Consider the following 72,089-nt stretch of genomic DNA (forward strand, 5'->3'; position numbering starts at 1 on the left):
TGAGAGGTTTTATCAAGTTACTGAAGATTAACTTAAATTTTCTCAAGTATATTGCTGCATTACATCAAGTTAAGAAGAAAAGTGTAAATAGTTATTTGCATATTGATGCAGTGTATCAACTTACCAAACAAAAAATGCATAAGTTTAGAGGACATTTGATACTATATAACATAAATGTGATAGAGGCAAGGTTTTTAAAATTAGAATTGATATTCTAAAGCTTAAATATGTAAAAGATACATGGAATCTTAATGTGTTACATTAAGCTTGTTGTAAAATTGTATAAAATCTTCTAAAACTTTTGGGAATCTACAATAATCTAGGCTTTTCAAGAAAGGGATCAAAGAACTAAACCATATAAATCTACCCAAATTATATGAGTGTATAGAAAAAAAACATATATTTGGAGAAAAACATATCCCGCTGCATTTCTAATACAGAATAACAACAATGCTATGAAAGCTACATAGAGCATGATGCACATCTTGAGCATTTCAAGCTTTGTAATTTATGTATTAGTTTAGTTAGATTCCAAGCCAATAGGAGTTGATATCCTAATAAATTACCAATCAAGTTATGGTCCCTAAGTTTGTGTAAGGAGATAATGGTATACATCCCCAGCAAGATATTGAAAGAGTGGCATTAGAGGAAAAAACAAGTCACTTTGACAACTTATGAAAATTGTGTGATCATTGGATCCCAACAACAAAAGAAAAGAAAGATATTGAAAAGTAACAAAAATAGATGACAAAAAAGCTACTAGTAGCATGGATGGAGAAGAAAAATTCTAAGTCACCATTGCCAAAGAGATAATAGAGAATGCTATACTACTTATATTGCCTTGGTAATGGTAGGAAAGGCATTTATGCTTTATTACAAGCCATCTTGGCCTAAAAGAGCTTTGTCCTCAAAGCTTGAGTTGGGACAATTGATGAAGAAAGATTACAAGGATAGCCTTTAAGTGATGAATCCATGTTGTAATTATACTCCAAGCTGAAGAAGATCTCATATATCAATGAAGTATAGGTATGAAATTTGAATACACTACTGAAAACTATCCAAAACAGGCTACTACACAAGAATGGCCATGACTTGAAGAAGAAATGTCCAATCATCATGTATGAGCTATAGAAATGTAGAGGAAAATCCCTAGTATCCAACCATGCCATAAAAATCCAATTTTGATGACCATAGAGCAATTATTTTTATGACAGAAATTTAATACAACAAGCTATCTTGTTCAGATATTACTCTACTTCCTACAAAAGTCAAAAGAATCAAGGTATGATGATGGTTTCCAAGTAGGCTCCTCCATGGGCAAGCCTCACCATTTAATAAGGTACTCTAGCAATGAATGGTTCCTTAAAACCTTTTCTCTTTTGCCGATAACATTTTCAGGCTCATAAATGATAATAATATCTTTATCCATGGAAGGTAACTCTTCTAAAACCTTTATGGCTGGACCCACATATTTCTTAAGTTGGGAAACATGGAAGGTAGAATGAATCCTTGTTGAAGAAGGCAAATCAAGCTTGTATGCAAGCTCACCAATTCGTTTGAGGATTTCATAAGGCCCATAGTAATAATGAGCCAACTTCTTATGACTACCTTTGAGGCATATCTAGATTTAGGCACTTTGAGGGAATATCTAATCTCCTTCAAACTCCAAAGGTCTCCTCTTTTCATCAGCATAAGCCTTCATAACATCTTGTGCCTTCCTAATGTCTTCCTTGCATGGATGCAAAAGAGCTTCCATTTTCTCAACTTCAGCCCTGGCTTGTGGATTCACGTCTTTCATTGTATAGATTAAATCAAGTTCCTGTAGCACCCTCAATTCCTCAAAATGAAAATCCTCATGAGGCCCAAAATCTAACATCATTCATTGCACCTATGTATGCAAGTCTAGTGGAGGAAGTGCAACATATTGGCTTCTATGTTTCTCAAATACCACTCGATTTGCAACATATGGTAGAAGTACTTATATGAATTGTTTGTTAGAAATAACCGTGATAGTAGGGAGTATAAGAAACAAATATGTGCCTACAATGCTACCCTTGCTTTTGTATCATTGGGTGATGAGATAGATAAGTCACTGAAGGTATTTGCACTTTGTATCCATAAAGCGCTTAAAATGGTGACATGCCAATGCTCATATGATAAGTGTTATTATAACAAAATTCAGCAAGATGTAACTAATGATCCCACAAAGCTTTAGTGTCATGGCAAAAATGATGAAGATAGACTTCCAACTATTTAATGGCACGCTCCATTTGGCCATCGGTTTGGGGATGATATGCTATGCTAGGAGTCAAAAATTTTCCCATAGAAGTGAATAAAATCCTCCAAAAACTTCCCATGAACTTAGTATCATGATCGGATACTATTTTCAATGGCATACCATGAAGCTTAAAAACACATTCTATGAATTGTTCAGCCACTTGCTTTGTTGTAAATTGAGTCTTGGTAGGGATAAAATGAGCTGATTTAGTCAACCATTCCACCACCACATAAATGGTATTCCATCCATGCTTTGTTGTATGTAAGCCCACAATAAAATCCATTGTAATATCAGTCCACTTGCCTTGAGGAATAGGAAGTGGCTGAAGTAAACCACCGGGTAGAAGAGAGGAATCTTTATTTTGTTGACACGGAAGACATTGCATAGCATAATCCTTAACATCCCTCCAAGTGCCCTTCCAATAGAAACTCTTATGGATATTATTAAATGTTTTGAACAACCCATGGTGTCTCGCTAAGGGTGAAGAGTGAATCTCATGCAAGATACGGTCTTTGAAAGAAGATTTTGGTGTCAAGAATATTCTACCACTATACCATAAAAGATCGTTGTGTCATTTGAAATTTGGATACTCTTCTCCTTTGCCTTGCTGAAATTCCTTCATCATCTTTGATGCTTGCTCATCAAGCAAATACTCCTCTTGAATATCATGGATCCAATCCTTATGCATGGTTGAAATGTTAGAAATGGAACATGCCCACATTCTTGATAAGGCATCCACCACCACATTGTCTTTTCCAATCATATAAGATATTTCAAAGTCATATCCTTGAAGAGTAGCTAACCATCTTCGTTGCTTGGGATATAAATTTAGTTGTGAAAGAAAATATTTCAGCACACAATGATATTTTTTGACCTTGGAATGGCTGAATGATGCCACTTTTTGATAGCATGCAATATTGCTAGCATCTCTTGCTCATAAACATGTAATTAACACTCCTTCTCATCAAGCTTCTGGCTCTCATAAGCTATGACACCATGATCTTGACCTAAAATAGCCCCAATTTCTCTTCCACTAGCATCTACACATATCATAAACTCCTTAGAGAAATCCAGACATACAGGGATGGGTGCTGAAATTAGAAGAGATTTCAACTCATTGAAACTTTGATCGATGATGGAGTCCCAAAAGAAAGCTTCTTTTTTTATCTCAAAGAGGTTGCATTTTTAGGAGTAGGCCATTCTTTGACACATTTTACCTTATTGGGGTCCACTCTAATTCCTTGTTCTCCCACAACATGACCTAAGTATTCAACTTCATCTTCCATGAAAGAACACTTCGTCATCTTGGCAAAGAGTGTGTGTCTTTGTAAAGTGTCAAAGACCTCTCTTATATGCTTCAAATGCTCATCCTTTGATTTGCTATAGTTAGGATATCATCAAAGAAAACAAGGACCATTTTGAATAAGAAGGGCTGCAATATTTTATTCATGAGGGCTTGAAAAGTAGTGGGTGCATCGGAAAGTCCAAATGGCATAACCAAGAAGTGGTATAACCTTCTTTCAATCCTAAAGGCTGTTTTGAACTCATCTCCTTCCTTCTATTTTCGGAAAGTTCAAATTCGAATTTGATGATAACCTGATCGAAGATCTATTTTGGTGAAGACCTTTGCATCTTTAAGCTCATCTAAAAGATCATCAATTCGGGGAATAGGATACCTATTCTTGATTGTTGACTTGTTCAAATCCTGATAATCAATACACATGTGAAATGATCCATCCTTCTTTTTGACTAAGAGCATGGGAGAGGCAAACGGTGATTGCATTTGCTGAATTAATCCCATTTGCAGCAATTTTTTGACTTGACGCTCCACTTCTTCCCTTTAAAACTTGGACAAGCGATAGGGAGGTTTATTGATGGGCTTTGTATTGGGCAACAAATCACTACGATGGTCAACCTCTCGCTTTGGAGGTAAATATGATGGTGGTTGAAATGAATCCTTGTATTCCTCTAATAGCTCTTCTAATCTTGGATCCCTTTCCTTCGAAGAAGAAGATGGCTGATTTGTTGATTGTTATTCATCTACTTTTGCAAGCAAAAGAGTGAAGATGCATGACTTTGCATTGATTTTTTTTCACAATTTTTTCATGGAGATGAGTTCTATTTGTTTGTGATCTATGCCTTTCAACTCTATGTGCTCTCCTTGCCAATTAAATTCCATTTGTATTTGCTCCAATTCCAAGGTAAATTTTCCAAGTGTTTTCAGCCAATTATAACCAATGACAATGTCAATAGGTCCCATATCCAAAGTGATCAAGTCTACTTCTATTGTACAAGAGGGCAATAACTCAATTGAAGTACATGGATGCACTTCTTTACTAGACTCATATGCACCATTGGCAACTTTTATCCACAAGGAAGAATCCATATCAATGGGTAGCAACCTTAGCCCATTCAAAGATTTGTTGTTGATGAAGCTATGAGTGCTGCTCGGATCCACTAGAATATGTGCAACCTTACCATTAATGAAATCTTTGAGTCTAAGTGTATTTTTCCCTTTGCAACCGGTCCATGAATCATGTGAGATGGTATACAAAGAAACATGAGAATCATGATTACCACCTACATCAAAAGGAAATCCATCCATGGGATCATAGAATTCTTCACTGGTGGCATGCTCTTCTTCATGAATCTCTTCAACCATTGATATGCATAAACATGTAGTAAATTTCCCTCTTGATCTTCTTCTTCTTCAACTTTCACTTTCTGAGTGATCACCATGTTGATTTTTGAGTTCTTAGCTTTACACTTCAGTGTGTGATCTTGTGACCACTTCTCCCCACATTTGAAGCATAATCCTTTTGCATGCATTTCCCTAAGCTTCTTGTGAGGAAGGAAGTTGTTGTTAGAGCTGTTCTGGGGTAGTTTAGGAGAATTTTCACCTCTTGAAAAAGTACCTCTTGGCTTAACCACATTTTTGAAAGTTTAACCTTGTTTTTATACAAAATTTTCACCCTGTTTAGAGGCATAAATAGTGGGAAATGTTGGCACTTTGTTGTTATAACTCTTTTTACTATTATAACCCCTATTTTCTTATCTAAAAGACTCTCTTGATTGGCTAAAAACTTGCCCAAACGTTGTAGGTTGATTGGAAACATTATTGTCCATACTTCTGTGCTGAAAATTTCCTACATCTCTTGTGTACTTCAAAGAGTATCTTTCAGCCAATTGTATGACCTCATGTAATGTCTATGGTTGTTGAGATGCTACCTCAGATGATAGGGCAGGGTCAAGACAAAAAATGTATTTGTTCATCTTGGCAAAATCTGAAATACCTTCAACATACATGGAAAGATTCAAGTAGGCATTGGAATAGTCTCTAACGGTGTCAAAGGGTTTTCAAAGGTCACGACCACAAAGGACTTTGAATAATTTCAGGATAGAAGGTCAATAGTGGCGGCCTCCACAAAGAATCATATTTATATTTCAACAAAACCTTTGTGTGCTCACTAAATGCCACGTGAATGTGTATATGTGTCTCCATAAGATTTGTGAGTAATTTGGGTTAGAAGACTTATAAGCAAAATGTATGTGTGTTTATGATTTGAAAATTCAAACCAACTCTAATATGCTTCATTTGGAAATCATTTATTTAAAAACCCAAACCAACTCTAATAAAGATATGCTTTAACTTCCAGAATCTTATAAATTAGGATACCTAAGCACAACATTGCTCATAACTTTTGATCCCTAACTCGAATCATTGAGCTTTCTGAAAGAAAGTTGTAGCTTCAAATATAAGTTGTCAAAAGGCATTAGAGCCAAAATGCAAATATCTCAACCCTAGAAAACCTCTCCACAGTTTGCAATTCCACATTTTTGCATGTGGTCTACTACTATAGAAATCAAGCTTCCAAAGCACATATCTTCCATATACTTGCTTGGCAATTAGCTACCAAACTTGGTAGGAATCCTCATTAGGTGTGGAAGTAGAGTTAAGATCATTGAAAAGTAACCAATGAGTAATAATGTATTCTAGTTAGGCCTCTCTTCTCAATCATAAATTTATAATTTCTTCCATAGTAAAAGCACCAATTTTAAAAGCACCTAAATGGGGCGAAGTATTCTATATGTTTTCAGTAGCCACTGATGCGCAGATCGGACGCAGGTAGCTCACATAGTGAATTTCCAAAGGTCCCCAAGAACAAAGTACTCTACTTTTTAGCACAAAAACCAATGTAAAAGCAAGCACGACATGAGACAAGAGACAAATTGGGTTCAATCTCCCCCATGCCTTGTGTGAGCGCTTCACAAAGCATGTATTTAATATATATTTCCAATCTTCATGCTCAAAAATAGCCCAATTACAAAAATATGACAAGCTTTTAGCTTTTGAGTTTGCTTTCTACCAAAAATAAGAAAATAAAGCTAATGGACGGTGCCCATAGAGTCTGGCACGCCCAATCTCAATGTCCAAATAGAAATAACATATCCAGGCGCATAAGCGCATACAAAATAATAATAAATAATCGATGTCTCTATAGACATAACAAAATATAGGCGTGGCGCCTATCAAAATATAGTCCAAAGGTCGAAAACCCGCTAGACTCCAATGCTTTCCTCCGCCACTGCTGCTATCTCTACACATCAACTGAAGCATTCACAATCGTTAGTAAAATAACACAATTAAACCGACAAAAGTGAATACCTAGCAGTCTTCAGCTACATAAATAAATCAACTGGTTAGAAATAAATCCTAACCTTAATTTATTACGAGTGCGCACTCTAAACTCATAAACGTTTATTAATTTAATATGCATTTTGCGGAATCACCCGCTATGGAATCACCCATGTACACACTAAATTAATGAAACGCCCGAAAAGGACAGGCGTCCCCATCAACTTCTCGCACAAAGAATCCTCTTTGCGTATGAGCCCCGGTCATCTAAGTTTACGGAATCCACCGTAAAACCTCACGGAATCCGCCGTGGAATATGCCTCCTGGCATCATACCCCCGGGGTGGGATAGCAATTGACCTCAATTGCTATTAGCTCAATGTGGAGCTAACAGAGTGGGGAAAGCATTTAGGTCTCTAGCGTGCATCCATTGTGCTTCTTCTACAGGATGGTTCTTAAATTTCACGAGATATCTAGAGTACCTTCGGCCAGTTCTAGTGGTCATGTAATCAGTGTCTATGATGGCTTCTGGTTCAAGGATTTCAGTCTCTTCTTCTAGTAAAGGTGGGTTTTCATATACAGGGTGGATAGGTAATTGTCCTCTAAATGGTCTCAATAAACTAATATGAAATGTATTATGAATTTTCCAATGAGATGGCAATTCTAACTTGAATGCATTGTCATTAATCTTATGAATGATTCTAAATGGTCCGTAGAATCTAGGGGCTAATTTGACAACTGGATGTCTATCTACACTTTGCAGTCTACGCTTTTCTATTCTAAGCCAAACATAATCATCAACTTTGAAATTCATGGCTTGTCTTTTCTTGTTGGCTTGTTTGGTATATGATTGTTGGGCTTTAGCAATCATATCCTTTACCTCATCAAAAATAGTATTATGCATAACAGCAATATCATCGGCACTTTGTATTCTATTAGACAAAGATGCAACAGGTGTAGATAATCTATATCTATAAATAACTTCAAAAGGTGCTTTCTTTGTAGATGTGTGAGGTGTATTATTGTAAGCAAACTGTAATAAATGCAAATGAGTATCCCATGTCTGAGGTTTAGAGATAGTGTATGCACGTAAAAGATCTAGAATAGTGCTATTTGTGGCTTCTGTTTGTCCATTTGTTTCTGGATGAAATGCAGATGAGAAATCAATCTTTGTGCCTAGATTTGCAAACAGTGTAATCCAGAAATTATTACAAAATCTAGAATCTCTATCTGAAATAATCACTTTCGGCAATCCATGGTTAGTAAAAACAGTTTTCAAAAATAATTGTGCTGCTTGTGATGCTGTTAAAGTTTTCTTACATGCAATGAAATATGCTTGCTTTCTAAATCTATCTACAATTGTCCAAATCATGTCATGGTTAGATTTAGTATTTGGTAAGCCAGTAATGAAATCCATAGATATATGTTCCCAAGGTTTAGATGGAATAGATAAAGGCATTAATAATCCATACTGTTTACCATGATGTCTTTTTATTCTTTGACAAATCAGACATTCAGAAACAAAATTAGATACATCTGCATCCATATGCGGCCAATAAAAATCTTCAGTTAACATGCGTAATGTAGAGATGATACCTCTATGACCTTGATATGGGGGACAATGAATTTCATTCAAAACAAAAGATCGGAATGGAATAGTAATACACAGTCTCTTTTCAAAAAACATGAATCCATCATTATATGACAATGAATCAACAGGAATGAAATTATTTTGAACTAATTTTTGCCAATCAGAATGAAAAGTAATATCCTGGTGATATGTGTCTTTCATAGCAATCAAAGAATCAAAAGATATGATAGAAATGTTATGAAATGCAGGTCTTCTACTCAATGCATCGGCAACTACATTTTCTTTTCCAGGTTGGTATTGAATGATAGGATGGAAACTTTGAATGAATGAAGCCCATTTGATATGACGGTCAGAAATTTGGGGTTGGCTAAGTAGATGTCTAATGCTTTGCTGGTCAGTCTTTATCATGAATTCTGAACCCATTAAATAATGCTTCCATTGTTTTAATGCTTGGACAACTGCTAAGAGTTCCTTGTCATAAGTGGAATATTTGAGCTCAGAGGGTTTCAGTTTAGAACTAGAATATGCTATTGGATGGTTGTCTTGCATTAGCACGGCTCCTATTCCTGATCCGCTAGCATCAGTCACAACTAAAAAGAATGGTCTATTAAAGTCAGGCAATTGTAGGACAGGGGCATTGGTCAATGCACGTTTAAGTAAATTAAAGGATTTCTACTGGTTTTCAGTCCATTGATAAACAATACCTTTCTTAAGAAGTTTGGTCAGTGGTAAAGCAAGTAATGAGAAATTACGTACAAACTTCCTATAGAAACTAGCAAGACCAAGGAATGAGCGTAATTCATGTACATTTTTAGGAATAGGCCAATGCAATATTGCATCAATTTTCTTAGGATCAACTTTTATTCCTTCTTTTGATACAATATGACCTAGATATTCTATTTCTGTCTTAAAGAATTCACTCTTGTCAGGATTTGCAAACAATTGATTTTCTTTCAGTAATTGAAAAACTAATGATAAATGCTCATAATGCTCTTTTTCACTTTGACTGAACACTAAAATATCATCAAAGAAAACAATCACACAATATTGATATTTTAGAAAAATACGGTTCATCATTCTACTGAAAGTAGCAGGTGCATTAGTTAATCCGAATGGCATAACTAAGAATTCGTAATGGCCAAACTGTGTCCTGAATGCAGTCTTAAATATGTCGGATCTATCTAACCTCACCTGATGATATCCAGATTTAAGGTCAATTTTACTAAATATAGAAGATCCTTGCAGTTTGTCCATAAGGTCGTCAACTCTAGGTATAGGATACCTATTCTTTACAGTGATCTTGTTTAATGCTCGGTAGTCAATACACATCCGATAAGTATTATTCTTTTTCTTGACTAGGAGCACAGGTGCACCGAATGGGGAACTGCTAGGTCGAATTAAACCTCTATTTAGTAATTCTTCTACTTGACTCTGGATTTCTTTTTGCTCTATTTGATTGTGCCTATATGGGGCTTTGCAAGGTGGTTGTGTGCCATGTATTAGGTCAATCTTATGGTCTTCTGGACGGGATGGAGGTAAACCGGGTGGTAGGTCTTCTACAAAACAGTCCTTAAAATATGCAAGAAATTTCTTGTGCCTAGGGTGCATATGAGTTTCTTTTGCGTGTAATTCATTCACCCAAATGAGATATGATTTAGTGTTCTTGCGTAGTGCACGTTTTGCTTGAGTATGCGAAAGCAGTGGAAACATATGAGATGCATGCATACCAAACAATGTAATAGATTTTCCTTGAAAATTAATATTCATTGTGTGTGTGGAATAATCTATATTGGGATTATGCTGGTGTCTCCATGGCATTCCTAGAATAATGTCGCTAGATTGTAATGGGACAACTAAGAAATTTCTTCTTTCAATATATGGACCAATTTGAATTTCTAAATTTTGAACTTCTTGTGTGCCATTGTACCTAGTGCCTAAAAATGCAGCTTTTATGCGATAGTGCATAGGTACTGTATGCAATTTCAATTCCTTTACCAATTTTGCTGAAATAAAATCATGCGTACTACCGTCATCATGCAATATAATTCTTTCTTTTCCATGCACCATACATTTCATAGTCAACAGTGAATATGAGGTAGGCATACCTGGTAAAGTGTCGGAAGTAGTAGTAGGATCATCTTCTTCTTCAGTGAAATCCGGCATATCCTCATGCTCGTCTTCGTCCATAGCTCCAAGGTAGTTGATATGTGCTGATGGCTTCTTTGAATGACAATTTGCTGCGAGATGCCCTGGCTGGTGACACTTGTAGCATACGATGGGCTTGGCTTTGGTCACATTATTTGCAATGGCTGGGAGTCTGGGTATATTTGGATTTTCTTGTTGGATAGGCTTAGGGTTTGGATTGACAGTGGATGGTAATGCAGGTGGTTTAGGCCAATTCTTGTGGAAAGATGGTGATGAAAAACGACCTGGATTAAACCTTCTGAAATTGGAATTGAATTGTTTAGATCCATAATTACCGTTTGCTTGGAATGGCTGTGGTCGTCGATCTCTTCCACGTAACTTATCTTCAGTGTCGTGAGCTAAGGAGATGGCATCTTCAAGGGTAGCAGGCTTGAACATATTCACCTCAGCGTAGTAATGTCCAAGAAGTCCAGACATATACTTCCGCTTATGTGTCGTCTCTGGTACGTCTTCAAGCATGCGTAGCTGTAGGAGTGCATTCCAAAAACGCTCTGTATACTGTGGAATGGGCTCACGATCGCGTTGTTGAAGTAAATCCCATTGCTTGATAGCCTTCTCATGAAATTGCGGTGGAAGGAAATTTTGCATGAACTTCTTCTTGAAATCTTCCCATGTAGCAGGACATTCTATGCTCTTGCGGACTACAGTCCACCAAAGTGTTGCTCTATCTATCAGATGATTAGTAACACACTTGATTTTATCTTTCTCAGGATAAGTTTCCTCATGAAAATAGTCATCAAACTGGCTAATGAATGATAAAACAGTCTTTCCGTCTCTTATGCCATTGAAAGTGCGAAACTTGAAACTTCGTTTACTTATCTTGGATTCCTTGCGAATGGTTTGTGCTTCAAGAGTGGCGTCGATGGTACGGCGAATCAGATCTTCAGCTTGAGGTTCTTCTTTATCAGTGGACGCTCCTTGTAGCTTTGTCAATTGCGCTTGCAAGGCTTGCCTAGCTCTTCGCTCTTCGTCCAATTGTAACATGATAAGATCCAGCTTTTGTTCCATGGTAGGCTTAGGTAGGTCGTCTTCAGCCATAGGATCATCCATATGTGGGGTAGTCATCCTGTAAAACTCAACAAACCTTACTCACTCAAAATCAGTTAGCGGGATGAGCGTAGCTCAAATTTGGGGTTACAAGGCTATGTATTTTTGGGTATTTTCTTCTTCAATTTTCAGAAATTCTGAAATATTTCTGTCTCTGTTTGCTGAAAGTACTTCAACGAACTTGTAGATAGGTAAAACAGCTTGCTGCGAACAACTTTCCAGTTCTGAGTTTTTGCAAACGAACAAGTCTTCTAGGAGTTTCGAGCGTTAGTCAGTTCTGATTTAGTCTGACTTGCAGAGTTGCAGACTTAACAGACTTGCAGGGTTGTTGACTTGCTGGACTTAGCTGATTTGCAGGACTTGCAGGACTTGATTCCAAGTGACTTACTGAACTTGACTTCTGTAGTGCGAGACCCGGAGTATTTTGACTTGTCAGATCTGTGTGACTTGCAGAGATTTGTATGATTTGGCTTAATTAGGCTTGGTGATTAAGCTTAAGAGCTTAATTGGTGGACTAGCAGGCCGCCGTTTTTGAATCGTGGGGGGGGGGGGCGTTTTTGACAGCGCGAAAATTTCGGAGACTCTCTTGTTGATCGATTTGATGATTAGAAGCTTTTTAAGCTTCTCAAGCTTTGTATTAAGCTTTTAAAACTAAGCTTTTTTGAAGAAATAGATATGGCTTCTTACTGGTTTATCACGACTTGTTCATGGAGATGAGGGAGTGGTCCTCCGCCTGCAGAGATTGGTCCTTCGCGATCTGACAGTGGAAATAGGGGTTCTTGATCGCCAGAAGTCTGCCTGTATCGACGGTTCGCGACGAGATTGACTGTGGAGGCCGTTTGTTCCTGGAGCTCCGCCTTCGCCCGAGATTGGTAGCGATTGGAAGCCCTTGATCTCTGCTCCGCTCTGATACCACTGATTGCGCAGATCGGACGCAGGTAGCTCACGTAGTGAATTCCCAAAGGTCCCCAAGAACAAAGTACTCTACTTTTTAGCACAAAAACCAATGTAAAAGCAAGCACGACATGAGACAAGAGACAAATTGGGTTCAATCTCCCCCATGCCTTGTGTGAGCGCTTCACAAAGCATGTATTTAATATATATTTCCAATCTTCATGCTCAAAAATAGCCCAATTACAAAAATATGACAAGCTTTTAGCTTTTGAGTTTGCTTTCTACCAAAAATAAGAAAATAAAGCTAATGGACGGTGCCCATAGAGTCTGGCACGCCCAATCTCAATGTCCAAATAGAAATAACATATCCAGGCGCATAAGCGCATACAAAATAATAATAAATAATCGATGTCTCTATAGACATAACAAAATATAGGCGTGGCGCCTATCAAAATATAGTCCAAAGGTCGAAAACCCGCTAGACTCCAATGCTTTCCTCCGCCACTGCTGCTATCTCTACACATCAACTGAAGCATTCACAATCGTTAGTAAAATAACACAATTAAACCGACAAAATTGAATACCTAGCAGTCTTCAGCTACATAAATAAATCAACTGGTTAGAAATAAATCCTAACCTTAATTTATTACGAGTGCGCACTCTAAACTCATAAACGTTTATTAATTTAATATGCATTTTGCGGAATCACCCGCTATGGAATCACCCATGTACACACTAAATTAATGAAACGCCCGAAAAGGACAGGCGTCCCCATCAACTTCTCGCACAAAGAATCCTCTTTGCGTATGAGCCCCGGTCATCTAAGTTTACGGAATCCACCGTAAAACCTCACGGAATCCACCGTGGAATATGCCTCCTGGCATCAGCCACCATGCATATAGTATCAGCTACTACTTATCCCAAATCTGGGAGGGAAAATGGTATCATCCAATCGCTTTTGCTAGTCAAAAGTTGGGCATATCAGAAATCAAGTGCACCTACATGGAGAAGTTGTGCCTCACAATGGTATTTGTGACTAAAAAATCCAGGCACTACATTCTCTATGAGAAGGTTGTATTTTATACAAAGGTGGAAGGGCTTAGATTGTTGATGAACAAGCTATAGCCGCCTGATCGTTTACCCAAGTGGTTAATCACTTTGCAAGAGTTTGATTATGAGATTAAAAGTAAGCCACCGAAGCTGTAGCGTATTATGGAATGCCTTGTGGATTTTGAGGAGCCGAAAGAGAATGTGACAGAAGGAAGAAATATTTATTGTTGTTTAAAATTGATACAACGTCTATTCCCTCCTTGTATGCCACTATAACACATTACCTCTTGATAGGAGAGACTAGATCTTGACTATCAAAATCAGAGAAGAGAAAAATTAGGCAGTAGGCTTTGAAATTTCTTTTGATCCTAGGAATACAATATCGGTAGGGAGTTTATGATATCTATTACTGATGTCTCATGTCTAATGAGGTTCCATTCATTTTGGAAGATTGCCATGACTCTCCTTACAGAGGACATTTTGGTAGGCAACTTACTGCAGAAAAAGCTTTGAGAGCAGATTATTGGTGGCCGTCCGTTTTCCAAGATTCATTCCAGTATGTTAAGAGTTGCGATATTTGTCAACGACATGACAATAGGAAGAATAGAAAATAAAAATAAGAGAAGGTTGGACAAAAAAAAAAGTGAGTGTTAGAAAAGGACAAATTATTTAGTGTCGCCTCACGAGGGCTTGGTAGGTTTCTGGATACTGTAACGTGTCCACTTAGTATCATCTAGGACACGTCTTAGCAGTCCATCGGAAAGGATATCTAGAAAGCTCCACCTGACACTCCCATCGAATATTACAGGATTTGCGATCTAGGTATTCCCGTGTCTGCCACGTAGCGGAAGTATCATGGCCGTTCCCACATAGGATCGACCCGAAATTAGGGTTTTCTTGATTGGTCATTACCTAACAACAACTAGCGTCGGACCCAAGCGAACTACTTTACGCAGAAATGCCAGGTTCGAAGCGGATTCACACTGCACTTGGTTCAAGGAGAATGGAAAAAGAGAGGGATGCAAAGCTCAACCTCTCTGCCATAAGGCATAGTCCCATTCCGTTCCCCTAAAACAGCGTAAATCGGTTAAGACATAACTCTAGGTCATCGCTTTCGTTATTCGTTTTCTTTGACGATCATCCCGTTGTTCTTTGAGATTTTGAGAAAAGTTACTGGCTAACGGGGACCACCCAACTGTAGGACGGACCCATGGCCCATCCTCCGCACTTTCCTCGGTTTGTTTTAGTTATGTAATTATCTAACACGTTAATTTGACATGTAACAATCAGCTTCTTTAATTAATCTGTTAAGCACTGGTCCCTTCACGTAATCTTATCACCTGACATAGAAAAACAATATCAAACAAGTTCTTTATTAACATATCATCATTTTTATCTTTGAAATACAAGGAGTTCCCGCCCGTAGGCTTGTCCATAATCCGCCCGAAGGCTATCCAGTAATCCCCAGGGATCACTATTCTAAGCTTCTGCCCGTAAACTAATATGCGAGCCTCGAGATCCAATCCCAAGTCACGTTAGCCTCTTTTGCAGGACCCGAAAGGTGAGGGATTTACGGCCAAAGCCCCCCCTGGCACCCAAGTGTCCTCCTGCTCCAAGTAGAGCTCAACGGAGAGAGCTCTCACGGCGGGATCAGTCCGCGTTCCCGGTGCGGTCAACAACCCCCTTGGTTAGGGTCAGGCAGGCAGTTGGGGGTAACTGAAACTGCCTCTCCCTTCAGGCCTTCAACCTGAAGTATAGATATTCATTTAATTTGTAATTCATAAATCAAACAGTGCTCTAAAATCTCTAGCAAGCACAAACATTTTCATTAATCGACCTTGTTGTTTGGCAAACTGCTAAGGAATGATTCTTTCCTTTCAAATGCATCAGCACTCGTTCCAAGGTGTCTTGCAACTTGGCAAGATCCCTTATATTCTCGGTTAGGGCGTACCTTATTAACCCAACTTGGTCAACCCTAAAGTTTATTGGATACTTTAGTTTCCGGTTTTTAACTTTCCTTATTTAGAAGGATATCAAAGAATAAATCCTTTTGCAAGATAGCTTGCGCGGGGATCCGCCATCCTTGTTGAGGGTATTTAACCTTCCTTCTTGTGAATCAATCACAAGACTATATGACTTCGTACTTGCTGCGCAAGTCCTGCATCGTAATATACGATGGAATAATCCGTTTTAGTTTCTTTAAGCTGACTTTTGTCGGACCTAGGGTCTCTTTTTAAGAACCTCAGGGACAAACCCTATTTCTTTTACATTTACGAATTTATTGACCCTACAATCAGGGAAGATAGTCAAGTGTTTAAGGTATAAATGTTTCTTGGTCTTTAAATCATTCCCAAGGCATATTTTGCAGTATAGGTATTTCTAAGTTTACATTAATTCGGTTATCTTTTAGAAGGTAATATTGAGATCACCTCAGCACGATTTGTTATCCTTGTGACAATTGATTTTTCAGTCCTAAACTTTAATGCTTTGAGGTTGGGTAGTGTTTCGTCAGTTACAAACTTACATTCCTATTCCGCCGGCTGCCCAATTGCAATACTTCTTGCATGGACTAGATTTCAATATTCAGGTACAATTGAGCAGTGTGGCTTTGGCTGATATAGACACCGCCATCGCGCGGGCAGAAGGAGTAGAGCCGCGATTACGCATGGCCTACTTCTCTCGAATAAATCTTAATGCGGGTTTAGTACCTCGAGGCAATTTACCATTGATGAATGGAAGTCAAGGGATGCCTATGAATAACCCTAATGGGAGAGGAGGCATGGTTCAAAATGTACCTTTGCTGCCAGCTCCTCCCAATGTGACTATGCCTATGGCTAGTCAGTTGGCTCCACCAAATGTTGGAGGTTAAGCTTCGAACCCTAATGTTGTTCCTGTGAGTCAACAACCAATGCCCAATCAAATTGTTAGGCGAATGGAACGACCGATAGACAGTCAAGGCTATGAGTCAAGTGCCTCTAATGTCCTTGGCAAAGTTAAGGATATGATGAAGCACTACACCGACATGATTTCTAAACAATATCGGCAAATAGGTGTTGATGTCAATTTCCTGAAGTAGCAGAATCTGATAGGGAGTCGATGCCTTGAAGAGGGTGGTCCCTCAAGATTCAACTGTAAGTGGTGTGGCGGACAACGTTTCCCTAGAAACTGTCCAAATGTTAAATGTGATATTTGTGGGAACTCGAGCCATTTAGCTGCTACCTATTGAAGTAAGATTAGTTCCCTCCAACAACGGAGTAAACAGCCAAGTCATCCAGTCAATCATAGATCGTAAGGTAATAACCTCCAGCAAAATGATGGACCAAGACAAATATTGCAAAGGGGAAAGACCACTATAGAGGAGTTGCCAAAAGGCAATGGAGTTAGCCTTTTTGAGGTTGTATGCGTCAATGGCGCTGAAACCTCTAACCTAAGAGCCGTGACAAGAGGCTAAAAGGCTAAAGAGGGTGATAAAGATAATGCAAAACCGATCGAGGAAAACCCTAACCAAGGGGATAAGGGGATGCAAGTCTTGAATCTTGGCATGGAAGGGGGACCTGTAAGGCCTGTTGATAGAAAAGTCGATCCTAAGAAGGATGAGGAAGTGCAAAGAAAGAAGGCAAGAGCTAAAAGAGAAACACCAAAGCCGGTCCCGAGAGACCAAAAGAAAGAATGGTTTGGCGAGAAAAGAGAGCTTGGGCTAGCTATCATGATTTTGACTTAGCAAGTTCTCTTTGCAAAGTCAAATTAGATGTAAACCTCATACAACTGATTAAATTATCTCAAGGAGTACTCAAGGAATTCAAGAAGATCCTGCGTATTGGGTATATTGTAGAAAATTTGGGCATAGCACGAGTAGGGGAAGATTGGTTTGATCATGCTAAAAAGAATTGCCCTAGGATTCCAACATACATGGATGGAATACTAGTGGAGCATGCTATCGTAGACACCGGGTTCTCCGTCAATATCATGAGTTTAGAGTTGATGGAAAGGTTGGGTCTAGTCATCCAAAAAGATAGCTCCACCCTTCTTAGAATGGCTAATGATAGTCTAAGGCAATCAGAAGGTTGCGTTACTAAAGTCCATGTTACAGTTGCAAGTGTAGAATGCTTCTTGGACTTTAGGGTAATAAGATTTACAGGACGTCCTAGCTATCGAGTCTTGCTAGGTAGGCCTTGGATCTTACGAACAGACTGTTAAGTCGATATACCCACCGCTCGAGTGGTTCCAGGTAGAGGTGCTAATCGAGTAATAGTCAATGATTACCTTGAGTCTCCTTGGAGTGAGAGGGCTGTTTGAGGAGTTACAGAAGTTACAGAAAGCTAGTTTAATCTTCCCTCTACAGCACACAGAATAGTGTTCACCAGTTGTCATCAAGAAGAAGAAAAACAACTAGATCCGACTATGTGTAGATTTTAGAGAGCTCAATAAGCAGACGGTTAACGATTACTACCCATTGCCATTTATTGATGAGATTTTGGATCAATTAGCCGGTAGGGAAATATATTCGTTCATGGATTGCTTTGCAGAATACAACCAGATGGCAATTGCAGAAGAGGACAAGTTGAAAATAACTTTTATTACTGTCTTTAGTACTTTTGTGTACCATGTGATGGCCTTTGGTTTGTGCAATGCACCTGGATCATGGCAAGGAACAGTAGACAAGACCTTTGGTGACATCTCCCCAGATGAGTTGAAAGTATTTATCGATGACCTAGGGGCACCCACTGTAAGGGAAAGGATGTTGATTACCTTAAGAAAGTGCTTTGAGCACTACAAACAATTTTGTATCGCTCTTAACTCACGGAAGTGTGTCTTTGGAGTGCCTTATGGGCTATTACTAGGCCATGTGGTCAGCCCAGTAGGGATCGCAACTGGCCCTAAAAAGATCAAGGTTATAGTCGCTATGAGTCCACCACGCACTCCGAAAAAGGTACATAGCTTTTTGTCTCATCCATAGGGTACTATCGGAGGTTTATAAATGCCTTGGCAGAAAGGACGTTGCCACTAACGAACTTATTATCCTTTAGTAGCTGTCTATTTGTATGGAGCGACCCTTGTAAGGTAGCTTTCGAGGATGTGAAACAAGAGCTAGTAAAAGTACCAATTTTAAAATCACCTAAAAGAGGCGAGATATTTTACATATTTTCAGTAGTCACCATGCATAGTATCAGCTGCTATTTAGCCCAAATCTAGGAGGAAAAGTGGTATCATCCGATAGCTTTTGCTAGTCAAAAATTGGGTATATCAGAAATTAACTACACCTACATGGAGAAGTTGTGCCTTGTGATGGTCTTTGCGACTAAAAAATTTAGGCACTACATCCTCTATGAGAAGATAGTTTTCTATACGAAGGCGGAAGGGCTTAGATTGCTTATGAACAAGCCGCAACCGCCTGATCGTCTGGCAAAGTGGTTAATCACTTTGTAGGAGTTCGATTATGAGATTAAGAGTAAGCCACCGAGGTTGCAGGGGATTGTGGAATGCCTTGTGGATTTCGGGGAGCCAAAAGAGACTTTGGCTAAAGGAAGTGATATCAAAGAAATGTTTAAAATCGATAGAGCTTCTATCCCATCTTGGTATGCTGCTATCACACATTATCTATCAACGGGAGAGACTGGAGCTGGGTTATCGAAATCAGAAAAGAGGGAAATCAAACAACAGGCTTTGAAGTTTTCCTTGATCACAGGAACACTATATCGGCAGGGTGTTGATGATATATATCACCGATGTGTGATGCCTAACGAGGTTCCTTTCATCTTGGAAGACTGCCATGACTCTGCATGTGGAGGGCACTTCGCTTGATGGTTGACGGCACAGAAAGCTTTAAGAGCTGGATATTGGTGGCCATCCATCTTCCAAGATTCCTTTGAGTACGTTAAGAGATGTGATACCTTTCAAAGACATGACAGTAGAGAGAATAGGAAACGTCCACTTACGGCTATCATGGCTATCCTTCCATTTCAGAAGTGGGGCATTGACTTTGTGGGTCCTAGCACCCGGTCGTCTACTACTCAGAAGAGGTACATTATAGTAGCAACTTATTATTTTACAAAATCATCAGAAGCGCAGGCGACGAGGGAGGACAATGCAAAAGAGAGTGCAAGTTTCCTTTTAGAGCAGATTATCTGCCATTTCGGTCCACTAAAGAAACTAGTGTCGGACCGTGGAACCCACTTTTTGAATAAAGTGATTAAAAGCCTGACTGAAGCTTGGCAAATCAAGCACAATAAAATGACCCCCTATAATCCGCAAGCCAACAGACAAGTCGAAAGTACTAATAAGCAGCTTGTGGGTATCTTGTCTAAAATAGTCTCTGAGAAGAAACAAGACTGGGACAAGAAGTTGTATGTGGCTGAATGGGCGTATAATACAATGTTCAAGCGAGCTACCGGCCATACTCCATTTCAATTAGTTTATGGGGAAGAGTGTGTGTTACCCCTTGAAATCGAGTTGCCAACCATATGGTTTGCAATTAACCACTCTTTGGGAGATGAGGATGCATTCTTTGAACATTTCATGACCATAGCCCACCTGCATGAGCTGAAATTGCAGAGCTTATTACACCAGGAGGTAGCTAAACGTTGGATGAAGCAGTTGCACGACCTTAAAGAAAAGAAGTATACCTTTAAAAAAGGGCAATTAGTTCTGTATTACGATGCGTGTAGGACTGTTTCCAGGGAAGCTAGAACCTAGATGGGATGGCCCCTACAAGATTGTCACGATAGGAAAAAATAGGTCTACGACTCTACTAGCTGATCTGCAAGAAGTAGAATTTAAAAATAAGGTTAATCTTAATAAGACGCACCTTATTATTTCTAAGTATGCTAACACAGAAAAATGCATTGCAGGTCCATGCTGGGGCTGATTAGAGACTTGCAAAAGAGCTTGAAGCTGGTTGATGGGGCGGTTAATTCCTTCTTTGGAGCACCCATATCTGGAGCAGAGATACCATCAAGGGAAACTTATCTGGTGGAGCAAAGGATACAAAGTGATTGAGCAAGAAGATGAAATCTTTCTGTGGGAGATCAAAGTCTTCTGCCATCATTACTTACGAGTATTGACAAGTATCCCTGTTGAGTTTAATGAAGAAGGTGGGATGGAGCCGTCAGTTCATCCTCTAAACATGCTAAATTTTGACTATCATAATTACGAATAGAGGAGTTCGTGATGGCAGGCTGTGTAAACCCATTGTGGACGTACACATTATATTTTGACGGAGTGTCCAGGGGCCCTAATAAAAAAGGGAGTGTTGGAGTCGTAATCCAAGATTCCCAACGTAGAGTAGGAAGATGTGGGTAAGGTGCATGCTGACTTGTGTGGTAAGATGCCTACACAGGCCTTGGGGGGATCTTCTTATTTTATGTTGATTGTCGACGACTACAGTAGGAAGATGTGGGTGTACTTCCTTCGTGATAAGGCTCAAGCTTTTGGTAAGTTTAAAGAATGGCTAATACTTGTTGAGAATGAAACAGGGAAAAGTGTGAAGAAATTTAGAACAGATGGTGGTGGTGAGTTCAACTCAAAGGAGTTTGAAGGCTTTTGCAAGAGCAAAGGGATCAAGCGTCAATTGACGACGCCTCACACACCTCAGCAGAATGGTGTTGTGGAACGCAGGAATCGTACCATTGTGGAGATGGCAAGATGCATGCTAAAGGGCAAGGGATTGCCTAACCATTTTTGGGCTGAAGCTGTTAATACTGCAGTCTACATTCTAAATCAGAGCTACACAAAGGCTCTCAAGGGAAAAACACCTCATGAGGCTTACACTGGTAAGAAACCATCTGTTTCACATTTCAGAATTTTTGGATGTGAATGTTATGCACATGTTCCAGATGAGAAGAGAAACAAGTTACAACCAAAAAGCAGAAAATGTATCTTCTTGGGTTATAGTGATGAGCAGAAGGCTTACAAGTTATATGACCAAGAGGCAAAGAAGATCATCGTGAGCCGTGATGTGGTGTTCAAGGAGGAGCCGCATACAGTGGAGGAGGAGAAGGCAAGGTCTTCCACTTTATCATCAAGCGAAGAAGTAGTCCACTATGAACCTGTCCCGAGAGCTATCCCTATCCTTAAGGAGGAGGAAGCATCATCTTCAGATGATGAGGAAAAAGTTCACCAACCTGACATCACCCCACCGGAAAAGCCATTGCCGCGCTGGGTGAAGCAGCTCTATGACCACAATAATCCTATGCCTGCATCTGTTGAGGAGAAGGCAGACGGACCAAGGAGGTCTCAGAGAATAGAGGAGCAAAGGAGGGCTTCTGCTCACATAGTCAACATGGCCTTGATGGTTGAGATTATGAGAGAAGTAAAGGAGCCAACTGACTTAGAAGAAGCACTTGCAGATCCATCATGGAAGGCTGCTATGCAGGCGGAGTATGACAGCATAATGAAGAATGACACTTGGGAGCTAGTGGATCGGCCAGCAAAGCGGAAGATTATTGGCACCAAGTGGATCTGGAAGGTAAAGTACAAGGCTGATGGTACCTTAGAAAAGTACAAAGCTAGACTGGTTGCCCAAGGATTTTCACAAGTTGAAGGGTTTGATTTTCAAGAGTCATTTGCCCCAACTGCCAGAATGACCACTATTCGCACGGTACTTGCAGTGGCTGCCCACAAGAAGTGGCCAGTGTACCAAATGGATGTTAAGTCAGCGTTCTTAAATGGTGACCTCAAGGAGGAGGTGTACGTGGCTCAGCCACCAGGGTTTGAGACCCCCCATTCTGAGAACAAAGTGTGTAAACTGAAGAAGGCATTGTATGGGCTGAAACAAGCCCCCAGAGCATGGTACCAACGGATAGATAGGTTCTTTTTAAAGCTAAACTTCAAAAGATGTGCCTCAGATGCTAACTTGTATGTTTACAGGGATGGTAAAAAGTCTGTAGTGATTGTCCTATATGTGGACGACCTTCTTATTACAGGTGACTATGAAGATATGATCAACTCAATTATGCACTATTTGATTTAGTAGGCTACTTTTCTTTATGTTGTATCTTATCTACGCTTTGTGTACATTGTATTGTGGATGAAAGAAGAAGAAGAAACTAGCAAGAAGATGTTCTTGCCTCGATCTCTCTTCTTGTGTTCTTGAGTGAGTTTCCTCATATGTGTATGGTGTGTGTGGTGTGTGTTTGGTGCAACATCTCAAGCAAGTCCCCCCACTACATGATCTGTGACACTACCAAAACATAAGAGGAGAGTACTAGAAAGAGAATAATAAAAATTTTGAATAACTAATGTATTTTCTAGAAATATTAATTGATCCTATAATCTTGAGTGGCCAAGAAGCCTTGTAAGCACTTTTATACAGAGAATGGGCCACGAGGCCTCCCCTTAGAAAGGATTGAGTTTTTAAAGGTAATGTCCAAATACCATATCCTTAAAGGAGCTACCACCAAGTCTTGATCCTTTGTCTCTTGCCAATAAATTATCCTCATTTGCAATCTCCAATTGAAAAGAACAAATATAAGATCAAAAGAAGACATAAAATTTTTTATAATTAAAAGAAAATGTAAAATATATAGGATACTCATGAAAGAGAAATAAAATAGCACCATTTGAATTTCATCATTCTCTAATTTCCTTGGATTGCATAAGTTATTTGATTATGTTTCCTTGATATCTCTGAGTTCCTTTACATACTCTAGCTCTTCTTTCCTAAAATTTGAAATTCCAAGTCTCTCCTGAAGTTGGTCAAATTCCTTATCAATAGTATATAATCCCTTCATAGCATATTTTTCTTTGATCGAACACATCGATATAATCAATGTTCAAGCACTACCACCTCACAATGGAGGAAATACTCAGAATCAATGTATGTGGCACTGTCATCACTCTTAAGAGTCAACATCAAGGTTGTAGAGCAAGGTATAATCACAACAAAGACATTAAGTACCAAGTGTACTTAAAGATCAACCCAAAAACTATTGCTAAAGCAAGAATAGTATATTTATGAGACACAAAAAATGGTAATGATACAAAAATTTGGAAACAACTAGTACATGATCATGAATATAAGACAACTACAAGATACAAGACCATGGTAGTACTACTACCAAAGGTAGGGACTGTGTAGAATACAAGAGCGCCTTTGTTATTGATAGAGAGCACTCATGATGCTAGTCAAGAGAGACTAGCTAGAGAGACCACAAATGGATATACCAATGAAGCATGAAAGCCTTTAACTCCTGAACTCTAGGCCTATGTGTGCACTTGCAACCCCGATCACTTTTTCGCCCTTCCTTATATAGACTATTGCTTGCCAACTGTTACATTCTCTCTATCCATGTGCCATGCTAGATAGACTTCACTCCTTCTGCACCCATTAGCTTATTAATGTGTCATTGGTGGCTCCTAGCTTTAAAAGTTGGTAACTACCACTGACATGCATGGTGGACTTAAATCCACAAAATTTACTCATTGATGTCGCTTCATGCTTTGTGTTGCACACATCATAATCTTGAATTTGGTCCAAGATGGGAGGGGGGGCAAGAAGGGCCAGAGATGGAGTGGGAGGTAGTAAGGGATAGGGTGGGATGGGGTTTGGTGGTCGCCAATGATGTGGGGTGCTATTGGCCGCCAATGATAGGGTACTATTAAGTCGAAAGATGGGTGCTAGAGTGGTAGGAGGGGAGTATACTGGAGGTGGTGTTGTTGTAGCCAAAGGTCCATGTGAGACTAAAGGGGCAACTTTAGGGCATTGTGGTAGATAAGCTCTAATGCTAGCTTCCCTAGGTGGATGGCTCCAAGACAAATTTTCTGCTACAACTAGTCCCATTTAAATGTAATCTAAATGAGGTGGGCCTAGACTCCTTCAAGTTCTAGTCTATACATGGACTTGGCACTTAGAAGGGCATAAATCCAATGTCATTGCTTGAGGGAGAGGGCTTTGGAGGGACTCAGTCAAGTGGGCCTAGAGTTGGGTCATACTGGTTATGAGAGCAAGGTTTTACAACCTGAGAAGTGCTAGGAATGGACCAAATTCTATCAATTTTAAGTGAGAATTAAAGCTCGATGGAAGTAGTGAATTAAGTAGTCGTGGAAGACAAGAATTAAAATCACTTTGAAAGACATACCTCGTAGTAGTGTCCAATTTTCAATAATTTTTATGGGTATAGAAATGAGGCAAAACAAGCTCCAAGTAGTGCAAGAATGCAAGACAAACATGCAAAAAATTTTAGATGTTGAATTAGATGCCCGAAAGCTAGAGATGCAAAAGGCTAGGTAAGGAGAGGGTAAAAAAGACCAAGTATAGTGTGATAGGGGGTTACTTTTCTTAGTGCACATGGAAAAAATGGTTGCCTTCTGAATGTCATCATGACTTTTGGAGAGGAGGGGCTATGACCTTACAAGCAACCATGTAATCTAATGTTACCATGCTAATCCATGAGTTTCTCTCTTTATATGCCAGTTAAACCTCTAGAATTGATCATGAGAAACCAAAACTAGTCTTTCTCTCTCCTCCCTCTCTCTACTTTTGAAGGTTTTTTATGCAAGTATTATTTAAAAGAGATCAAGATGAAAAAGGTTGTTGAGCTGGAACCGGATTGATATGAGACTATGCAAACTTTGAGAAGTGATGAATAGTGATGCTTAGAGATCAATAGCATGTCTCTTGGCTTTTCAAAAATTACAAATCCTGAGACGAAAATGTCAAAAAATGGTGATAAGTCTCTTTTTAATGGAAATTGGAATATTTTTTAACATTTCATGGTCCAAATCTTGTTCATATGCAATGAAAATTTGTTTGAGGCTTGGATGTGATGTGCTTGGGGGCTGTGAAGTACAAAAAAGAGAACTTCTATCTGTGCTTTGTCAAGATTGTGGGAGAGAAGGAAGGAGTCTCGCTTGAAGCTTTCTTGCTTGCACAATGGGGGAAGACACACAAGGGTGGAGGCTGAAAACAGTTTTCCTCTACTTAGTTGTGTAAGCCAAAAAAACTCTGGTACAAAGAAATAGAAGAACCCTATATATGGGTCTCAAACCAAACTCAACTAACTAAGGTGGCATACTAACTGAGCCACGAACTAGAGTAGATAAGGATAGCTATCATGTAGCTATTATTCATGGGCGGTGTACCAACCGCGTCTGCAACTGACACGTCGGTGACATAAATGCACAACGGTCACCCTGGCATATCACGAATGGAGCTCGATATCTCAACACTCCCCCTCGAGCTCAATCCCAATTCCTGCACACCAAGCAGGTCTCTGAACTTGCGCAACTTCTCTGCGCCCAATGCCTTTGTGAATATGTCAGCTACCTGATCCTCTGTGCTGACATAAACTAGATCAATAAGACCTAGTAAAACCCTCTCCCGCACATAGTGATAATGCACCTCAATGTGCTTTGTTCTAGCATGATAGACTGGGTTATTTGCCAAGTGTATACTACTCATGTTGTCACAATAAATGACAACTGGCCCATCTGTAGGCTGATGCATATCATAAAGTAGCTTATGCAACCAAGCTACCTCACATGCAGCCATTGCTGCACCCCTGTACTCAGCCTCTGTGCTCGACAAGGCAACTGTAGGTTGTTTCTTGCTGCTCCAAGTGACTGCAGCACTCCCAAAAGAGAACACATATCCACTGGTAGATCGTCTATCAGAAATACTACCAGCCCAATCAGCATCAGTGTATCCATGCAACTGTATCTGAACCCCAGTCTCATAAAATAGTCCATACTGCAATGTGGACTTCACATACCTGAGTATGCGTCTAGCCGCATCCAAATGTGGTTTCCTTGGAGCCTGCATAAACTGACTTACCAATCCAACAGCATAGCTCAAATCTGGCCTGGTAATAGTCATATAAATCAAACTTCCTACTATGCGTCTATACATAGTAGGGTCTTCTAGAAGCTCACCTGCATCTGTGCTCAGCTTCACATTTTGCTCCAAAGGAACTGAAATAGGCTTACAGCCTGTCATCCCATATTTGGACAGCATGTCCAATCCATACTGCCTCTGCAAGAGCTGTATCCCACTTGGTGATCTAATCACCTCAATGCCCAAGAAATAACGCAGCTCTCCCAAATCCTTCATCTCAAACTTCTGCTTCAATAGCATTTTCACATGAAGGATATCTTCATCACTGTCACCTGTCATAATCAAATCATCAACATAAATGACAAGTAGCATAATACCTTTCTCTGTTTTTCTCACATAAAGTGAGAAATCTGCCTTGGAAATCTGAAAGCCAATAGTGACAAGATACTGTCCTATCTTGTCAGACCATGCTCTGGGTGCTTGCTTCAAGCCATACAAGGCTTTCTTCAACCTGCAAACAAACTCAGGATGAACAGCATGCACATAACCTGGTGGCTGCTCCATATAGACCTCTTCTTGCAAATCACCATGCAAGAAGGCATTCTTTACATCCATCTGATGTAAAGACGATCCCTTTGATGCAGCCATAGCAATGACTGCTCTTACGGTTGCCATCCTTGCAACCGGACTGAATGTTTCTTCATAGTCAATGCCATATGTTTGTGCATACCCCTTGACCACTAATCTTGCCTTGTATCTGTTCACAGAACCATCTGCATTGTGCTTCACCTTATAAACCCACTTACAGCCAATTGCATTCTTACCTTTAGGCAAATGTACTAACTCCCATGTAGCATTTGCTTCCAAGGCATCCATTTCTTCATCCATGGCTTTCTCCCATTTTTCTTTTCCCATGGCTTCCTCAAAAGAAGTGGGTTCTGGTTCCTGTATCATTTTAACCATATATGCATAGTGAATGGCTGTAAATCCATCATATTTCAGCCTATCCACAGGATACCTAGCTCTCGTAGACCTGCGCAAAGTAGGTTCACTCCCAGGTGCTCTCAAAACATCCCTGGTCTTCCTTACTCCAGGTGTAACAATAGAAGGAATACCCAACTCATCATCAATGCTCTGTTCTGAGCCACTGGATTCACCATCCACATAAGAGTGACCTGCATTCACATCAAACATGGGCTGATCAACCTTCTCTTTTCCTTTTCGTGATACCTGCATACCACTATCTGCATTGCTTTGAGAAGAATCTCCTGATCTCAATCTGCCTGTCCATGGCGAAGAATGTGAACCACTACTAGAGGACGCTCCAGGTCCACTAATATTTTGTGACTGCTGCTGTGAATTTTGTGCAGCATTACCATTTTGTGCATCTACATCATCAATCACATTTACTGGTTTATACCAGCTACTCATCTCATCAAAAACAACATCTCTGCTCACTGTAAACTTACGAGTAGAAGGGTTATAGCATCTATACCCTTTTTGCTGCAGAGAGTAACCAATAAAGATGCACTTCTCAGCTTTTGGATCCAACTTGGATCTCAACTCATCTGGCACATGTACATAGGCAATGCAACCAAAAATTTTCAAATGAGAAATATCTGGTTTCCTACCAGTATACCTCTCCCCTGGAGTCATTCCATGTATTGCTGCAGTGGGAGTCCTGTTCATTATGTAGACTGCTGTAGCAACTGCTTCAGCCCAATAAAAATCTGGCAAGTCTTTTTCATTGAGCATGGCACGAGATACCTCTCCAATATGCCTGTTTTTTCTTTCTGCAATTCCATTTTGTTGTGGGGTATAACTGCATGAATATTGCTGCTTTATGCCATGCTCCTGCAAAAACTTTGCAAACTCATTTGAGAGGTACTCTCCCCCTCCATCTGACCTTAGGCATTTTATCTGCAGACCTGTTTCTTTTTCAGCCATAGCTTTCAGGGTTTTGAAATGCCCAAAAACTTCACTTTTCTTTTTCATAAAATACACCCAAACTTTTCTGCTATAGTCATCAATAAAAGTGACAAAATAATGACAGCCTCCAAGAGATGCAGCTTTAGTAGTCCACACATCAGAGTGGATTAATTCCAATGGCTTCTCACTCTCTTGAACATGTCTAGGAAATGGTTTCCTTGCCTGTTTTCCAAACTGACAGGCTTCACATACCTTATGCATTTCTGCAACCTTGAATTTCGGCAAACCTGCAACAATATTTTGGGCCTGCATTGATTTAAGTCGCTGTACATTAACATGACCAATGCGTTTATGCCAGATATCAATATCTGCAACTACACCGGTCCCATGTGCAAACATTGCTGCACTCAATTCAGACATGTCTGCATCCAACGTAAACATTCTGCCCTTCTTCTTTCCTTTTGCTATCAAGCGACCTTTATTTTTCATATCCTCAACAAAGCATCCATGAGGATTAAATCTGACCTGCAAGCCCTGTTCAACCATTTGACCAACAGAAACCAGATTCTTGGTGATATTCGGGACATGAAATACATCGGACAGGTATTTCTTTTTCCCATCCTGCATAGACAAGGGAATTTTTCCAATCTGCACAATAGGATGTGCAGTATCATCACCAGTCTCCACAAATCCTGGTTTTTCCATTTTCCTTGCATCCTCCATCCATTCTGCATGACCTGTCATGTGGTTTGATGCACCTGAGTCAACATACCATACATCATTGCTTTCTTGTGCACTTGTCACAGAATTGTTCATGTGCTGCACCATGAACAAATGCTCATTTCTGTCATCACCCTGTCTACTAGAAGATGCATAATTCCCTTGTTGCAGTTTTCCATTCATGATGTCATTCTGCTTTTTATAGCAGTCTTTAGCCATATGGCCCATTTTACCACAGTAGTAGCATTCAACATTACTGTTTGCATTTTGACCTCTTTGCCATCCACCACGACCTCTTTGGCTCCCCCTGCCTCTAGAGTTACCACGTCCTCCTCCATAGGACTGGTTTTCTTGAGTTTGCTGCATATTCTGATTTCTACCACGGCCTCCAAATCGGCCTCCTCTACCTCTGCCTCTACCTCTTCCAGCATTTGAGTAGAAGACAGCTTCTTTTGAAGTTCCTCCTGAAGAAGATGCACCACCATTTCTCTGCTCCTCAGAAATTAGAAGAGCAATCAACTCCTCAAAATCAGGAAATCTTTCACGAACTGAAATGGATGTCCGAAACTGTGCATAATCCTTTCCTAGACCATTCAAGGTCACGAAAACTAAATCATCATCTTCCACTGGCGACCCAATGGAAGCAAGTGCATCTGCAATCTTCTTCACCTTCATGTGGTAGTCGTTGATGCTCATATTTTCTCTTTGCACATTGTGCAACTCTTGCTTGAGCTGCATTTTCCTGGCTTGCGTATTTGTGCTATACATTTTTGACAAAGTATCCCATGCCTCCTTTGGCGTACTTGCATCCTGAATATGCACAATCATAGAGTCTGAAATGCTGATAGACAGCCAATACATAACTTTCCTGGCTCTCTCATGCCATGTTTTAAATGCCTGCATTTGCCGTTGATTGGGAACATCAGGAAGAACTGGTTCTTCTTCATTTCCTGCAACAAATTCCCAATATCCTTTTCCCATAAGGAAATTCGTCATTCTAAACTTCCATGCTTGGAAGTTGTTCTTGTCAAGCTTTTCAGTGACAATCTGTGAGAGAGAATCAGATGCCATTACAGAATACTGCAAAAAATTCTGTCACTGCAAAAAACACAGCTTCACCCTCACAAGGGCAAATCTGCAAAACTGGCGAAAGTGGTATTTGACCACACAGTCACTTCCTAGTGACGATTTTGCATAAACAGGAACCAAGGATGATTCTGAACCTCCCAATGTCTCTGCGCACAAGCATACGATGCAATTTCTACAGTAACTTTTCACCGACCTGTAGAACAGTGGTCGCACAGCATAAAACTGAGCCTTTTCCTGAGTGCGTGCAGAAAACTTCCGTCTGCAAAACAGGCCCCGAAATGGCCTCAAATCAAAAAAACAAGGTCGCCAAGGGCTAAAGCCCTTGCCCGCAGCATATACTGCCCTCTTGCTTCACCGCGAAGGGCGTCTCAACCTGAGACAATGCACTCCTGCAATTTCCGGCTGTGCTACCTGCAGAGATCTGCTCCCAAAACAGAAAATGAAAGCAACACTGCTCCTCTTACCAGACCACCGCGAGCTTGGCTTGCTTTCTTGAGCTCCTTACCACGAACAAGGCTCTGATACCATGTCAAGATTGTGGGAGAGAAGGAAGGAGTCTCGCTTGAAGCTTTCTTGCTTGCACAATGGGGGAAGACACAGAAGGGTGGAGGCTGAAAACAGTTTTCCTCTACTTAGTTGTGTAAGCCAAAAAAACTCTGGTACAAAGAAATAGAAGAACCCTATATATGGGTCTCAAACCAAACTCAACTAACTAAGGTGGCATACTAACTGAGCCACGAACTAGAGTAGATAAGGATAGCTATCATGTAGCTATTATTCATGGGCGGTGTACCAACCGCGTCTGCAACTGACACGTCGGTGACATAAATGCACAACGGTCACCCTGGCATATCACGAGTGGAGCTCGATATCTCAACATGCTTGTGATTTACTAATTTTCTAAAATCTTAAATGTGTGTTTTTAGAGAAAAAATTATGTTTTATTGGTTTTGGGAAATCATGGTAGAGAGTCATGTCGATAGTAACCTTGAAGAAAGTCTGAAAAGCCCATAGTGATGCAAGATGGCTTGTATCGCAATCTTTGATGTTCTGATCTACCAACTTGGTCAAAAATTTTCATAGGATCTTGTTGGTGGACTGAACTAAACCATTTGCTTGTGGATAATAAGGAAAATACTTTGTATGTATAATCAGAAAAAATGATGTGAGTTCTTTGATGAATTTATTGACAAATTGTGTACCTCTATACTAACCAATTCTATTGGAGTGCCATACTAGGTGAAGATAACCCTAAATAAACAGTTGGCAACATGCTTGGTGATGTTTTCCAGTAGGGCCCATGCTTCTACCCATAGGTGTAATAATCCATTGTTATCACAATATATGTGTTTCTTATCTATGTAGTAGCCAGGTAGATGGGACAAATGATGGCTAATCCCCACTTTTAGAAGGATTTTAGGGGAAGGATTGGTTAGAGTGGCAAGTGGTCTCTAGCTCTAGATTGATACAACCTTTGGTAGAGGTGTCTTAGTGTTGGATCCATTTGTGAACATCACCCTATAAGGTTAGCCACCACAAGCTTATTGGATTCGGCAGGTTATTGTAACTTCAGCAACAAAATGGTCATTGAAAATTCCTTAATGGGCTTCCTCCAAGACAACAACTTGCTCCATTGGGAGGACCACTCTTTGTAACACTCTAGAGAGAGTGCAATAATACAACTCACCTATCAAAATCTCAAAACGTTGGCTCCAAAGAGCAAGACGTTTTCATTGGTCCTTCTAAGATAGGGTGGGGATACATGTTTCCAAGAAATTCATCAATTCTTCATACCATGATCATGGAGGGTTTGGTTTCCCCAGGTCTAGTGAATCTACTTTGTGGAAAATAGTTGGGTATCCAAAAATTCATCTTCAATACCAGTTGGTGATTCAGTGGAATCAAGGTGGGATAGAAAATTTGCATGACCAAGTAAACTAAAGCTGAATGATCTACATAAAAAACAAAATCTTACCCAAGAAAATGATACTAGAACTTCTTATTGACGAGATCACTCTAAGACATTATCTTTCTACGATTGAACAGTTTTTGTTGATGTTAGACAATTTTCTACTGGCATAGAACATGGGTCAGTATTAGCCATTGTCTTCCTACTACATAAGCAAACTTTCAATAACTATGTGAGGCAAAGTCAAAGGTCAGTGTAAGGTGAAGTGTGTTCTTTCAAAAGATACTAAAATCAACTAAAAAACTATAATTAAAATAGTAAGATAAGGTCTAAAAATCTCTTGCATGTCTCTCTTAAAAGAGGCTGGAGCATTCTTGAGACCAAACCACATGACTCTATAGATGTATACTCTCCACGCTCTAATAAAGGATCTTTTTGATTGATCTTCCAGTGCAAGGCAAAATTGGTTTCTTTTGTTAAAACCATTGAGAAAGGAGTGTATCTCATGGCTGGCCACTTTATCTAACATAGTATCCAGCTAGGGGATAGGAAAGAGATCTAGGATTGTGGCTACATTAAGCTTTCTATAGTCCACACATATCTATAGCTTCTTGTCCCTTTTTGAAGATATGACAATTCGGAGATCCAATCCACTTGATCTACTTCAATGATGCTCCCACAAATACAAAATGCTAAATAGATTTGATGAGCCTCCAACCTACAAAATTATGGATTTATCCAAATTTGACAACTAGAACTATTCTAAAAAAAGTATTCCTATCCTAGTTTCAATAATCTCAACTTGATGTAATAAAGAAATCTAACTAGCACTATCACAGTCTCTAATAATAAAAGGATCTCAAATTCTTTGCAAGATAATATACTTCATACTAGACTTGTACTATAAATTTAAAATCATGGATTCAATTATTAAAAACCTTAGAGAAATATAAAAGTTTAGCATATAAAGTGTACGTCTTATCTTGAAAATGTTACTAATCTCAAGGTATTATGCCTTCCATATCTATGGTTACCTTGGCTAAGACACAAGATAAGATATTTTTTATCAAGAAAATGAAACTGCCCAAGTTTGATGGCAAAGGAAAGGATGTTGAATCTAAAGCAGAAATTTGGATTAAATCTATGAAGGATTACTTTTTGCTCTCTACAAAGCTTGACTTTAGTGGAAGTAATGGTGCAATGACCAAGGGGTTTCAAAAGAAACCATCACTTTGGAAAAGCTAAAGAGAGCTATATGCAGGCAATACCTCCAACCAACATACTGCACCTTAAAGATGAATGAATTATTTAGCTTGAAGTAATCAAAGTTGAGCTTAGTAGCCTAAAATTTTATATTTTTGTCCCTTTTGAAGTATGCCCAATCCATGGACATGACCTTGCACATGTCAAAGTTTTTCCACAAACTAAACCCTATTTTGGATGTCTAACTTGAAGCGATGTGCCCATCCAACTTACAAGACACATTCATTTCTAAGATCTTTAAAAAACATCCAAGAGTGCTAAACTTTTGAGATAGGCTCCTCCATGCAAAGGACCATGTGGATATGTTAAAAGGATCCAAGGAGAAAGCCAAATCTATCAAATGAAGAAGGCCAAGACAAGTACAGTTGGAAACTTGGTACGTGTAGTTAGCAAGAAAGAGGCATCAATGTGTTTCATTGTAACAAGACCATACACTTCAAAAGAGAATGCCCAAAGTTAGGACAAACAATCCACCAAGCTCAATATGTGACTAGAATCAAACACTTTTAACAACAAAAGAAAAACCTTGCTAGAGTAACCTTCAAGAGAAAAGACAAAGGAATAGATGAAGGTGAATATTCCACTTTAGGTGCAGATATGGAATGAGCAATAGTATATCCTGCTCTCAACAAGGAGAGCCAAAAACACTAACTCTAAATTATTCAAACCCCCACAATCTATCAAGGTAGAGTCTTTAAGGATTTGATTGACTGTGAAAGTACCCACTCATTTATCTCACCAAAGTGTGTAAAAAGACTAGAAATAGAGATTACATGGGCATCAAAGTTGTTTATAGAATTAGCAACCTGAAAATAAAGGAAGCATCATTGAAGAGCACAAACAACATTTTTTATAGCATTGGAATCAAAATAAATGGAGCATAGAATATACATAAAAACCTCGGTCATACTTGCATCACTCCACCCATTACATTGCCTACACACTTAGGAGTGCAAGAAAGTAGCATCTTTAAGCAAGATACTCGACACCCATCATATAATGGTATGGATGCTTCCTCTCTCAATGGACTAGATGACTTGGCACCCATGGGCAGTAATGCATCAATCATTACTTCCTACCATCTCAGGCTCAAAGATTAATGGAAGGTTTGAAAGGTCCACTATCTCCTATGGTATCATGTAATTTGTAGCATGTGCTTGAATTGGTATATCGACTTAGGGACTCCATTGACCACATATCCACAAACTCTTTTGATGGGTTGCAATAGGTGTGAGAGCTAAGTTTTGGGACCCATTTTTGAAGCAAAAAAGGGGTTCTAAAGGTGTAAAAGACCAAATTTTCATGGAAAATAAAACGGTTGTGGATCGATGAGCTAGAGTTTTCCTAGATAGAGTTGAATGTCAGGAACACAATGTAAGTCTTGGTTCATCGATTGAAGTCTCTTTGACCCCCCACTTAATCTCTATAAGGTTTCCCATTATAAAGAAACTATGTGATCCAGGAGCCAAAAAGTGTATGATGGACACTACATTGATAGATTTGGATCCTATGAAGTTGATCCTCTAGTCCCTTTTCGAATCAAAGTTCGTTTGAGTCTCCATTTGGTAAAAAGCCACTTGCATGTAGTGGAAAAACTCTAAAATTGAAGTAGTTATTGTGGGATTAAAGCTTGATAGCCTAATTAAATAGGCTTAGACTTAGAAAATTGAATTGTGGGGTGGCAAATTTTTTTTAGTGCCCCCTTATTTTCCAATTTGGTAGCTTTTCGGGAGAAGAGAATCAAGGGGAGGAAAGAGGACATCAATATGAAGAATTTCTACACTTCCCATCACAAGAATTGGATTAGCAAGTGATGCAATAAATGGAAAGATTAGTTTTTAGCATTTCTCTCTCCTCTCTCCTCTTGTTGTGTGTTTCCATGGTTGATTTAACAAGAGACGGGGGTAGGCTAAGATGAGAGATTTTGATGGTGGGATGATGCTGGAGTGTAAAGGAGCATAGATCGAGGTTGGCAGGATCATCATGCACTACAAGAATATAGGAGAATAGTGATAGGCGATCGCGACACATATAAGCGGTGCTATTTGCATCGCAAACAATAACGGTACTCACACACAAAAAAGTGGCTGAAATCCGAGCGTGGCATTTTGTGAAGGAGGGATTGAAAGAGAGAGAAAAATAGATTGTGTGTTTGGGAGAGAGAAGGAGAGCTTCTTGCCACTGCCACCTCTGCTGCGGCCGTTCGCGCAAAGAAGAGGAGAAAGTGCACGAAGAGCAAAGACAGGCCGTTGCAAAGAGGAGACGAAGAATCCATCTTTGGGCCTTTGCGGTGAGTACATTGCTCCGTCCTAGTTTGTTCTTATTCTTTCTCATTTTCTTTTGTTTGTTTTTGTTGAGAATGAGTGCATTGAGGAAGAAAGAGATGAAATGAGAGAGAGAGAGAGAGAAGAAGAAAGGAAAAGAAAGAAAGAACGAGAGAGAGAGGGGAATAAACATGAAATATAATAAAGAGGAAGAGGGAGAGAGAGAGAGAGAGAGAGAGAGAGAGAGAGAGAGGGAGGAACAGAGCAGAATGAATGCAAAAGCAAGAGGGGGTAGAGAAAAACAAAGAGAGGATTTGTTCTTGTTCTTTCTTCTATTTTGTGTTTGTTTTTTTTTAGAACGATGTGCATTGAGGAAGAAGAGGAAATGAGACAGGGAGAAAAATAAAGGAAAAGGAAAAGAGAATGAGAGAGAGAGAGAGAGAAAGAGGACAATGAGTGAGAAAACACTAGGGGATGGAGAGAAACAATGATAGGATTTTTTTTGAGAATGAGGAGCATTGAGGATGAATGATAGGAAATGAGAGAGGGAGAAGAAGAAAGGAAAAGGAAGAGAGAATGAAAGAGAGAGAATAAACATGAAAGATAACAAAGAAATGGGGAGTGAGAGAGAGAGAGGGGGGAGGAGAGAGGAGAATGAGTGAGAAAATATAACGGGGTGGAGAGAAATAAAGAGAGGGGAAACAAAGAAAGAGAGAGAGAGAGAGAAAGAAAGATAGGAAATGAGAGAGAGAGAAAAAAAGGAAAAGAGAATGAGAGAGAGAGAGAATAAACATGAAAGATAACAATGAAATGGGGATAGACACTACAAGATATAGACCTTATAGCGACGTTTAAAGCGACGAAAATACAAACAACAAAATTTACCCCCGTCGTCGCAAAAAGTGTCGTTATTGACGACGCCATAGAATCGTCGCTATATGCGTCGCATTTGCGACGTAAATAGCGACGCATATAGCGACGGTTACAGAGAATTTGCGACGCTTATAGCGACGACAATAGCGACGCGTGCAGTAAATTTGCGACGCAAATAGCGAGGGTAACAGAGAAAAAAAAAATTTTGTGGCAGGGCAGCAAGCTGCCCTGCCACATATAGCACTATGTGCTGTATGAGAGCCATACAAAATAGTTTCTGCACTGCTGCATACAAAGCGTTTGCAAACAAAAAGAATGTATACTGAAATCATAAAACTGATGGATGAAATAAATACATGATATCGCATAAAATGCGATTGGTACAATCATAAAACAATATCACTAATACATAGAAAATGTCTACATAGATCGGGCGACTAAAAACTAAAGGTATGTGAGCTCTAAGGATCCAAGGGCGAGCTACAAATCGTCGTCCCCCGAAAGCTCTTCCCGCTGTAAAGGAGCATCAAACGGATTCTGCAGAAAAAGAAACAACATATCAATCCACCATACAATAATGCATTCAAATATCTCATGGTAACTACGGACAAGAAAGACGAGTGACTTACTGGGCCACCGCGTCTATACAATCGGTCGATCAATGATCTGAGACCGTGCCTCTCCGCATATCGAGTCTCAAGGCCTTGCGGATCGCGATTTGTAATGGAGTGCTGCAAAGAAAACAAAATGCTAACTGTTAGAAACATGATTGTCAGTACAAAGAATATCTCAAAAAAACAAATAAGCAAAACAAAAGAGAATCTTACAAAGTCCTCCAAATATGTCCTGTGGCCGCCACTCCCAAGATGATGTACCGATCCGGCCTCGATTCGTGCCCTCGCCGCCTCCCGCTGCTGACTCCAACTTCCTGGCGAATTTGTAGCCTCCTCCCTCAGTCAGTGCCAGTCGTCTGTATCTAACCACTCGGGCTTTGGAGCCCCACTCTTGATTGCCTTGCGTGCGTCGGATCGTCTATGTGACATGTATGCACGCATGCAATCCATCATCCAGCCCGTAGAGAATCTATCCACTGCGGCTGGCACTGAGAACTCCTCTTGTAAGGATGCTACTATGTACTCCTTGCTCCCCTCCGGTATGTTCCTCCAATGATCCAGGACGTTGTGCTGAAAAACTTGTTGGCACAACTCCCTCATGCGAGCCATCACCCTCCTCCCCTCATCATTCATGATGATGGCTCCTGACCTGCCATCCACTAGGTATCCATAATCCCTAGGAGTGTGCCTTGTATGGGCCCTCTCCCATCTCTGTCCACACTCCTGGGCATATCCAGGAGACCCCTGAACATCCGGTGTACCGACGGGGGTACCCTCTCCCGGAGTGCCACTCAAAGGGGTGCCACCAGAGGGTGTGCCACCAAAAGGAGATCCACCAGAGGGGGTGCCACCAAAAGGAGTGCCACCAAAAGGCGTGACATCTGTCGACGGCTGCGCAAAAGCCGGAGTAACTGGAGTGGACGTCCCCACAGGTGTGACAAATCCTGGAGGTGACTGAGCTCCAGCTGAACGACGAGACGGAGACACCGCGTCTGTGTCTCCACAGCAGCACCCCCCTGATCCTCCTGCAGTCACAGTCCCTCCCTCTAGCCCAAGTCCCAAGCGTCGAGATTGTCTGCTCGAAGCTGAAGCATCTGATCGCGCTGAAGCTGATCTAGCAGAGCGCCCTGACGAAGAATGAGACAGCTCCTGATCTGCTATCTCTCTGAATCTCGCGAGCTGATCTGGAGACATACGTGCCATCATCTCCTGAAACTCCTCATCGCTCATCCCTCGACTCATCCTGAAAATGTCGATACCTGCACAGATAAAAAATAATGTTAGAATAATCAATTTAAACTATACAAAGCACATTAATATAAATCATTTTTGAAAAATCCCTCTTAAAATGCATATCTTATCTACCTTTATGGAAGATCTAAACAACGAATTGAGTAATACAATTCTCCAAGAATGAAGTATTCTATGGTCCCATGTTAATCTCCTGACACAACTCTGCATACACTGGAAGGTCGATAGACATGTCACCACAAAATAATGAGTCTGTCTCATTCTCAAAAAATTCTACGACTTCTGTATTTCCATCATTGTTAGCTGATGCGGGCTCCAAGCTTGCGGTGGCCTCCACCCCTTGTAATTTCGATCCCTCTATTTGCATATTTTCTTCATCTATGCCTGGAACATCGCTTTGATCGTATACTCTCGCACCTCGAGGAGTTGAAGGTATAACATACCACCATCGAGGTTGTCGGGGATTTGGATAGAAGATTACCTGTTCACAAACACTTACAAACCGTCTTCAAACCATTGTGACATAAACCATGTCGTATTACAATTAGCAAGCAAATGCCTAGTTGTACCTGTTCACAATGGGCCGGCAACACAAAGGTGTCGCGCAAATCCATCCATTTTTTTTCGGAATCTATTTCAAGAAATCCAGATGGACCTCGTCGAACTGTTGCGCCAGCTCCTCCAAGTACCACTTTGAACCACTACACGTCGAATATTATCATGGAGAAGCTACGGTAATCCACCGTAATAATACTTTGCAAATTCCCAAAATACTCCATCTCATCCACAACCGTGTTCGGATCCGTTGCTTGTCGCCGGCTCTCTTGCTCAAACCTTGCCATGACACCACAGTCCATTGTGAAGCGCATTTTGTCAATACGCTCCACCCGAAAATGCCGTCCGCGCGACCACGCTGCACTATATATTTTGTACTGCACATTGAAACACTCAAATTAGATGTAGCAAGCAAATTTAGATACGACACATTCTAAACCCCTCATTACCTTTGGACTACATCCCCTCGAGAACTCCCACTCCTCCATTGAGACCTCTGTCCCTTCGTTGGATGCTGCGGTCAAGGCTCCATGCAACCATCGTGTTGACATAAACTGCGGCATCTCCTCCATGCCTTCGGGATATCGAATCGGTCGGTGATGCATACTGCGTCGGAATTCAGCTCGCGCTTCCTCTCGATCTTGCCTTGCAATCTGGTACTTGGCGAGCCACGTCTCCATGGAGGCATGGTGCAACATACAAAAGCGATTCACCTTCTCTTCCATTGAGGCATCCATTCTTTTTTCTACCCCATTTCCAACCACCACATCTCCAGTCAGCCTGTCATCGTCCTTCAGCGTCCATAGCATTTCATTGTTTGGTTCCACCGTTGGTAGCCATTGTGAGATATGCACTAACGCCTCTGACACCAACCAACCTTCCGCCATGCTATCTTCCGGACGAGCTCGTTGTCGCACAAAGCCTTTCAGGGTTTTCATGAAGCGCTCCAGGAAGAACATCCATCGCGTATGGACAGGTCCAGCAATCTCCACTTCATCCACAAGATGCACAAGAAGGTGAACTTGTATCGTGAGCATGTTAGTGGGCAGGTATTTCTCAAAGAGACAGACCGTCTCAACTGCTCCCCACCTTGCGGATTCAATAGAGGACGTCTTAATCTCTTTCTGTGAGATCCATTGCACCAAAGTCGACAGCTTATAAATGGCCCCACGAATTTCTGGAGTTAGGCATCCTGTGATCGCGATCGGTAGGACAAACTGCCACAAATGAGAAAGCATTAAGAATAATGGTCACTTTTCAAATTTCAAAATGTCCACGCTAATTAAAATCCATTCTGTTCACAAACCTGACATATCTTATGCCAATCATGGGATTTTAGCCCAAAAATCTGGTCATCTTTAGAAAATGCGGACCTGAGAGAATGCATCATACCCGTCGGAGTGCAAATAGACTTGATTACTTGCTTCACAATGCGCTCTTCTTTGGTAGACAAAACCCAGGGAGCGCGAGGAAGCTGCACTCCCCCTTCAGCACTCGATTGCGGCCAAAGCGCCTCCATCTTACCTACCTCCTTTAAATCCATTCGTGACCCTATAGTGTCTCTCTTTCCTGTGATGTGGTCCCATAGCAAGCTGCCCACATTTTTGAAAATATGCATGGGATCCAACAAGTGGTTGACCTGTAAGTGGGTCCAATATGGCAACTTGTAGAAAACTGAGACGCATTCCATTTGGATGTGAATCCGGGTTTACCATTTTCAGCTCGTACCAGCTTGCAGCATTCATACGTGCTGGAGGTTGTCCAAGAAAACCTTCCCTGAGTTCATGATCCTCCGGCAAGAAAGCGGCGTGTCCTTGATATACCATCTTCTTCATGGTTCGTGACCTTCGGGAGTCTAACTGTGGCCCACACAATGGACATGCATGATAACCTGAGGTAACGAGACCTACAAGGCGATCCACGACCTAGTGAATACTTGATTGAATGAAATAAAATATAGATATTACCGGCGAGAACAAAGGTCTGCTCACCTGAGCACTCTCCCAATCCCGGAAAGTCATGCATCGTCCACATGAGAATGGCTCGAATGTTGGCTGACCGCTGGCCATCGCGCCTGCTCATATCTTGCACCGTGACCCCCTCCTCCCACAAAATCTTAAGCTCATCGACTAATGGACGAAGATACACGTCCATATTTTTCACTTTGTAGTGGCCCGGGACAAGCAAGCTAAGGATGAGATGTCCTTTCTTCGTAGAAAGCCATGGAGGAATGTTGTAGTTGACAAGCACTATAGGCCACACACTGTAAGAAGTCAAGCGCAGACCGAATGGGTTAACACCATCCATGGCGAGACCGAGCCGAAGATTCCTTGGCTCTCGCACAAAGCCTGGGAAGGTAGAGTCAATGTGGCTCCATGCGCGTGAATCTGCTGATATTCGTTGCACTCCATCCGTAGACCTATTCTGCACATGCCACGTTGTCAAGCTTGCCATGGCAGACGTGCGAAACATGTGGTTTATGCGGGGGATGAGCAGAAAGTGTCTGAGGACTTTTTGAGGGATGGTCTGCCCTTGCAAGTCCTGTCGATACCTGTGAGCACCACACTTTGGGCATGTCTCCATAGTCTCGTATTCATCTCGAAACAATATGCAGTCGTTGATACATGCATGGATGTTATTGTAGTCCATGCCAAGCTTCCGTAAAACATGTCGTGCATCATCATGAGACTCAGGCATGGTGTTTGCAGGTGGCAATATATGATATTTCAATAACCTGAAAAAATCATAAAACACCTTGAAAAATCCATCCATGTTTGCAATAATACTGTTTTTAAAAAAAAACAATGAAGTCTGTGTGCAAGGTACCTGAATAACTCAGTCACACTCGTATCGCTCCAACCATATTTTGCTTGCACACTTAAGAGTGCAAGCAATGTCTTCAACCGAGATACTCGGCACCCATCATATAATGGTATGGATGCTTCCTCTCTAAGCGGGTCAGATGTCTCAACATCCATGGGAATCAATGCATCAATCATTGCCTCCAGCTCAGGCTCCAAGATTGTAGGCAAGTCGGGAAGGTTGTCTATCTCCTCTGGCATTGACGGTATAGATGGGCCTTGCAAGTGGTCGATTGGCTCCTGCAATCCATCCATCGCACGTCCACGAACTCTTCTAATTGGCCGCAAAGGGTGCACTCCCCTTGGGTCGAGACATCACCACCCTGGATATAAAATTTGCCAACAAGACCCAATCTTATTGTGTATGGTTTTCAATTAGCTTGAGAGTACAATGCATGAAAAATGCTAACTTCAAATTACCATTTGCTAAAAGTCTGCAATCGCCTGATCAATGATCTGAGATTGAAACTCGCCAAATCGTCGTACGTGTTCTATAGACAATCGGCGTTTTCGTCTAATTGCCAACTTGCATTGAGAGCAAGGACATGGGACACGCTGATTAAGATACGACTCGCGGTCTTGAACAATAGGACCTTCTTCGTTTGCCATATTATCTACATTACAGCAAACAAGGCTTAAATGGATAGCTTTATGGAGATGTACGTCAAGTTGCAAGTTGACCATAAACCTTGCATTGTATATAGTAGTCGAGAGATTTTCCGATGTTATATCTCGGCCTTGTATCATGCTCAACGATTTGTTTGTCCCGGTAGATAATTTTTTGTTATATCTCGGCTTTGAGTATAAGTAATCAATTTTAAAATTAATGCGCGCCATCAATGAAATTTTATAACTATAGTAATAAAATTTATTTCAATCAATTCTACTCATAGTCATAAGACCTGAGAGAAATTATCCTATACTCAATTTAAGGGTTTCTTCTTCTATAACAATAATTTTGGGTTCATTTTGATGAAGTACGTGGGCGTATGCAAAGCACATTGCATACCATTATCAATACGTATATTATCTTAAATTTCCTTCCCTTCCCTCTCCCTCTCTTTCTCTCCCTCTCCCTCTCTTCCTCTCTTTCTCTCACCCTCACCCTCTCCCTCTCGTTCTCTTTCTCTCCCTCTCTCATTTCCTCCCTCCCACTCCCTCTCCCTCTCCCTCCCTCTTTCTCCCTCTCCCTCTCCCTCTCCCTCGCTCCCTCTCCCTCCCCCTCCCTCTTTCTCTCCCTCTCTCATTTCCTTCCCCTCCCCCTCCCTCTCCCTCTCCCTCTCCCTCTCCCTCTCCCTCTCCCTCTCCCTCTCTTTCTCTTTTTCTCCCTCTCCCTCTCTATCTCTCTTTCTCTCTCATTTCCTAAACAAGCAAAAAATAACGTGATTTAAACATCCTCCAAGCAAAATGGAGAGGGAGAGATACAATGCACTCTCCCTCTCTTTCTCTTTCTATCCCTCTCTCATTTCCTTCCCCTTCCTCTCCCTCTCACTCTCTTTCTCTCTTATTTCCTCTCCTAAACAAGCAAAAAATAAAGTGATTCAAACATTAAACAAGCAAAAGGGAGAGGGAGGGAGAGAGAGAATGCACTCTCCCTCCTTCTCCCTCTCTTTCTCTTTCTCTCCCTCTCCTATTTCCTCCCCCTCCCTCTATTTCTATTTCTCTTTCTTTCCCTCTCCCTCTCCCTCTCCCTCTCTTTCTCTCTTACTCTCTCGTTTCCTCTCCTAAACAAGCAAAGAAGAAAGTAATTTAAACATTAAACAAGCAAAAGGGAGAGAGAGAGAGAGAATGCACTCTCCCTCTCTTTCTCTTCCTCTCTCTCTCTTTCTCTCCGTCTCTCTCCCTCTCCCTCTCCTTCTCTTTCATTTCCTCTCCTAAACAAACAAAAGAGAACGATTTAAACCTTCAACAAGTAAAAGAAAGAGAGAGGGAGACTCACCAATGAGATATGGCGAGCGTGGGCGGCTTCTCTTTGCAACGAGGGCTCCTCCTCTCCTTCGCGAACAACGACGATGGCGGCGGCGGCGGCAGCAAGTCTCTTCCTCCTCTTCTCTCACAAAGCCTTGGCTCTCTCCCTCGCTCTCTCCCTCGCTCTCGCTCTCAAAAGGCGAAGAAAACAAAATGAAAACGGCGCTCTGGTTTTGGCCACGCTTTTTTTCCCTGCGGCGTCGCTATTTGCGTCGCAAATGCGACGCAAATAGTGACGCATATAGCGACGCCAATTGCGACGCCAATAGCGACGCCGATATCCGCCGTCGCTAATCGGCGTCGCTATTGCCCCATTCCCTTGTAGTGAGAGAGAGAGGGAGCAAGAGAGGAGAATGAGTGAGAAAATATAAGGGGGTGGAGAGAAACAAAGAGAGGGGCAATAAAGAAAGAGAGAGAGAGAAAGAAAGATAGGACATGAGAAAGAGAGAAGAAGAAAGAAAAAGGAAGAGAGAACGAGATAGACAAAATAAACATGAAAGACAACAAGGAAATGGGAAAAGACAGAGAGAGAAAGAGAGAGGGAGGGAGAGAGGAGAATGAGTAAGAAAATATAAGGGGGTGGAGAGAAACAAAGAGAGGGGCAAGAAAGAAAGAGAGAGAGAGAGAGAAAGAAAGAGAAAGGGGAGAGAATATAAAATAAAGAGTGCAAAGAAATGTGCAATGAAAGGGAGGGAAACATCGAAAGGGGGAGAAAACAAAGACTTTAGCTGACATTAATTTTGTTGAATTACAAGAGAAGAAATCCCTTTTCCAACAAACTAAGAAAGAATAAGAGAATGAGAACAAAAACAAATTGTTTGTCATAACATAGACAAAATGAAAAACGATGAAGGTAGTGATGTTCAAGATCGCAAAGCATATCTTAATCAGCATGTCTCATGTCCTTGCTCTCAATGCAAGCTGGCAATCAAACGAAAGCGTCGCTTGTCTATAATAGAACGCATACAACGCTTCGGCGATTTTCAATTGGAGATCATTGATTAGGTGATCTTAGACTTTGAGAAAATGGTAAGAAAAATGTATATCAATCATGCATTATATTCGAAAACTAATTGAAAATCATATACAAAAACATTGGATGTGGTCATAAAATTTATACAAGGAGGTGATGTCTCATCCCAACGAGGAGTGCACCTATTTGCAGCCACTTGGAAGAGTTCATGGGTATGCAATGGATGGAATGTCTAAGCCAATCCACCACTTAGAAGGAACTACCGAGTCTATACCATCAATATCAAAGGAGACAAGCAGCCTTTCAGACTTTGTACAATCTTCAAGCATGAGATGGAGGCAATGATCGATGCATTGATGCCCATGGATACTAAGACATCTAATCCACTTAGAGAGGAAGTATCCATACCATTATATGATGGGTGACAAGTATCTTGCCTGAAGATGCTACTTGCACTCCTAAGTATGTAATCAAAATATGGGTGGAGTGATGCGAGTCCTTTTTCAAGGTGTTTTATGATTTGTTTTTAGGTTGCTGAGTATCATATATTACCACTTGGAAATACTATGCTTGAGTCTCCTGATGAAGCACAATATGTTTTACGAAAGCTTGGAATGCACTACAACAACATCCATGCATGTGTCAACGATTGCATGTTTTTTTAAGGAGAGTATGAGACTATGGAGATATGTCCAAAGTGTGGTGCTCACAAGTATCGATAGGACTTGCAAGGGCAAACCATCCCTAAAAAAATTTGTAGATGCTTTCCACTTATCCCCCGTATACATGTTGGGCATGGCAAGCTTGACAATGTGGCATACATAGAATAGATCAACAGATGGAGTCCAACAAATATCAGTGGATTCATGCACATGGAGCTACATTGACTCTACCTTTCCACGCTTAGCACAACAGCCAATGAATCTTTGCCCATTGTGTAAACTCATTCAGTCTCAACTTTTTATGTGTGTGGCCTATACTCCTTGTTACCTACAACGTCCCACCATGGCTTTCTACAAAGAAAGGCACTTGATCCTTAGCTTGCTCATTCCTGGCCACTACAAGGTCAAGAATATGGATGTCTATCTCTGTCCATTAGTCAATGAGATTAAGATTTTGTGGGAGAAGGGGGATTTTGTAGAAGATATCAGAAAGTGCGATAGTTGGTCCTCTAATATATGAGCCATTCTCATGTGGACCATGCATGAATTTTTGGAATTTGTAGAGTGCTTAGGTAAGTAGGATTCCATTCTCATTGGTCATGTCTATCATAGCTCATTCAAGTTTGTATTCATAGGATAGAGGTGTTGGGACATGTCTAGTTACCTCAGGTTATCATGCATGTCCATTGTGTGGGCCACAGTTAGACTTCTGAAGGTCATGAACCATGAAGAAGATGGTATGCAAAGGATACAATGCTTTCTTCTAGAAGGGTCATGAACTGAGGGAAGGTTTTCTTGAACGAAATCCATCACAAATGAATTCCCAAAGCTGGTACAAGTTGAAAATGGTCCATATGGAGTCACATCCAAATGGAATGCAAAGGTTCTCAGTTTTCTACAAGTTGCCATATTGGACACACTTATAGATCCCCATTCTTTTCATAGATACATCATCAAGAAATGGAAGAGTAAGTTGTGGAATAAAGTCCCTTAAGACTTTGTACATAGCATTCATCATATGGGCTACGGAGTTTGTTGCACCTTGTGGTAGAGTGCACATGCAGACCAATCCAAGAGGTTTCTTCATTGTGGTAATGTCTCGACTTTCTAATGAAAGTTGAAATTGGTCATATCCTGAATATAGATCACCCATAGAGTAACTTGCTCTACCTGCAAAAGCTTAAGCAAACTCGTCAACAATTAGACCCGAACCAATATTTCGGATTGTGACATGATTTATAGGCTGTAAATCTTGGATGAATCGTAAAGATCCATTTTTCTTGGGTGCGATAAACCATAAAATTGAGTAAGGTGCTTAAGAATGTTCTAAAATCTTCATTCCAATCTTCTCATTTAGAAGTTCCAATAATTTCCGCAAATGCGCCCTTGGAATGGGAATGGGATTGAGGTTCCAAGGCACATGTGGGACCATAAAAATGACCATAGGAGCCACAATATTTGAATCCACATAGCCTATTTCACTTGGTTGAAATGCAAAATATTTTCCATGTTTCATTAACATTTACATAAAAGAGTGTTTTTTGACCGATGAAAGGAAATAATTTTCACCTATTTTGAGCTCTTTTATACTTTCAGATGTGAACTTGTGACCAATGTTGGAAGGATCATGAAGACTTCGCTGATTTACTGCCTATTAGCTAGCCCTTCAGCTTCAGGAGGTAGTGGGACTGCCACATACTTGACTTTCTTATCAACCATCTTGTATTTTGTCTCCACTTGCACTTTAGCCTTGTTGAGTAAACCAATGTCTGCCTGCTCAACAAATTCTTGAATTGTTTGATAAAAATCCAATGTACATACTTCTATGGACTGATTTTAAGCCTAATTTTCTATATGAGCAGCTGCATATATTTCAGCCAATGTGTGAGTAGTAATCACTCAAAAAAAAATATCCGAAATATCTTCATTTTCAGCCATCATGTCATAAGTTTTCAGCTCCCCTTTTACATGACATAAATATTTTCTTTTAGCTTTATTCATGGCTGGAAAATACTCATACTATTAGCTGTACATACGTACAGATTTGCTAGAGACATAATTTCTGTAGTATAAGGAGGTTCAATATTTTTACATGATGCACTACCATAACCTCATTTTATAGTAGTGCAGTCCAAAAACCCTTTAATTTTGGGGCATTAGGAGGCACAGGATAATCATGCAGTTCATCTCTGTTCCGATGATGGTTAACACACATAGTAAGAAATTGGATAGCTTTTTCATTATCCTTGCTTCAGATTCGAGCATAAGAAGAACCATCATCAAGAGCTTTTGTTTCCAAGTGGACTTAAAAAATGTAAGGTTGCCCAAGAATGATAGGGTAAGTACAAGAGTCTTGAATAAAAAAGTAAAAATTGTCTTTTATGTCTCAAATAGTTACCTGCTCATTAGGACATGCAATATATAACTCTCCAAGCTCTCATTTGCCAACCTGGTGGCAACATCTATGGGCCATCCACCACTTTCATAGAGACTTCTTTCCATGAGTTTATCTCAGAACCATGGTCTAAAAGTGCAATACATGGTGTTTCTTTTTCTCCAATTTTGACGGCTGTCTCCATTGCTGCTCTTGCCCAATGAGTACAAGAGTAGTGATTGCTTGGAATGAATTGAGCCTCTTCCTCCTCATGCATGTGCTGTAGACGACCTTCTTTTTGAGAGGTGGGCTACCCAACTAGTTTGGACCAGCTGACCATTACATTTTTAGCTTTCACTTCTATAATTATTGCATTCATGCTTTATTTATCTTTGGCTTCAATTGGCTTCAATTAATTCTTTAACTACTTCAAGATGAATTCCTTGTGCACTCAACTTCTGTTCATCTTGCACAAAAACTTCATCACCAACATATTGTCTTTTCATCACCAACATATTGTCTTTTCCTTTTGATTACACTAATAAATACATCATGGAATTCACGTTTGGAAATTCCAAGAATTTTGCCTAAGGTGAATTAAAATTTGCTTCCCAGAATTCATTCTTCTAAGACTCTAATATTTCCTCTTTATTTCATGGAATTTTTTAAAAGGAAAAAATAATAATAAACGCCCTCCCCACACCACCAGCAAACGTATGTGGGTGTGGGGGAGTTTCAGGTGTCGACGGAGGGAGGAGGGGGGCTATCGTGTGTCAATGGGGTTGGGTGAGGGGGGGGCACGGGGCTGCCATGTACCAATGAGGGGCTGCCATTGATAATGTGCGGTAAGGGGGAGCTTCGGGACGACGTGGCTTGGGGGTAACGAATACTCCCTCTTTCCCTCCCCCATTCTCTGCATGGCAACAGCAATACATCTAGTCTCCCTATTGCGAGTAGAGGGGGGGCCTCCATACCTTACCAAAACTCCCCCCCTCTATAAAAGGGCCTTAGGTGTTGAAGAGCAGGAGGGAGGATCATTGCTGCATGACTGGTGATCAGAGAGTAAGAGAAAAGGGAGAGAGAGATTGTGTGTGTGTGAGAGAGAAAAGAGAGAGCAGGAGGGAGGATCATTGTTGTCCGACTCGTGATGAGCGAGTAAGAGAAAAGGGAGAGAGTGTGCGTGTAAGAGACAAGAGAGAGTGTGTGTGAGAGAAAAGAGAAAGCAAGAGAGAAAAGAAAGATACAAGTCTCTATTTATCTTTTGCATTAGCACGTCGAAATGAATTCCCAAAAGTAAAAGCCCTACATTGCATCATTGTCTTAGGGAAGATACACATCTAGATAGCATGGCATGATGGTCAATTTCAGTTGTGCTATTAGGGATTCATCTTAAAGATAATCGTAAGTCTTGTATGTGAAATGCTAAAATTGCTCAAGGTCATTCAACAAAATGAACCCTATATATGCAAGGATAGAGCTTAACTTGACTTATTAGGGGTTTAAAAGTAAGTGAACCAAACTACTAGGAGGACATGAGACAAGTAAAACACTAAGTGGTCTCTATTCAAAATCTTGCCTCGATAAATCTAAAAAAACCTTGAAGATATCACCTTTAACCATGATGCAATCTGTCGTTAATACAAGAGAGTTCGAGTGTCGTTTCTTCCAAAGACAAGAACCCTTATTTAAAGACTAGCAAGTTAGGACAGCTACCATCCGAGAACTATCAGATATAGATCCAATTACATAATTGCTTACTCCTATCACATAAGAGTGGGGTAAAAAAAAATGTATTTCCTATTCCCCAGGGGATATTGTGAATCTCTGCCAAGGCAAGAAGGACCAACACCAAGCATCAATGATAGGTACCCCACCTTAGCAAATGTCCCGAGCACTCACCTGTACCATTGTTTGTGATTGTAAGTTTAGAAACACCGCTTGTAAAAGACTATATAACTCCAAACTCATAAAAGAAATGGGAATAATGAATCAATTTGTTGAGCTTTTGGAGGGCATGCCAAACCACCCCCAACTAGTTGCAAACCCTAGCCAAGGGGGTTCTAAATAGGCATGACGGTGTTGGAGGGGTTCTGGTCGAAAGGTCAAATCCACTAGGGATCAGAGGTAGAAGGAAGTAGAGATAGGAGATGGAAGAGAAGAAAGAGAACACACAAGTGGTAAACACGACAAAGACAAAGCACAATGAATTGAATCAATATGTATTGAACGAACCTCGAATCCTTGCACTACTTAGAAGCAATCATTAGATATCCTAGAGCTTCTTTCTAGAATAAAACGTGCATCAAAATTATAGCTCCTTGTCTACTGCTCACGGAACCGAAATCTAATGGCTCCATTGACTCCGAAAGGGGGGTAAAACGCCCAGCACACCTGGTTACGGATCTCCCAGATCACTTCTTCTTCCTCTTCCAGTTCAAACTGCAGTTTTCGGCCTATTTACAGCAATCGCAAGGTGCGTGATTTTGTCAATCTGTATTTTTTATGAAAATCCCATAACTAGCTAAAAAAGTAACTTGCTTTTTGTTACAACTATATATATCATCTCTCACTTGACTTGGGTCTCACCTATATATACTAACTCTACATCAATATGAAACATTCTTTGGGAGCATGTCTTATGTATCTCTCTCCTACTCTCTCTCTCTCTCAACATGGTATCAGAGCTATGGATGCATAGCAACAACAAGGAAGATAAGTTGTTTCATTGTTTATACTTGATTGAATTCTTTGCACAAGTGATGATTTAATACATGAACTTGTTCAAATTAGAAGTATTAGTTAATTTTGTCTTTAAAAACAAAACCAAATCTGGTGCATAGCTCTCGAATCCTATCAAAATCGCTTGTCAATCGGAGTTCTGGATCAAAAGTTATGACAGTTCAGGATTCAAGACAGCAATTCTACTCGATTTTGCGATTCTTTATTTAAAACTGTATTTCTAATTATAGTTCGTTAATCCCCAATTACAGTTTATTAATCGCTCGTCTTTGTTAATGATGTTGATTACGACAAGCAAACATCTTGCTATTTTTAGCAATGTTTTATTATCATTCACGTTCTTTGCTCGACCGAAATAGCACTTTTCTTATATGCGTCATCTCGTCTTGCATGTTACGCCTCTCTATTTCGGGCTTTCTTTTTAGTCACTCAATACTTTTCGTCGTTCTTACGTGCATATCCCTATTTTGATTGTCATGCGTCTCAACTACACTCGTCTTGATCATGGTTTGCAGATTCTATGATCTCATCCTATTTGTTTTCTCTCGACATACATGCGTGGCCAATTGCGTAATTGTTAACGGATATCCATCTGGCCAACATTCGGTTCCCTTCTTCCAAGGACAAGGCTTTCCTAGGTGGAAAGCAGAGATGATGCTAATTCTTGAAGGTGACGAATTATTTGATATTGTTTTGGGCGACCTATCTTGCCCAGTTCAACCTATTGATGTGATGAATAACAATTCTGTGATTACTGATGGTCCATTATTTGAACAATGGAAAATTGATCATACTGATTGGATTCGTCGTGACAAAGCGGCTTGTCATTATATATTGTCTGCACTTCCTGACTCACTTATGTTGGATGTCTTTCATCTGGAAACCTCTCATGCTGTTTGGGAGTATCTTATCTCAACGTTTGAGAAGAAATCAGTCACCGAAATTTTATATCTCCAAACTTGTTTGAAGAATCTTCAATATAAGGTTGGTACTTCTATGCACTCTCATATCGAGGCTTTTAAAGACATTATCAATCAGCTTGGTGCTGCCGGTGCTCCTGTTGCTAAAAATCAGATTGTTACTCAACTTCTTCATACCATCAAAGATCCTTTATATGACAATATCATCACTATTTTGTCTAACAAGGACGATATCCACTTTGATAAAGCATGTATATCTCTTATTGAATATTCTCAACGTCATGAGCATCATTTGGAAAAATCTGATGCTGTTTTGGTCACTCATGAACAAAGGGATTTTGATGCTGCTTTTGTTGCTCGCAAGCGTCCCGCTTCACATTTTCAGCAGGGTGGACACCCTAATCAAGGTAGTAAATCTTCTCGTCTTGCTTATCCTAACAAACATTGTTCTTATTGTGATAAGAAAGTTCATGTGGCTTCTGATTGATGGGCACGTCAATATGATGAGGAGCATGGAGTTACTACAAAGCAACCGCGCTCGTCCAAAAGTTTTCCTCCTTGTGATTATTGTGCACATACAGATCATCCATCTCGTTGTTGTTATAAACGCAGATATGATGAAGAACGTTCTCGAGCTTATATTGTTCAACAAACTACAACTGATGATGATCATACTCATCAGGAGCTCAATTTCGTCCATTATGATATCTCTCCAGAAAAGGTACTTCATGTTCATGATGGTTCTCTATTCATCGTTGATTCAAGTGCCACTAGAAACATGACATACCAATCGCAGTGGCTTCACAATTATCATTCTCTTCTTGTCAAGAAGTTTGTTTACCTTGCGGATGATACGACTTGTCAAGTCAAAGGAGTGGGTGATTTATATCTGGGGATTGTTTCATCCACTAGATTATTAAGAGGAGTTCTTCATGTTCCAGATTTGCAAAGAAATCTTCTTTCTGTTGCTCGTCTAGTTGATCTTGGTTTTTTTGTTGGCTTTGATCATAATCAATGTTGTATAGAGAAAGACGGGCATACTATAGCAGTGGCTCCTCGACATGGTAATCTATTTGAGCTATCATTGAACGATACAGTTGCAAATGTTGTTACTGCCCCTGGAGATGCAGATTGCAAATTATGGCATCAACGATTTGCACACTCTGATTTTGCCAAAATTCTTGATCTTCATCGTCATGGTCTTGTGCAAGGTATGGATCTTAAATCTCATCCACGTATGGGAATATGTGAGTACTGTGCACTTGGAAAACACCATCGTTCGCCTTTCCACACTTCTACTTCATCACATTCTTGTGCTCTCTTGGATTTGGTTCATACCGATATTTGCGGTCCTTTTCCTGCCTCAAAGTCTCAATATCAATATTTTATAACTTTCATTGATGATTTCTCACGGTACACACATGTCTATCTTCTTTGACATAAGTCTGAGGCTTTATCTATATTTAAACAATACAAGATAAGTGTGGAGCTTCAAACTGGATTCTCTATAAAGACGCTTCGCAGTGACAATGGCGGTGAATATGTATCCAATCTATTTGATGACTTCTGTAAGGATCAAGGTATTCATCATGAGTTTACAGTTCCTTATTCTCCTCAGCAAAATGGTGTTGCTAAGCGCAAAAATCGCACGACTCTTAATGCTATATGTTGCATGCTTATACACTATGGTTTGTCTCGAAAGTTTTGGAATGAAGCACTTCTAACAGCTATTTTTATTCAAAATCATCTTCCAACTACTGCACATGTTGGTAAAATTCCTATAACAATTTGGACAGGGAAGACACCTTTAGTCTCTCACTTTCGCACATTTGGCTGCATTTCTTATATTCATGTGCCCAAGGACACTCGACATAAGTTGGATTCTCCAGGTTTGAAGGTTATTTTTCTTGGTTATTCAGATCATTCCAAAGGTTACAAATTTTATGATCCTTCTTCTCAAAAGTTTATCATTAGTCGTGATGCTATATTTGATGAGAAGACTATTGGTGGCACATGGTCGTCAGATGTTTCAGATGATACATAGTCTTTGCTTAGTGCATTTCCTTACTTGCTTTGTGATTCTACTAATTCTGATGATCATAAACCTCCTTCATCTCCAAAGAAGATTGATGAAAATTTGGAGATCTATGTCGATCTTCCTATTGAGATAGAGTATGGATTCTATTCTATTGAATATGATGTCTTTGATGATGCTATGTCTATCCAAGTGGATCCAATATCATATATGGAAGCTATCAATTCGTCTCAAAGGGATCAATGGCAAGAAGCTATGCAAGTCGAGTACGATTCTTTAATCTCCAAAGGTACATGGATTCTTACTGAACTCCCCCCAAATCGTGTTCCTATTAAATGTAAATGGGTTTATAAAACCAAGACCAAAGCTGATGGCTCGTTTGATAAGTTCAAAGCACAACTTGTTGCAAAAGGTTACTCACAGATTGCAGGAGTACATTATCAAGAAACATTTTCTCCCGTTGTGCACTCCACAACTGTTCGTATGATTTTGGCTTTTGCAACACTATTTGATCTAGAAATTCACCAAATGGATGTTAAAACAGCTTTTCTCAATGGAGATCTTGAAGAAGAAATCTATATGGAGCAACCTGAAGGTTTTATGATTGCAGGAAAAGAGCATCTTGTATGCCAGCTTCATCATGCATTATATGGATTGAAGCAAGCCTCTCGTGCTTGGTATATTAAGATTGATCAGTTCCTCACATCTAAAGGTTTTGTTGCATGTTTTGCTAACCCAAATCTTTATATCAAAAGGGAGGACAAAAATTTTATTATTCTTGCTCTATATGGTGATGATACTATTCTTGTGTCAAATAATATTGCTTTCTTGGATGCTATGAAGAAGCTTTTATCGATTGCATTTGAAATGGTGGATCTTGGTGAGATACATTCTTGTTTGGGTATTCAAATTCAACGACACCGACAACAAGGCATTCTTCTTCTTTGCGAGACAAAGTTTATTAATGATATTGTTAAGAAGTTTGGGTTGAAAAATGCGCACTCTGCCAACACTCCCATTCTTTCAAGCTCTACCAAGGGTACATCTACAACACGCAATGAAGAATCAGCCATTCATCAAGCTTTTGCTAATATTGTTGGTTGTCTTCAATTTATTGGTTTAAACACAAGACCAGATATTTTATTTGCAGCTAACTTTTTGGGACAGTATCTTTCTTCCCCTTCCACTATTCATTGGAGTGCTGCAAAATGTATTCTTAAGTACCTCAAGGGTACTAAGGAATTTGGTCTTATTTATCGTAGTCGAGAGGATTCTTCTTTATCTTCGTCAACTTCTCTTGACCTTATTGGATATACAGACGCTGATTGGGCAAGTTCACACTTATCCATGCGATCTACAAGTGGGAATTTTTTCTTTGTAAATGGATGTTTGGTTTCTTGGTCCAGCAAGAAACAACAATGTGTTGCGGTTTCTACAATTGAAGCCGAATATGTTGCTGCATCATTAGCAGCTCGCGAGCTAGTTTGGCTTCGACAACTACTTGCAGATTTGGGACATCCTTCATCATCTAGTACACCTCTTCGATGCGATAACCAAAGTGCTATTAGTCTTACCAAAGACTATATACAACATAGTAAATCAAAGCATATTGCTATTCATTATCATTATGCTCGACATGAAGTCAAGAAAGGTTCCATTATGGTGGAGCATTGTCCCAGTGATCAAATGGTTGCAGACATCTTCACAAAAGCTCTTAGTGAAGCTCGCTTTAGCTCATTAAGACATGCACTTGGTATTGTTCCAAGTTCTTGTCTCACTGATTGAGGCATGTATCATTGTATTCAAGAAAACTTTATAGTAAATCATTTTTGTATCATAGGTATGTGTAGGGGCTCGGGTTTTTCCCTTATTCTCCCCAAGGGTTTTTTCACTCGCAGCCAGAGACCTTTGTTTGAGTGGGGATGTTACAACTATATATATCATCTCTCACTTGACTTGGGTCTCACCTATATATACTAACTCTACATCAATATGAATCGTTCTTTGGGAGCATGTCTTGTGTATCTCTCTCGTACTCTCTCTCTCTCTCAACACTTTTTGCATGCCATACTAATCTAGAAGCTTTTTTAACTTTTTCCAATTTTTACAATTATTAATATAAAAAATATGCTAAAATTATCCAAAAATATAGTATTTTTAGATATTCCATGCAACTCACACTAGTACTAATGACTCAGATCACATTGACTCTCTACATTAATAAGAAAGTCAGATGATGATGCATTCCATGCTTTTTCACACTGTGTCCGCATAGTGTCACGACATCCACCCCCTCTGAAGCTGCACATCCTCTGGTATGTGCCAAAATCCTAGTTGTCACTAGATTCTGAGTCCTCCTCATCCTCTATAACCATATCCTTTGCTTCTTCATCTTCCATATCTTCTTGGCTACCCTTTGTATCATGGCCACCATTTTCTTCCAATTCTGGCAACTCATAGGCAATAGATTCTCACCTCTTGAATAATTTGATTATTTTCCCTGCTAGCAAAAGTTTAATGGTTGTCCCTTCCAGTTCATTCAATGCATAAGTAGCATTATCAAACACATCTTATCACATAGGGTCCAAAGTGGCTTTTGGAAACTTTATGCATGGCACTATGCTGGTTATCTAAAGTGCTATCATAAACCAATACCCAATCCCCATCTTGTAGGGTTCTTGGTCTCAATCTATGTCTTTTGTTAAACTGTTTCTTGTTCTCTATCCTTGCTGCCCTTAACTTTACAATTGCTACCTCAATGTCTTCTAAATTTCTTTCCAACTGTCTAATGCGTAAGGCCAATAAATCCTCTCGATTCAACTCCTCCTCCCAAGGTAGCACACTCCATGTGAGTGTTATCTCTTCTATCGACATGATAGGTTTTTGACCATACATCAATTCTACATGTATATATCCTGTAACAGCACTATGAGTTGTTCTGTCATCCCACAAAGCATAAGGGAGCAACCGTGGCCACTCTTTTACCTTCTCTTCACATGCTTTTGCCAATGCCTTCACAATAGGTAGATGACCTCTCACTTTTTCCATTTCCTTTAGGGTTATAGGCTGAATTTAAAGCAAGCTTTATCTCAATCATGCAAAGAAACCATGAGCTTCATTTGCATCCAACTCACCCCTATCTGCAGTAATTTTTCCCACACAGCCATATCGACAAAAGATCTCTTCTAAGAGAAAAGTACACATGGCATTTGTTGTCTTAGTACGTAGAGCTCTCCCTTCCACTTGATTAGTCAAGTCTGTTAGCTATATATAGTCTATCTATATATAGCACCCTAGGTCCCCTCTATATATTCCTATCATGTGTGCTCAGTTGACACACTTCTGGGGTTCCACTTCCGGTGTCTCATATCTCTCTTCTCTCCTCTCTTCCTTTCGTCTCTCGTCTTCCTCGCAGTTTCCAACATGGTATCAGAGCAAGGTTCTACAACATCAGAAAGCTTTCCAGCATTAGTGTTTATGTTGGATACATGTTGTTGGCATCGTCTTCCAATCCAGCTGCTGCAGTGGCGGCGTGGGGCGCAGCACCATTACTTTCTTCTCCAGCCGCGAAAGTGCGGCAGGGCACGGCAACCACGGAGTCCAACGATGCATGCATGCTGGATGAAGAGGCGGCCTCGAGCTGCACTGGAGAGGCCTGTGTCGACAATGATGTCTACGTCGAGGTTGATGTTTATGTTGGTGTTGCTGCTGATGGTGATATTGTAGGTGTCTAGTGGCACCGCCGTTGCTCCAGCCATGGCGTTGGGAAGGCCTGTGGAGAGTGCGAGCAGAGATGAGGTGAGAGCAATGTTGTCGTGTGAGGGGGGCGGCGGAAAAAGAAAGCCACGGTCCTCATACAGAGGAACAAGGCAGCGGGGCCAAGAACTCGTCCTCCAACAGTAGCAGCAGCAGGCCAAGGCTTTAGCTCCAGTGGAGCATGCTGCTCAGAACCGAAGCCCTAGAGGACGCGCAGATATCGCGAGCAAGCAGTGTCACACATGCTCATGTCTTGCGACGCAAAGGAGGTCGCCTAAAAGAGCAAGTTGCTTCTTCCCTACATTACTGCTACAAAAGCATGATAGATATAATTAGCGCTCCATATAAAGCTAAGCTTTAGAAATGAAGCAACTAATAAAAGCATTGTCGTGCTATGCAAGAAGCTTCCTCTCTCTCTCTCTCTCTCTCTCTCTCTCTACATTTCAACATCAACACTACTTTTGGATGTTGATATTGACATGCTTCATGATGATCATCCTCGTTCCTTATTCCATTGATGAGCATCTATATTCTAACTGATGATACATTGTTTTGTTTATATTCTTTCCAGCTGATGAGGGTCTATATTCCAACTGATGACACATTATTTAGTTTATATTCTTTCTAGCTGATGAGCGTCTATATTCCAGTTGATGAAAATTTGTTTTTGTAATGTGTCCACTTGTATCTTCACGACACGTCTTAGCAGTCCATTGGAAAGGATGTCTAGAAAGCTCCACCCGGCACTCCCATGGAATGTTATGGGGTTTGCGATCTAGGGCTTTCCACGTCTATCACATAGCGGAAGTATTCCGGCCGTTCCCACTTAGGATACACCTGAATTACTTCCGCTACATGGCAGACGCGGAAAACCCTAGATCGCAAACCCCGTAAACATTCCATGGGAGTGCCGAGAGGAGCTTTCTAGACATCCTTTCTGATGGACTGCTAAGATGTGTTCTGAAGATACAAGTGGACACGTTATAGGTTGTATCAGAGCCAATCCGTTCTGAGTAGACACTCATGGATACATAAATTCATGACTCTAAATTTAACCGAAGTCTTCTTTCCTCCCAAAAAGAATTCCACCTTAGCAATTTGCATGGTACAAGTAACCTCACGACCATTTGCCAATTCCACAAGCAAGGTAGGTGCTTCTACTGTGGCTATTCCTAATCTTTTTGCACAAGGTGGTGAGATAAAGGAATGTGTACTACCACAATCAATCAAGGTCTTGAAACTTTTACATTGATAGTCCAACGGTGATTGAGAATTGGCGATTTGGGCCTTTCTTGTGTAGAGCGGCATGGACTGTCGCCCTTTCAAATTTTGCTTCCATGGTTGGATCTTCTTCTTCACACATTTGCCTATTGGCAACGCAGGCGGTTGTTCATCTGCCTCGGGTAACGGCTCCTTGACCACGGCCCGTTCCTTGGAAGGTGCTGGCGATATCCTCCACCAAGTTTGGGACATTGCCTCTTGAAGTCACCAGGCTCGTTGCAGTGGAAACAACGGAGGTTTCGGCCATTGCTTTGAGTAGGAACAAAGTTGTTGATGTTATTAGTCCTTGCTTTCTTTCTTTTTCCCTGATTATGACCTTGAACTCTCTTCATTTGAGGTCTAAATGCTCCTCTGTTCGGGTCATTATAAGACCAAGTTTTGTTACCCCTTGGTCTAGCTGCACCTCTTGAATTATAGGCGTAGCTCGAATGAGTGCGTCCTGAAGATCTGATGGACGCATAGATTCGAGACGGGTATTTACTGGTGGATTTAAACCAGCGTAAAATTTGGATACCTGCTGTGTCATGTCCATCTGTGGCGCATACTTTAAAAGTGAGACGAATTTAGAGTAGTATGCATCAAGAGTGAGCCCCAACTGTTTTAGCTCGTAGAACTCATTCATTTTCTATGTGTGATATGCAGGTGGTAAGTATCTTCCTTGCACGACTTTCTTTAGCTTCTCCCAGGTAACGGATACCTTCGTGATCCCTTGATCCCTGCACCATTGCTTCCACCAAAGCCTGGCTTTGCCGATGAGCTTCAGCTTGGCGAGCATAGCCTGATTGGCAGGCGTAGTACCGGCTGCTTCAAAGTAATCCTCCATGGATTCAATCCAAATTTTATCATCTGCTTGGATGGACCTACCTCTCCCGTCAAATTCGGGTAGCTTAATCTGTTTGAGAAGAAACTTATTCTCTTGGATTACAGCAGTACTTGATGTAGGAGGTGAACTAGGAACTTGTACCTAGGGTTGTGCCTGGATAAAGGTTTCTTAATATTATTACACGATAATCGTTATTGATTTATATAACATCTTCAATTCCACTATCAACCAAGCAATCTAACCAGCTAACTTTTTATCAATTCTCATGCACAATCAGACATTGATAAAAAGAAGTCTTATTTGTATTTATATGGGCATAGCCCTTTTGAAATACAACATTTCTTGCGATGATAAGCCAACTGTTACATTTAGTTTGCAGAGAATAACGTTGTATTACATTTATCTACATGAACTGTATAATAGTATGGTTTCGGGTCATGGATCTTTAGGAATCCGTAACTCATTAGAAGTTCATGGTATCCTTTCCTTTGGAACCCATTCTTCTCATGGTGCCCCAACACTTTAATCTTGTCGACGGGGATCACACGGGTTACTTCCTCATATACATATGAGTTCATCTCAATCCTCCGACCTCAAATATGTAAAGTTGAGTTTACATGAGCTTCCACAAAAATGAACAGCTTCACGACTTTCAGGTCTTCCAACCACTTAATCCTCTTTAGGTTGGTTTGTAGGTAAGCAGACTGATGGGTAGCTATATAGTAGATTCCTAAAGGCACCCGTCCATCTTCGTTCCATATACAAAGGTGATGGATTATAGATTTTCTCCAGGATGTTCATCATCTCAACCATTTGTCGATAATGCGGAGAATGCATTGCAGTCATAAACATGACTTGAAATACTAAGAACTTGTTCCACACTTCGTAATTCTGCAAGACAACATTGGAAGTAAGGAAATGTTTGGACAGCAACATTTGATTCACTTTATTTTATTAAGATTTCATAAAAACAATTCCGTTGTGGGTTCGCTCTGATACCAACTGTAACGTGTCCACTTGTATCTTCAGGACACGTCTTAGCAGTCCATCGGAAAGGATGTCTAGAAAGCTCCGCCCGGCACTCCCATGGAATGTTATGGGGTTTGCGATCTAGGGCTTTCCGGATTTTAAGCACTTTCTGTGGTTCCTTCTTCCTCCACACACCCATCCCTTCAAAGAGTTTCTACGAAGGGAAGCAAAAGAAACTCGTAAAGGACGATGGAATTTAAGAAGGAAGTTCACAAAGCCGCATCTACGATGGAAAGGCTGCATTCACAATGCCTCCTAAGAAAGGCCAAGGCGCAACCGCAGGAGGATCGTCTCCTAGCATCCACATGGACATCTCACCCCAAGTCTAGGTTTTCATTCCTAATTTTTATTTGGTATTGTTATAATTCAATCATGCAAAGGATAATTGTTGGAAATAGGATGCATTCTTCATCTTAAATGCTTTAGAAAAATTAGCTCACGATGGAGGAATTTAGTCATTAATATTTTTAATAAAATAAGAAAAATAAAGGACACATAAATGCATTTCTAGCAAATAGCTTTATGCAGTGCAATGAATTAAAATTAGATTAATGTCCATTGTTATAGAACGGAATTAAAATAGTATACCTCATTTAAACATGGAAGTATAAACTGCATATCGCATTATCAACCCATATCCTCTTCGCAATGAATCATCATGGAAAGTGCTAGGAATCCTTAGGAAAGTGCAAGGCATGAAATGATTCTTACGATGCATAACTCTAGGCAATTATTGTTTGTCAACTGCATAAATTATCAAGTAAAAGGTAGCTTGTTTATCGTGAATTTTGTTCGCAAGTTATAGGAAAATTAGTTGGAATTAACCTAACCTATGCATGACCTTAATTGATAAGTTAGGGTTGAAAAATCAAGTTACGCGTAGACAACGAGTCATGTGTTTATGAAATGATAACGTAACTATCTTCAAGAGTTAAACAAATTAGCATAAACCTAAACACCTAAACCGCGGAGTACTCGTTTAGAATGAGTTAAATTCTAAGAAATTCACTAGGAATTAATACGTGACCTAATCATACATATTGCTAAAACTGAAACCCTATACTCTAAATACTTGCCCACATTCATCGAATGTAGGGACAATGAAACATATTTTGGAAGTGATCTAGGGTTTGTCCCTAAGAATCTTACGAGATGGAACTTGGAACCCTAGGACTGACGATGTCAGCCTAATGTAATCAGGAACAGATTGTTCGTGACTCCATTCGATGAGTAGAATAGTCTCATAGCTCGATGCGACACTTGTGCAACCAATGCGGAGTCATATGATCTTGTGATTGGATCACAAGGGAATGGCCAATGCTCGCAATGAGGTTAGGAGGTCCTTACACAAGTTATCTTGCAAGAGGATGAATAATCATCCTAATTTAGTATCTTTCCTGAGTAAAGATAATTGCTTGGAACACAGGACAAACCAATAAATTGGTATAAGGGGATCTTGCCAAGTCGCAAGTCATCCCGGATCGAGTGCTGGACGCATTCAAAAGGAAGGACTCATTCCTTAGCAGTTCGCCAACAAAAACGACCAATGGAAATGTTTGTGCTTGTTACAGACTTAAGAGCACTATTTGGTTTTGTTTGATCAATGAATTAAAAGATAAATGGATATCTAATACTTCAGGTTGAAGGCCTGAAGGGAGAGGCAGCTTCAGTTACCCCTTACTGCATGCCTGACCCTAACCAAGGGGGTTGTTAATCGTGCCGAAAAAGTGGACCGAACCCACTGCCAGAGGTCTCTCCGTTGAGCGCTACTTGGAGAGGAGGATGCTTGGGTGCCAGAGGGGGCTCTGGCCATAAATCCCTCGCCTTCTAGGCCCTGCATAAGAGACTAACGTGACTCAGGATTGGATCTCAAGGCCCGCATACTAGTCTACGAGTGGAAACTTGGATTGATAATCCTTGTGGATTGCTAGATAGCCTTCGGGCGCGGGAAAGCCTACGGGCTAGACTTTTTGTATTTCAAAGATAAATATAATAACCTGTTAATAAGGAACTTGTTTGACATTGTTTTTCTATGTCAAGTGATATGATTATGTGAAATAACCAGTACCTAACGAGCTAATTAAAGAAGCTGATTGATACATGTCCAACTAATGTGTTAGGTAATTAAATAACTAAAACAACCTGAGGAAAGTGCGGAGGATGGGCCATAGGTCCGTCCTACGGATGGGTGGTCCCGGTTGGCCGGGAACTTTTCTCAAATCACGATGGTAGCCAGAAGATCGTCAACGAACACAAACAACAAGAGCGTTGACTTAGAATTATGATTGATCCCGATTTACGATGTTTTAGGGGAACGGAATGGGACTATGCCTTATGGCAAAGAGGTTCAGCTTTGCATCCCTCTCGTTTCCCATTCTCCTTGAACCAAGTGCAGTGTGAATCCGCTTGAGACCTGGCGTTTCTGTATAAAGTAGTTCGCTTGGGTGTGACGCTAGTTGCCGTTAGGAAATGACCAATAAGGAAAACCCTAATTCAGGTCGATCCTAAGTGGGAACGACCGGAATACTTTCGCTACGTGGGAGACACAGAAAGCCCTAGATCACAAACCCCATAACATTCCATGGGAGTGCCGGGCGGAGCTTTCTAGACATCCTTTCCGATGGACTGCTAAGACGTAACCTGAAGATACAAGTGGACAAGTTATAGTTTTATTTATATTATGTTCATGGGGCCCCACATGTGTTATGTTGTCTATAGAGCGGCATCGCAAACCGTCTCTATAGACCTTGTGTTGTTCTAATGACACTGTAACGTTTTTCTTTAAGTTTTGATGTGACTAATATACTGCTTACATCCCAAGTTCAGTTGAAGGAATTTCTTGGAGATTTTATCTTTTTCAGTGATGTCGCTTATCCTTATTTTACATGTTGTATATTTAGGAGTGATAAAGCTCTTTTGATGCCTCTGAATAGGATGTTGTAATTCAAGGTGATGTAGCTCTTGAGTGATGTAGCTCCTTCTCCGTTGATGTTTTAATTCACGAGTGATGTAGCTCCTTTGATGCCTATGAATAGGCTCTTATAAGTTCAACTTTGTAATTTTATATTTTGAATATTAATATAATGGTAGGCCTATATAGAGTTGTGGGTTTTTCCCTTGAGCCTCCAAGGGTTTTTTCATCCATAGTAAGGGACCTTTATTTGAGTGGGGGTGTTAGCTATATATAGTCTGTATATATAGCGCCCCAGGTCTCCTCTATATATTCCTATCATGTGTGCTCAGTTGACACACTTCTGGGGTTCCACTTTCGATGTCTCACATCTCTCTTCTCTCCTCTCTTCCTTTCATTTCTTGTCTTCCTTGCAGTTTCCAACAAAGTCTTCATGGGCAAGCACAAGATATCTCATTTGCCAAAGACCTATAGGCATCGTGACCAAATCCACCACCCACTTAAAATGAAGAGACAATGGATATGTGGACTGCAATCCATCCCGATGTCTCACAGAGGAATAAATTTGACATGTCATATATGTTTCACAAAATGAGCAACATCCTTATCCATACCCTGCCACCAATATCTTTCTTTGATCTTTGTAAAACTTACCCGAAACACCTCTATGACCAGCCCACAAGATTTCATGAAATTCTTTCATAACATTTACTTGTGAAGCTCTGTCACCCAAAACTCGCAATGGCATACCCTATTTCTTTTTAGAATGCTTCCATAAGTATCCATCTTTTAAGAAAAACCCATAGGATTTCCTCTTAATCTTTTTAAACTCCTCATCTGACCATTCATCTCTCTTTGTTAATGCACTGAGGTATTGACCAATTCTCAACCACTCTCCTATATATCTATCTTCCAAAAACACCTACACAAGATGCAAAACATCTAAAGCGTCTTCTCTTTGTTGTCCAAGCTTCTATTAATGTTGTAGAAACACGTTGCATTGCTAAATTCACTCTTGCAACATCATTTTTAGCTACAAGAAAGTCATCTTCTTCCTCCTCATCCATCATCCCATCTTCATTCTCATAGCGTGTTAAAGATAACATGTCTTCCACTGGGTTATCTCTTCCTACAATATGCCGAAATTCAGGGTTCAAAGATTTAATGTATGCAACCCACCAGAGCATAGCAATGTCCGGGGTAGCACAACTAGTAATCATACCCAATACCGGCAATAAATCAGCTCAATGACTACATGAGCACCCATAAAATACTCCTTATCACATTTAAGGGCTCTCAAAATTCTCCATAATTCTCTTTTAACCTGTGGATATCTTCTATGTCGTTCAGCCAATACTTTAGCACCAAAGTGTATTGCATATCTTTGCCCTTTCTCATAATCTTGCTCAATTACCCATCCAATTTTGATTGGGCTTATATCAATAGTAATAATGATAGGCTTTCCACATGAATAGTCAGCCTTTCTCAATGTAGGAGCATATTTTAAGAGTTTCTTTAATTTCTCCATTGCTTTCTAATGCTTCCTTTCCCAATGAAATCTCTGACCTTTCCTCAGAAATTGATATAGAGCATCAGCTACATGTGGAAACTGAGGAATCCATATCAAATAGAACACACATGCTCCCAAGAATCTACACACCTCTAATACATTCATGCATACAACTTGCATTCTGATGGGACCTAAAACGGGCTGGCACTGGCTCACGCACTAGCCGGACCTCTATCATGCGCTCAACAACCCCACGGCCTCGCGGCCAGGAGTGTAGATGACACATACATCATACATTGCCTTCCTAAACATCTTGCGTTTGTATCACATCATGTAGTCCAACTCTAACCCAATTAACACTCCTTAGAGGGAGTCCCAACACATTGCCAAATGGCACGAAGCACAAAGATAGGAGGTCCTCCCACGGCTGATTGCCACTACCTCACTGCGACTCTCCTACACCTTGGGGATTGGCCTCTCGATGCACCACTAAACATATATAACACAATATTACACATATTTCCACTTAAGGTACCAATTATTAGTATCCAGGAATGTACCATTTTCTTCACTTTACTTTCCCCCTTAGACCCAACACCTAGCCTACAGCTTGGACCAACCTCACTCACTCAACGTTGGTCACGATCTAGAGAATATAGGTGCTATGCATCCAGGAGGTATTGTCTGATACCTTTTATCATTTTATGCTTCATGCAAATTGTGAATGTCCATGTGCTCAAACAAAGAAAAATAAGCATTTTTACACATGTGTAAAACATTTCTTTCAATTATTTTGACTATCGCTCGTATACGACGTTGCATGAACCTAGCACCGAGAAACCCTCGTGCTACTAGGTTCTTAATTTGTTAATTATTGACCAACCTAAATGGTATGCATAGAAACCAGCAATCTTTTCATAATTTCATTCAGCATTTAAACACCTTTTATACACTCTACCCCCTCACCCGTTTAGGTTGTGCATTCTTGATCGGTTTAGTGTTCATTTTCCATATTTTTTGTGTATAAATACAAAGAAAACCATACTAGAAAAAAAATGTGGGGCTGAACTGAGGCAAATCCTCATGCTTCAGACCCCACAAACATTCACAAACATGGTTCTTAGTTTCCCTTAATTTTCGGCACTCAAAATCTATTTTTCCCTTATTTTTTTCCATTTTCCCTATTTTTCTTGTACTTTTCACAATATTAAATGACTGAAAATACAAAATGAGTTGTGGGTGTGGCCGTTAAGTTCATTCCCAGCAAAAACACAAATTTAGTTGGTGTGTCTTATTATATTTTCCATTTATATATCAAAAACACCCAATTTTCTCGTATTTCGCGTGTTTTACAGGTTTTACACTATTAATTTCAATCACAACACTTATGATTTTCTGATTTTTTGAGCATAAACTAATCAAACTCATAGCAAACAACAACTTAATGCATAATTATCCCATGGGAACAAATATTCATGAAGCAAATGCATAAAACATCAATTTCCTTTGTAAAAATGAGATTACCGTTCTTTGCGGGTTGCGGATTTTTTATTTGCCATGTCTCGGGACTGATTTCCAGCAGCCATTAATGCTCATGACAGTCCACAATCAGCAATCTTCATTCCTCGTGCACCATAGAGCAATCCGGTCTTCATTGGACAAGCATCCGTCATCCATTCTTCTTCTTCTTCACCACATGAATCTGCCCTTAGAGGAGAGAGAGGGAGGAGAGAGAAAGACTGATTTCCTCTCTCTCTACAGCCCGCCATTGGACACGTGAGAGGAGGCGATGCGGAGCAGAGAAGGAGTGGATCAGCCTTGCCTTGCCATTGATATGGCTTGCTCTTAGCAAAGAATTCCATCCATGGGAGGGGGGTCTATTTTTTCCGCGTGCTATCTGCATGCCGCCCTCCTCCCATTGCATTTGATTTTTGAGGGATGGGGGGTACCAAGTGGCACCCCCTTTGGCCCCCTACTTGGCCACCCTTTCACTCTTGGCCCTTTTTTGGGCACCCTCTCGGGTTTTTTCATATCTCCCGTGTCCGGCGTCCGACTCTAGCCCGAAAAAATCCTGCGCGACCGCCTTGAGACCACGAACTGACAGGAAACTTTCTCACTTGCCCAAGGGCACGAAAAAATTACTAAAAATATGCAAGTGTTGCACGAGCGTCCTTAGAGCACTTTGACGCTTAAAATTGTCCTAGATCGAGCCGTCGCCTTCGACGTTGAATATTTTTCCCTTGATATTCGTAATTTTTAGCTATTTTTAAGCACTTATCGGCATCAAAATTCCGCTCTCATTAGCGACCACGAGATACGGTGACTCAGCCCGTCGAATCCCACACCAGATTTGCACAAATAAACGAAAGGAAGTATCAAGCTGATACAAAATAGATACATACTAAACACACCACAATGCTCACCCTACCCCCTGACACAACCAAGGAATGACATCCACAAGGGGTAGGCCTAGCATAATTTGATAGAAGGTCCGCAGCTAGTCACCAACTGACTGCTCCAACACGGCCAAACTAAAAAGAACTATCAAAGAGGTTGCCCTAAGTGGTGGTCTGAACTACCTACCTAACTAAGGACAACATAACTAGGAGCTCCTACTAGGCGAGGACTCCTATAGCCTGAACAAGAAGTATTTTCTTTCAAGACATTTCTTCTTTTAGGGTTTTTATTGTATTGACATACTCGGGCATGTAAAAAGGAGGGAGCTGAGCGTAGTGACCCAAGGAGAACAGGGCATCGGCCTTAGGTCCTGTCTTGGTACCCAAGAACCTACCAAGCCCTCGCAAGGCCTAGGAAGACAAGGCATCGGCCCCAAGTCTAACTCGTCCCCAGAAACCTACCAGGCCCTCACAAGGCAATGATCATCTGCTCATAGATTTCCCTTTCTTTTCTTTTCTTTGCTAGGGGTTAGAACCCCTTTTTACACACCTTTGTATATATTTATTATCTTTAAGATATTCACAATTTCTTCCTTCTATCATCATTATTTTCTTCTGGCAGGCTTCTCTAACTGCCTCACAACTAACAAGAACTCCTAGAACGGCTGCCTAGCAGGCTAGCAGAACAGGGTCACTAGAGCTGCTGTCTAAAACAGGTCTTTCAATGCTTGACAATGTCTTTACAGGAGGCAACAACTACTCAGACCTCCCTTCAGACAGACTTAACCTAAACTTGGGACTTTATGCCTTGGACGCCGGTCCCCAACAAGAAACGAAAAACCCCTTAACAAGTACACAAACACATATAGCATAAAAACCACAGTACTCATAAAGGAAAGATATCACATGGATAGGGCCACAAGAAGCTTCTGCACAACAAAAGGCTCCTTCCAAGCTCTTCTTCGGACCTGTCTAGCACAGAACTCAAACAAGAAACCATTAACCGTACCTGCACTAAACAAACAACTGGCCCTCTTGGCCTAATGAAATAAAGCACTGCACTACCAAAATTAATCGACCCTCTTGGCCTAATGAAAGCTGGACATAACATCCAAAGCAACTAGCCTTCCTAGCTTAAAACTAGATAGGTCATTTTAGTCCACGTAATGCTGATATCCTTGGCATACACATCACAACCTATCAAACTACCCAGGGTGCCAAGGATAGCATATCATAGGTCGACTAGCCCCATGCTACTCATGCATGTTAGCTAAAAGCTTGATCTTGTATTTTTTGATCTTAGGTTTTCCTTTTGTAGAGCTACAAGTCCAAGCCTTTCCAAAAATAACTCATCAATAAGGCTGATCCCTTCTTGGGCACTATGAGCTGAATGAATGGCCTCAGTGGGCTCACATGTCCCACATTTATTGTAATCTGAATAAACTGGTTGTTCAAGCGACTGAGTGGCTCCTTTGACATAAATAATCATAGCTTTATACTCATTCGAACCTCCCCTATTTGGGTTTTCACATAGATCAGTGTTGCGACCCAAACTAGATAGAGCTTCAAGCCTAGGCACATCACATGGGTGTGTCCCAAGGCAGTGTATATTGTCAGATGTATATCTAGTCTTATCCTCTTGGGGGTTTGACAAAATATATCCAGATGGGATCCTTGGCCTTGCATCCGAAACTCCTGCCATACTTTTGGAGATTTTGGGTCTCCAAACCCATCTCACATTTCCCTTAATATTCTTGCACTCCCTCAATTTGTTGCACTCGTCTAACGAACTCAATGCAAACTTATCCCTATGGCCAAATGGCCTCACATCCTTATGACCTTTGTGAAGCACAGCTGGACTTTTAGCATTTTGCATCCTCTTTACAAAAGATATCTTTACTTGTTTACATCCACACTGCGACTTGTTACTCGTAGGGACCATGCTTTCACTGAAGGGAACAACATCCACCCAGAAGCATGATTTCGACACCAAAGGTCTCTCAAGAGCCTTACTAGCAACAAAATTAGAACCACACACAAAATGCTTATCAACACTCATAGGCCCATTGGTTCTATCCATGTTGCCATCACAACTACCTCTCGTGGAAGTGTTGCAAGCCCTAATGGGACTTACATGGCTTGGCACCTGTTCACTGATGAGAGGCATGTTATTACTACTCATACGATGGCCATTTTCCGCTTTGAGATTTTGGCCACCAAGGTTCCCCTCACAGGCTTCCTTGGTATCAACAACTGGAAGCTAGGATGCACTTGTACTGAGTGAGGAAAACTCCAAAAGTTTTCCCAGCATCTCTGAATATGACCCTCATAATCAATGGTATGCATTTTTTCTTCCCTTAATGACTTAGGATTCCGCAATTCCACTTGGATTTGCGTATTAATCTCTAAACCATTCAGAAAGAGCTCACATAGCACATCATCTAGTAATGCACTGGCTCTTCTTGGCCAAAGCCTAAGAGTACTATCGAAGGCTCTAGCATACTCTTTAACAGAAAGATAAGACTCCTGTCTAAACTGCATAAGCCGCCCGAAGACCTGAATCATAGGGAGCTGCTTTTCATAATCATCTAGAAATCTATCACAAGACTCCTCAAATGATTTGATCGACCCTCTTGGGAGGCTCCAGTACCATTTCCTTGCCTCGCCCTTTAGGGTACTTGGGAATATGAGCATCGGATGTATATCATCGAACCCACTTGCAATGCAAGTTAGGTCATATTCTCTTAAATGAATCATCGGATCCTCATTGGGCAACCCATAAAACACTGGGAGATCCCTATAAAGAGGAGGACATTTGGTTCTCCCCTTTGGGATCAACACCGGGTCATTAAAATCTTCATATTCATCATGATCTGGGTCCAGCCTCTTAGGATCTTTAACGTCTTCCATCTCCACCCTTTTCAGTGTAGGGAGGCTAATATCCTCAGTGGATGTCCTTTCTACTAACTCACACTGAGTGGTCTAGGGAGCCCTATAAGTTTCAACATGTCATTTTAATCCCCTCTTAGAGAATCTTCCATACCTTTCCCTTTAAAAGGAAAGTCCATAACGTGTTTATATAAGAGCTTTTGGTCCTTATCTAAAGCAGATTTATCATTACCACTTCTTAAAACTTGGGAACCGTGCCTTTTAAGCAATGGTTTTCCCTTGACAACTAGGGCTTCTAACATCCTTGTGATGCCTACTATGTCGTCATGGTGGCCCATTACATGGGATGTTTCAACCACAAGCATATTCCATCGTACATCTGCACTTTCCCATGGCATTATGGCTTTAGCATGATGAACTATTGATGCCATAACTACCCTAGTTTCCAACATGCTTGTTTCATGCCCTCTAGGTTGATGGATGGTTAAACATGATTTCTCGTGGGTAGAGACCACACCAAGGCGAACCTTAGCCTATACCATCCTATTAGAGGATGGGGTAACCACTAATGGGCTACTCTTTTCATCACATAAATTATCTTCTTCAAAGGACTCATGTTCTACATAACTAACTAAGTCCATTAGTAAGTTTTGTATGGGGAAAGACAAGGTTTTCCATCCTTAAACAAACCCCATTTTATAGATAATTTACGGTCCGTTTAAACCCTAAATTCAAAAACCGCCACTTATAGGCAGCTCTCGGCATATGCACCACTGATGGGACCTGAAACGGGCCGGCATTGGCTCATGCACTAGCCAGACCTCTATCATGCACTCAACAACCCCACAGCCTCGCGGCCAGGAGCATGGATGACACATACATCATACATTGCCTTCCTAAACATCTTGCGTTTGTATCACGTCTCGTAGTCCAACTCTAACCCAATTAACACTCCTCAGAGGGAGTCCCAGCACATTGCCAAATGGCACCAAGCACAAACATAGGAGGTCCTCCCACGGCTGACTGCCGCTACCTCACTGCGACTCTCCTACACCTTGGGGATTGGCCCCTCGATGCATTGCTAAACATATATAACACAATATTACACATATTTCCACTCAAGGTACCAATTATTCGTATCCAGGAATGTACCATTTTCCTCACTTTACTTTCCCCCTTAGACCCAACACCTAGCCTACAGCTTGGACCAACCTCACTCACTCAACGTTGGTCACCATCTAGAGAATACAGGTGCTATGCATCCAGGAGGTATTGTCTGATACCTTTTATCATTTTATGCTTCATGCAAATTGTGAATGTCCATGTGCTCAAACAAAGAAAAATCAGCATTTGTGCACATGTGTAAAACATTTCTTTCAATTATTTTGACTATCGCTCGTATACGGCGTTGCATGAACCTAGCACCGAGAAACCCTCGTGCTACTAGGTTCTTAATTTTTTAATTATCGATCAACTTAAATGGTATGCATAAAACCAGCAAGCTTTTCATCATTTCATTCAGCATTTAAACACCTTTTATACACTCTACCCCCTCACCCGTTTAGGTTGTGCATTATTGATCGGTTTAGTGTTCATTTTCCACATTTTTGTGTATAAACGCAAAGAAAACTATACTAGAACAAAAATGTGGGGCTGAATTAAGGAAAATCCTCATGATTCAAACCCCACAAACATTCACAAACATGGTTCTTATTTTCCTTAATTTTCGACACTCAAAATCCATTTTTCCTTTTTTTTTTCCATTTTTCCTATTTTTCTTGTACTTTTCGCAATATTAAATGACTGAAAATACAAAATGAGTTGTGGGTATGGCCCTTAGGCTCATTCACAACAAAAACACAAATTTAGTTGGTGTGTCTTATTATATTTTCCATTTATATATCAAAAACACCTAATTTCCCCATATTTCGCATGTTTTACGGGTTCTACACTATTAATTTCAGTCACAACACTTATGATTTTCTCATTTTTTGAGCATAAACTGATCAAACTCATAGCAAACAAC

At 40.6% G+C, this 72,089-nt stretch overlaps 1 long non-coding RNA gene across 1 annotated transcript; it reads right to left on the reverse strand.

Moving 5' to 3' along the window:
* Nucleotides 1-36,946: 36,946 nt before the first annotated feature.
* On the reverse strand, nt 36,947-37,427 carry LOC148017492 (uncharacterized). The gene is made up of 3 exons (XR_015687892.1): nt 37,344-37,427; nt 37,146-37,247; nt 36,947-37,053 (listed from the first exon to the last, which is right to left on the reverse strand). It is a non-coding gene; the product is annotated as an uncharacterized LOC148017492 (long non-coding RNA).
* Nucleotides 37,428-72,089: the final 34,662 nt, after the last annotated feature.

This window comes from Lygodium microphyllum, chromosome 22, assembly GCF_053477565.2.
Source record: "Lygodium microphyllum isolate KBCC chromosome 22, Lygodium_microphyllum_v1.1.10, whole genome shotgun sequence".
NCBI classification, from domain to species: domain Eukaryota; kingdom Viridiplantae; phylum Streptophyta; class Polypodiopsida; order Schizaeales; family Lygodiaceae; genus Lygodium; species Lygodium microphyllum.